We start from the raw sequence: 72,089 nt of genomic DNA, 5'->3' as shown, positions 1-72,089 counted from the left end.
AAATGCTTCTTAATTTATTAGATATTGAGCATCTCTTAATTGTTTGGATCTCGTAGATGCCATTGTGATGTAGCGACGGAAGATTATTGTTAGTCTCCAGATTGGCATTAGGCTGGCCTCTTCATGGTAGCAAGCAACACATTATTCATTTTTATTTACATTACCTATCCTATAGGTCTAATCTACTCTTAATTAACCGACTTCAAAAAAGAACGAGGTTCTGAATTCGACTTTTTTTGTGACGCAATTACTTCAACATTCGTGAACCGATTTTGATGATTCTTTTTTTGTTACAAAAAAAAAAAGAGTATCTCAGTATTGATTGAATTTGAATTTCAAGAAAATATTCCATCTCTAAGAGGTACCAGTAAGCGATTTTAATACAACTTGGCTAATAGATGTAATTTCACGAACTTTACTTACTTAACTTTTATTCAGCCTCCATGGATGACCAGCAGACTGACTGGCTACAAAGACAGACTTTAGTAGCAGTAAAACTCCTTGTGAAAGAGTTCGTTCAGGGAAGTACTGCCACCTTAACCATTTCTGCCGCCAAGCAGTAATGTGAACATTACCGGTTTTGAAAGGTAAGGGTGCCGGTGACATTATTGGTACATGGGACTGTCTCAGGGAGAAGGGCACAGTGGTAGTGCCCCTCAGTTCTTTGGGATTTAAAACTCTGAGCGGCCCTGTTACTGTTATGAACAGGTGTGTCGCTTACCGCTAGGTGCACGACTTGTTCGTCCCGTCACTAGATATCATAACAAAATAACTTCGCATAATTAATACATATTAATTTATGCAATGGGACCAACCTCGTGCGGCTTGTGCACAAGGAAGAATCTAACAGGAAAAAAACTTTACTTCACGTTCAGTTCAAAGAAACAAAGTAATAGATTCTTACTAAAAATGACCTGTCAAATAATTTGGCGCCCAAAGATTGAGGTGTTTTTATGTCACCATTAAAGCATTTCCGGCACACGTACAGATTTTTTTCCTTTTTTTTATAGGAACTTGTCTCAATTATAGGCCGTATACCGCTTCCTCCCGTTGCCGGTGGTCGCAAAAAAAATGGCAAAGGCCCTAAATGTGCCCGGGTTATTGCCACTTGAGCGTTAATTTGTTACTTTAATGAATAGTTTGTTCCGTTTATTCAAAAAAACAAATGTATTCAGCTCTTCGAAAAACAAAAATGCTTAATAATTCAGTAGATACGTTTAATTTCTTTTTTTGATTAATATTCGTAAATGGAACTGAAGTTAGTGGTACAAGTACAATAAGATCTAAAACTTAGATACTTAGACGTCGATTACAATAGACAAAGAACTGCTAAATAATATGCCAAATGTACAATTACGCGTTACGTGAAGGTTGCAAAAGAAATCTTTCTCCCCATACCAATTTGGCGTCACCGAAAGCCAAACAAATAAATAAAAAAGACCCTTGACCGTCGGCGCGACAAATTACAACTCACAAGGCGCCTTCAATCTCGCCTTGGACAAAAAAAAGTTCCTTGGGTGTGTCATCACATAACACGCAACAGCAATAGTGTGGACGTTTGCACAAAGGTGGCCTTTCAAGATTTTTTTGTGCAAGAAGTAACTCTATTGAATTTTTTTTAAATATGGAATGGTCGAATGCTATGCAACAATTGCATTTGATTTTTAAAATTTAAGTGACGATATAACTGAGAATAAATGTTAGACAACATTACATAAGTTGTTCTGATCCCAAAGTAACTAAAGCATGTGTTATGGAAATCTGAAACTTCGACAATACCATAAACACCCAGACCAGAGACAATATAGAAAAGTTGTAGATTGGATCTCGGCCCCGACTACCGTGGGGTCCTAGTGCCCTTCATCTGTACAAAATTTTATCCAAAAAATTAATAGAATGTCTGGGATACCCAAGGCCCGGCAGCTTCATTACCCAACGCATTAGCATAGCAATACAAAGGGGAAAAAAAGCTGCCAGCATCTTGGACACCTTGCCGCGGGGACCCAATTTTAGTCATATAATTTAAGAATCCTAGTTTTACTTTCTAGTATTTAAGCTTTTATTGTCTTTTTACCTTACCTGTATATTATCAAAATAAAAGTATTAAAGTTAGTTTTCTACATTGAACCCGTCGGGGATCGAAGTCGGGAATGAAAACCTCGACCACGGAGATCGTCAAAATCTTGTGCGATTATCTTATCATCCTATTCAAGTCCAGGCATTGTCGGTGTAGCCTTCCACTCCTCATGGTTCGTAGCCAGCTCCTTGATCTCTAGTTGCTCACTTTGATGTTCTTCTTTATTTGTTCACAGTACGTCATTCTTGGCCGAAAGAGAGGATAGCGAGGAACTCTCTCTTTTTCCTTCTATTTTCCCCTTAATTATAATTCTCACGAATTCGTAATCATTACGTAAAAAATGTCCACACATTTTCCCCCTTCTGTTTTGTATTCTCAACTGCCTCAGTGGCCGAACGATTACCACACTGCGCTGCCACGCAGAAGTCTTACAATCGGTTCCCGGGTCGGAAGAAATATTCGTACGGCCTATATTTATTTCTCTCATGAATTTGGGCGTTACATGTGGTTATCTATGCGTGTGTCCATGGCGCCCGCGACACAGGGTCTCCCTAGTGTGGGGCTACGAGTATGTGCGTTATTATTCTGTTCTCTATCGTATTTAAAAGATTTCTTTCTTCCCTAACCCCTTTCATTACTTGTTCATTTGATATGTTCTCTATTCATTTTATAGTTTCCGTATATATAAATAGTAATAATGAAGGTTCCGACGAACAAATGAAATTACATCGAGCTAAAGGCTAATTGTAACAAACACTGCATTGTTATGTGTTACTGAAATATAAACCCAAAACATACTGACAAAATTAATCATATTTATTCAAATCTTAATTCAACGAAAAAAAATATACTTCCGAATAACATACTAAAGTTCCGAAATAAAAAGCAATTTACCGACGTACCTATGTCCGATATAGTCCCTAATATAGTAGGTATTTCCGTATTATGAAATAGTTTAACAATCACAGAAATGTATGAAATGTATAAGGTCGCTTTTCAAATTGCAATAGGTGATTTACGATAAAAATGGCTAACAATAGTTTTGGACAAAATATAAATTAAGTTGGTAGAGGTAGTATTACGTCAAGATTTTTCGGAACTTATAGTATTTGGGTCATTATCAAATTAGTATTGTCTAATTTCGGTGGCATTTTGTAAATATTTGAAATACTCAAGTATGTTGTGGTGAAATATTAAATAATGTTTCAGGATACTACACTGGAATATTAAATAACACTCCATGACAATATTCTAGAACACTTAAATAATAAAAATTGCCTTCGAATTTAGGTAGAACATACAGATCAGAAAATAACCTGTCTAATTCGGTTTCCATATTTTTTGTTGTACAAACATTTTTGGTTGCATAGTAAATAATTTTTAATTCACTTTTCGAAGCTTTTATATTAATTGTAAAGGCTACTTTAAGACGACGTTGTCTACACGGTCCGTTGTTTCAGACTGAGTGAGACTACAAATCGATTGTGTATGGTTATGTCGGTAACTATAATGCTAAGGGAGTTGCGATGGATCGATACGACTATCGTGATGATCGATCGAATCATGTGTATTTCGGAAAACATAGATATCGTTAGTATATTCGATTCCTTTGTCGTACCTTTGCGCTATTGGTAAAGAATTGGGATATGTTTGCACCCTTACCCTTCAAAACCCGTAGCAATCCCTAATATTCAGTCAAATTATAAATTTTGATATTAGTTTATGAAGATTTACCGTATTTGTTTAATGATTTCGGCACAAAGAAGACTCAGAAAAATATTCCGCTACAAAGAGAGTAGAAAAAAAACATTCCTTAACAAAAAAAATACCTGATAAACCACCGGGCGCCGAGACATTGGTGGCCTCTTTAGATAGAGCTTTTGTTATCCGATTGTCTGTGATAACATTATGAAAATTTCAAAACAAAGCTTACTTTTTACTTTTTGACGGCCTTGGTGGCCCAACGGTTTATGCTGTGGTATAAGGGGGCTCCGGGTTCGATTCCCTGTATGACAGTTTGGGAAGTGTACTTTCTTAACTGTTTGTTTTGAAGAAGTGATCCAGAGCTAATTCCGTTACATAATACAGTCGGTGCCCACACATAAGTATCCACTAAGTATTTGCACTAATTGCTTTACAAATAGTGAATATTTAGATGATACCTACTGTACAGGGAATTCCCTGTTTTGAGACCAGGCAATTTTTTTTTTCCTAAATCGCAAAACAAATTGATAATTGTTAATGCGTAGTTTGCAATGTTTTCAAGAGACCGACCGGTACGTTGACACAAAGGAGTGTTAATATCCACAATCGACCCAGTTTCTTCAAATTTTTTAACCACTCTTCGAATGGTTGACACATTAGGTGCACTTTCTCGACTGAAAATTTGGCGAAGTTTGCGAGCGGTCTCAGCGTAACTTTCCCCATTTTTGTAATGAGTTTTCACAATTATAACGCGTTGTTCTTTCGTGAAGCGCTCCATTTTTAATAATCGGAATAAATATAGGTGACGGCTGTCAAATTTCAGAGTTGCCACTTGCGCGAAAAAAAAATGATTCTAAATTTAAAAAGTGCACTCTTACTGAGACACCTTTATATGTGGTATAGCTGACAGCAGACTTTTTATACACAAATTCAGAGGAGTTTTCGCACCTTGAAATGTGAAGAAAAATTTTAATAAGTATTGCGTTTAACTAAATGAAATGTGTGCACATGTTCTTTAGGGGCTTTGATGAATCGATGTGGCAAACCTTAGAACTCACGATTTATAGTCTAATGTGTTGAAGTTTTTTTGCAATCGTACTAGCCACAAACAGTTCAATGTATTTATTTTTGTAACATTTTATATGTGACGTGAATAAGATCGTCCATTGTCCAATACTTTTCGTTTTTTCACCTAAAATACATGATTTAATATAACAATTCATTTATGTTTTCGAGCAATTAATGTCTGATCAAACAGCATTCGATCTCAAGTAGGGAACCCCAATGTAGTTGTCAGGCACATTCTTATTCTATTTATTATTAATACATTTTCTGGTGATCAAATAAGTCTATTATTTCTTTGAGGTTAGCACTATGCGCTCCTCCTGAGGAAATTCGATCAATTTAGGAAATTATCTTTTCTAATTAGAAAAGTTTGCGCGTATCATTGTTAATGACGTTTATAGTCGAAATTGGTCAACTACATGGGGATGATTAACTAATAGTGCATCCATCCTAATTGGCACAAAATATCGTACCAACCTACCATGGTACCCTTATATAACTAACGTAATCGTCATTTTTTTACAAAATTGAATTAGATTGGATCAGCGAAACGAACTCTACAAGTCAAGTTATTAACCGACTTGAAAAAAGGGGAGGAGGTTCTGTGTTAGATAGCATTTTTTTTATGTATGTTACGCGATAACTCGGCATTTGTGAACCGATCTTCATGATTCTTTTTTTTGCAGGAAAGAGCTTACCTCAGTATTGGGTCTATATAAATTTGAAAATAATATTCCACCTCTAAGAGTGGCAAACTATGGGCTGAATCCAGTTACTCGCACGTTCCGGTAACCGATTTCAATAAAATTTGGCAAATAGACGTAATTCCATGAACTTTTAAAGTCGGTTGTTTTTATCAAAAAGTCAAAATTTAGTTTCAGTTTTATTGTTAAAAGAAAGACTTTTGTTGGCAGTATCTCGAAAGTTACCAAAATGCAAATTTGTTACTTATGACAAGGAGGGCAGTATGTATTATACTGTATTAACAATAATAATATTTGTATGGCCAACACACCGAAGACTACATTTATTTTTCTCGTGAGTTGGGGTGTGTGTATTTATGGCACCTGCGATAAAGGGTTTCCCTAGTGCGGAACTACGAGTGTAGGTATGCGTTGTTCTTGTTATTATTTATACACGTAATGTCAACGTCTTACAGCTCATATACCAAAATTCCATTGATTTGGGTCTGGCTGTTCTGCGTAGTGCCCCGAAATTCATATCGTTGATCTTACTTATAGTAGATGGAATTCTAATTTGAGACCGGGTGTTGGTGTGATTTTTCTGGCACATTTAGTATTAAGACTCGCGAAACGTTGGGAAGAAATCATAATGTGCAAGACCTTGCCGGACATTGTTTTCTGAATAGTAGAATCGTGCGAATCATTGGCACACAAAACTGCATGATGAAATGTTTATTATAGATTTACATTAATAAGTTCTATCGTCATGTTGGGGTATTTATAACAACTTTAATGAAACTTACCCTCAATCCGACTTCGCTGTAGTATAAACTAAAACTAGGATTAAATTACATTAATAAAATTGGGTCCCCGCGGCAAGGTGCCCAAGATGCTGGCAGCGTTCCCCCTTTGTATGGCTATGCTAATGCGCTGGGCAAGGTAGCTTAGCCTTTGGGCTTCCCAGACAGTCTATTGACTTTTTGGATAAAATTTTGTACAGATGTAGGGCACCGAGACCCCACGGCCCAAGGGTTTCGACTCCAAAGGATGTAAATAGGCATTCGGAACCGAGGTCCTGGTACTTAATACTTTTTATTCTTTCTCTTGCTCGTATGCTGGAGACGGGATGGGACAAGTGTGTCGGCACACGTGGCTTCCCACACCAGTGCCCGGCCTATACTCCAAGGGATGAGAGTCATTCCGTTCGGGCGTTTGCCATCAGTTCGCGACATGCCTCTTGGCTCAAGTACGTATATAGTATAATACCTATATATATATATTGATATTGAAGTTTGCAAAGATAAAGTGTATTGATGAAGTACTCACCATTGAGTCTATCCTTAACAACCTGATGCGCAAAGGCAGCAGCTGCAGCTTGCCGCATGGGGTCTAGCGCCACTCCCCACGCGCCCAAAGCTCCCAACGCTCTATGAGCAGGTACTCTCACCACCCCTGGACTGCCCCCAAACCCATATCCACCACCCAACCCTAAACCAGGTCTCAACAACAGTCCAGAATTAGGATACAGTCCTGGGGTATGAGAAAAATTCAAAGGCAACCCAGAAATGTCTTTCGCATCATCCTTAGCACTCTCAGATTCAGTGTCCTGGTCACTCCTGTCATCACTTTCCCCAGAATTACGGCGTTTCTCTAAATCCTCGAATTGTTTGCCTAAGAGACGAGATATGCTAAACGGCAAATTTACCCTTTGCTGAGTATCTGTCATGTGTTCATTCGGTGAATCACGGTATCTCTCATGATAGCTGTGCTCTGAATCTCTGTCTTCCGAAATAATACTTCTATCGCACTGACCCGACAATCTACTGTCGGAGTCCACGTTGATCTCTTCCTGATCGTCATCTGAATGCACTGAAGACATTTTTTACTATTTAGCTTGTCCTTAAATTGGAACACTGGCACAAATTTTTCACCTAATCTCTGATGTACCGTCCGGAAACATTTTTCAAAGTATTCACGTTAATTTTGATTGGTCGAAATTATTTGAAATCTGAATCTCAGAATATAATTCCAATCGGATTTAAGTTCTAATTTAGAAAATTTTCGCGCGCTTCCCTCGACCGACCGCGACCGAATCACCACAAACAATACGAGCCAATCAGCGCGGTCCCCACCACTTTTCGAATTACGAACGTGATAGTTTGACCGCACAAACGCCTCAACTATTGCCCGTTGAGTGGAACAGTTTCCAACAAAAGCTTAATACGATTTATAAACACAAAAACTCGTTTGGACCCACTAACTTAAACAGAAGAGCACGTTCCGTCCCTTTTACTCTCTGTTTGACTTCAATTTCATCCCCCCTTTATTTCAACCATCACAGAAAAACGTTCTTTAAATACATTTAGACTAGAGTAACATCTTGTAGAGCGTTGTAGAGCACTTGGCACGTTTTTACGAGAGCTCTAACAAGGTAAACATGAGCACGACTGTTCTACAGAACGAGACGGCAATACATTCCAGCCCATTATTGGTGGCAAAGTTGAAATGCGACAGGTATATTTTTGTGAGGAGGCGTGTCCTTTTGTCGTGTAACGCGTCGTTTAAATCCAGTTATGGCCTGACAAATGGTGTACATATTAAGGGGGGCAATGTTAGGAAACTATTTTTGAATCTTTTAAGACACTTAAATTATTTACGTTCGGCGGTCGGCCGACCTCTTCCGTAGCAGACAATGCACTTTATAATATGATAGATTTGGAGTTCACGTTATGGTGGTAGATGAGTAGGAATAATACATTGTTGAAGATAACTTATAGCTACCTTACGTATTGGGTCAGAGAAGGAGATGACTTAGATGGTATCATGCGGTAGCAGGCTTTAGATTTGCGATGGTTATAAAAATTGGTTTTTGCTAAATCAAATTTGGACTGCAACTCCATGTATCTAAGATAGCATGAGTACTTTTTGATAATTAGTGATTAATTTTTGTTATGGAAAAATATAGGTAGGTACGCGTATTTGGCCTCTCATTTTACCTGATGTTAAACGGCGACAGTGCAGTCCAGAGCACATTAATCTTGACACTTTGGTCTTTGGATTGGAACAAACCTTGAAATGGCACAAGCTCAAAGGTCGGTCAAGCTTGACACTTAAGAGTTAGCATAATTTGTTATGCGGAATAATTCTACACTTTGGTGTCAAACCCATCACTTTGGAAAAAATATAAAGTAAAATTGAGGATACCTATCATTGACTTACAATTATATGGACGTCGGGTCCGCGCTAAAAAGTGTCCGAACTTATAGGGCTTTAAAATCGTATACAGAGCGTCATTCACGCTTTAGTCTTCGTTTGTTCGACTGACAGCGAAGCAAGCAAAATTAGACAGCACTGCGATGACATTACAATTTAAATTCAACGTTTTAGCTTTTTCATATTCCTTTACATGTCACTACGTTTAAATAGGTTGACTTGGGACACTTTTTTCGTGGTTTTGTATTAGACCAGTCGTCCATTTATTTATAAGTCAATGATACCTATACACTGTTTATTATATGGTGCGAAAACACGATTCCTAAAAATTTTTTACGATAAAAACATTACATGATTTTTTTTACCAATGATTTTTTTTATATCAACTGAACTAAATACATAGGGCGCACTATAAGTTTCCGGAACTAGCCACTTACATAAACGAAATTTAAAGTAATTACAACATTTGAAAATGGAACTCTTTGGCTGTAGTACACACTTTGTTTCATCTGACTGTCCCTTGTTTTTACATAGTGGCGTCATTTTAGAAATTCGTTGTCTACATTGCCATGGATTTAACTCGTGAAAATTTTCGTAGTATGATTTTCTACGACTTTAACTGTAACTTAACAGTTCAGCGGAGCTTCGCTCGGCTTCAAACTGCTTTTGGCGATGAAGCACCATGCAAGACGACTATTTATAGCTGGTTTGTCTCAGTGACGAATTTCGTGATGGTCGCTCGTCCAACTGCTGTGAATAACAAAAACATCGATGCTGTGCGCCGTATGATCAAAACAGACAGGCATGTGACATACCATGAGATTCGGACATCTTTAAGCATAGGCACGAGTCAAATACAATCAATAGTACACAAACGTTTGTGTGTGAAAAAGCTGTGCTCTCGGTGGATCCCACACAATTTGACTGAGGCTCAAAAAACGGATCGCGTCACATGGTGCAACGCCATGCTTACTAGATTCAACGAAGGGGCGTCAAATTTGGTGTGGGATATAGTAACAGGTGACTAAACATGGATTTATAGTTACGATCCCAAAACTCAGCAAAAATCGATGGGTCTTTCAATATGAGCCGAAACCAACCAAAGTGGCACGCGTACAAAGTGCCTCTAAGCGGATGATTGCTTCTTTTCTTAATAAAACTGGACACGTGGCTACTGTTGCTTTGGAGAATCGTTGTACCGTGAATAGTGATTGGTACAGGAACATTTGTTTGCCGGAAGTTATTGACAAACTCCGTAAAGATAACCGTAAACGCCGTATCATCTTGCACCAGGATAATGCCAGTTCTCATTGCACACGGCCAGACAGACAAATGAATTTTTGAAGGTGAACAACGTCGACTTTATGAACAATCCCGCGTACAGTCCCGACCTGGCATTTTGTGACTTTTATTTATTTCCAAAAAATAAGAACCAGTTACGCCGTCAACGATTTTCATCACCTGAAGAGGCTGTCGAAGAGTATGAAAAATATATTTCAGAGATTGTCACGGAGGAGTGGCATAAATGTTTTCAAAATTGGTTCATTCGTATGAAAAATTGCATTAAGGCTAACGGACAATATTTTGAGAAGCAATAAATTCACATCTGACCATTTATAGTATTTCTTTCTTATTCATTCCGGAAACTTATAGTGCGCCCCACGTTTACGTGGGGCGCACTATAAGCACGTACATAGTATACCATATAAATTTTTCGAATGTTTTTAATTTTGTTTGTAAAAAAAACAATTCTGAAATGAAGCCAGTGTCCCTGCAAAATGAACCGTGTTAGCACGGGAAAAATTTAAATTTGAACTGAGATAGTATCGACTCATTAGTTCGAAGGTAAGATTAGGTTCTCGAGAAATGAAACTATATTTTCGAATTTACGATATATTTGTTCACGTTTCGAGCCCTATAGGTACATGTCTCGTGGTCCCGACAAACCCTGTTTAAACTTAAGATTTAAATTCAACTCTATACTGCTTATAAATAAGAACGGTCCAAATTCCATAGTGACAAGTTTACATCAAGCTCTTGACTGTACCTACAACGTAAAAATCACATAAAACATTAATACACCACATATTTACGTGCTTACTTGTATATACGTGCTAATATCGTACCTTTGGTATAATCTTAGAGCATATATGCTCCAAGGGTATAATAATGCCACATGTTACGTCAAAAGTGGTTTTATCATACAAAAGACGTAAAAATAATACTAACTAATAACTACATAAAAAAAATTGTAACTGTGGCTGAACGGTTAACATGCTGATTTCCCGGATTCCTGTTCCGAATTCCGAAGGCCGGTATTTGTTTCTTTCATGAGTTTGAGTGTAATGTGTGGTTGTCTAATATCACCAGCACCCTTATCCTTCAAAACCGGAACGCAGTAATGCTTGTCAGCAGAAATAGGTAAGGTGGTAATACTTCCCTGAATGAACTCATTTACAAGGAGCTCTAAGGAGCCTAATTAGTCTAAAGTTATTCCTAATTAGTCATTTATAATTAATACGTTACTTATTAAAGTGATATTCCCAATCCGCCCTGAATCTTTAATTTAAAATAGTCTGGGCCCTACTTGTCAATACCCAAGAGCACCTCGTCTATAATCAACATGTATTTTATATGAGGTGCAATGCAGTGCATTGTATGACTTAGGTACTGATGCTTTCTAGTCTATCAGATAGAAATATGACGCCAAAAATTTACAACAACTTAACGAAAGCACTAAGATTTAATAAAAACCTTATGCTATTTAAAAATTAAACAACTTATTGACTAATGAAATGTACTTTACAGTGTCCGAATTTTTCAATGATAAATCCCTAAATTCATTGTCTAATTTTTGACATTGGACATTATTGATGTGACATCTAATTACCATTAAAATTGACCCATTAAACTATCATCGCGTTTAAATTCTGACCGACTTATTATATCCGTGTGTACATGCCCATGTAATATTATAAGTGAATGTGTAACATACCTTCAACTTCTGTATAACCTGTGTTTTATACACAAATAAATTTCGTATTATTATATCTATTTTAAACTCTCGCTTCTCCCAAGGCCTAAGAGATTAATTTTGATTTTTTAAATGGGAGTGGCGGTACTCCCCGTCATTAGCACAGTCGGCCGGGGTCAGGGACTCAGGTTCAAGAACCGGCGAAAAATACGTGCCGTATCGAGCAGGATCGCCTTCTGCATTTGTGCTGGAAGCGACACGTTACTGAAATCCAACCGCTTCAAGTTGTTAGCAACGCTGGCTGGAATTAATTTAATGGAATTAATTAGTGGAGGTCACAGGCCATTATTATTATTAGTATTATTAAATACATAATATACGGCACTATTTCTTCCGTAAGCTATATTGACGTGATGTATTAATTCCACTCATGTAAGAAACAATCGATAAACATTTCTCTGTTCCAATAGTAAACGAGATATAATTACTATCTCCGATGTTTTATTAGCAAAAGGATAGTATAAATTAAAACCGCGTGTGTTGTCTATTTTATTATTCTAGACCAAGGTCGCTGGAAATGTTTCAGATATTTTTTATCGCACTGTTAATACAATAGTGTATTAACTCAAAAAGTATATTTTTTCAGAATCGATGGAAAACGAATTACTCAATTGCCTTGAAAGATTTATAAGAATTTTGTATAGGTTAATAGTAGATTGTACAACAAGTGTATAAAACTCTTCATTTTACGTGAGACGTATATATCTTAGTCGAAGGTAAAATTGATTGCATGAACGAGTTATACCCTCTGCTTTTCACTTCGATTACGAGGAAATTAAACAGCAGTATTACAAATAAACGGTTATTTAATTAAAATTCAATGCAAAATAAAACAATTAGACACATTTAATGTGATGTTTTTTTTAATTTTATACAGTAGAGCATAAAATCCTAATTTATGCAGCCTACCCCCAGCATAAATACGAACTTAAAGAGCATGAGAAGTGAAAAGTTTATTATAGATGTCTAAACAATTTTCTACTTGCCAAATATATTTAAAAATAAAATTGAAACAATAACTTCATATTTTTGAGAAATGACTGTTTTGTCCAAAACTAGCTCACAAAAAGTTTATATAGTTTTAAATTAAGTAGAAATCTTTTAACTGCTTCTTACAAGAGTTTTATTGACTTTTAGAGGATCAAATTTTACGTTCAGAAATGGTATAATCTTGAATTTCACATATTTTGAGTTACAACACTATTGCGATAGCTGTGCGATATGTAATTACTTGTACCAGTAAGCAATGAGAGGCGATAAGAAGCCGTATATTCTGTGACAGAGCATCGCTTTCGCCGTGATCCTCAACGGTTAAAGAAGTCGACGCAGACAATGCAAGCGATGAGCCTTCCGTATAAGTATAATCAAGTCGATGTCATCAGCGAAAGGGAGGAAGTTTAGGAACCGCTATTGATGATTATTTTTTTGTTGGAAAAAGGGTACCTCAATATTGGTCCCATTTAAATTTGAAGAAAATATTGCACCTATAAGGGTGGCAAACTAGGGGATGAAACTGGTTTTCCGCACTTTCCGGTAACCGATTTCAATAAAACTTAGCGAATAGATGTAATTCCACGAACTTTTGAGGTCGGTTTTTTTTAATAAAAATGTTACAATTATAACTGTCAAATTTCGTGTTTTCGTTTGTAAGTTGTGTGTTCTTCATTAGTTACCCTCTGAGTTAGAACTCAAAGGGTTACTATAGCACACGTTTATACAATACATATTAATGTAATTAAATATATTTAAGGTGGCATACAACAATGTAACAATTGAACACGAGAAACCAAAACTTAATTTTCAAGTTTTAGTATGAAAAATGGTTGATCCAGCGCTCTTCTTTCAGTTCAATAAAATTTTAAATAATATTTTAAACTGACTTCTGATTTTATTGTTGGTCATAGCCAATACCGCCAAAACAGCTATTGCCGGGAAAAAATTTGTAATAAATAAGCGCAGAATCTTTTGTATCGGATCTTTTCCCTTTGTACTCTGACTGGAGAAAGAAACCATCACAAGAGAATTACGTTTTATCTAATAATGGGTACTATTTTATTTCCCAGACGACCATACCAGTCTGGTCGCGAATTGAAGATTAAGAATAAATAAGTAATTAAAGAATATTGGTCACCTTTTGTATAACAAGACCACATCTAAAATGACAACTTTTGTGGAGAAAGTTGGAAAGATGCTACGAATGAAATTAATCGATTTTTTAACCTTAAATAGAGAGTTATAAAATTTCACATATGGGTGCATAATTTATTTCATGTCGTTTGAATTATTTTTATGATTTTCATGTTCTTTTTATGATTTAAGACTCAGTTTGTTATAGGTAAGTATAATTTTATTGCGTAGGAAGAAAAAATCGGAACAGTAGAAGTTGATCAAATTTAATAAAATGCTATTCATTTTGTGTGAATTGTCTATTAGCATTAAAACAAATAAATCAATTTTATTCATTTTGTATAAAAAATATTTTACGAAATTTGACCAACTTCGGCTGTTCCGATTTTTTTCGTCTCATGCGATGAAACGATCAGGGGACCTACTATGAGCTCTTAGAGCAATCCTATTTAAGCCTGTAAGTTGGATTGCCTGTCAAAGTCGTACTATGACCTCACAAAAACAATTCACTGTCCATGCAGTTTACATTCTGAATCCGAAATCCGTTCACCTTTTCTTTCATAGCAAACTCGTATCACGACGTGAAATTTATAAAAATAAGCAATTCAAAAAAAGTTACTTCGTGACTAACTTTTTTTAGGTTTCATTACATTTTTAAGAAATTTCGTTTAAGTTTTATTATATTTTCAGTTTCATAATTATTTGTTATCTTTATAGTGCTATATAGCCAATTGTCAATAAATAAATACTTATTAACTATTGAGCGTTTTTTGAAAATTTTAGTACGAGTTTTCGATAAATTATTGGCATGAATGTTATTGCAATTTTTAAATGGATTTTTAATCATTTTAATAATTTTATTGACCGAAAATCGTAAAATAACTTTTAAATAGTGCCAAATTTGACTTTAGATGCAATGAAAATGTACGAATACAAGATACGTTCTAATTTTGTTATCAAATTACAAACTCACCTTATTAATTTCAATGATTAATGACTAGACATGACATGTGATTTTGTCGTACGACTTATTGTAAGGTATGATTGAAAAGTTGCCGATATTACAAAACAAGGTATTAAAATTAATAAAAAAATATAATTATTCTCATTTTAAAACCAAAAACAAAGATTTGCAGCAAGCACATACACAAATTAATATAGTAAGGTCTTTTCGATTTTTTCATATTTAGCGATAAAGATCGAGTAAAATATTTTATAATTTTGAATAGTATGTAGGAATTGTAAAGCGCCCCTGGCGGTTATAGGAGGAAGTAACATTTTGCTTCTGTTTCCGCAACTATGGAACTACCGTGCATCTTTTCACATCTATTTCTGTTTTTGCTTCCGCAACTTTTATACTGGAACTTTAATCGAAAATTTACTGTGGATGAGACGCGTGAAGGTTTTTGTGTGTTGTATTAAGAAGTGCAATTATGAAATAAAAACAAGATCTGTATGGAACTTAGGTACACTTCCGCTTCTACATCCGCAATCGTTTCCATTTCCGCTAAGATTTACTTTTCTCGTCTGTTTCTGTCATGACACTTCCAATCTAATAATTGAATTACTTACTTTAAAATTTATAATTACAATATATTGCGGCTTTTTTGATACTAAGCGAATGAACGAACAAGTGGATCACCTGGTGGTCAGCGACACGCCTGTCCATAGCAGTTGCAGTACTACTCAGAGCTAAGATCAGAGGGACATTGCCTCTGCACACGTCACCCAGAGACATAATAAATTGACAAGTCTCATGTGCTTGTAATTTCACCAGCACTCTTACCTTTCAAAACGGGAACGCAGGCAGTAATGCTCACGTTACTGCTTGGCGGCAGAAATATGTAAGGTTCCCTGGACGAACTCTTTCACAAGGACGTTTAGCTAACATGTTAGTATAAGTATAATGTAGAATTTTGTTATCTGTTTTGTAAATACTTGTTAAACTACAACGCACACTGCAGATATGATTATAATGAATTACTGGTTAGCATTAAATAATAGAAATGATTATAAGTAGTTGACACAATTATATAGAGAAGTACCTAACACCCTCTTTATTAAAATTTATCAATAATTGTGCTTATTAACAATGTTCACTCTAAAATAAATTCTAAATTTGTATAGGCCTTACAGCGCCATCTTTTATCTAGTTTCAGTATTACAATGAACTTTTGAAACCGAAAAGGATTAATTCGCGGTGTACCAACAGAATAGCGACATCTAGACACGAGTAGCGAAAACGTCTTTGCCTGCGGAAAATGGTTGAGCGTGTCTGGTCCGACGAATTCTCATTAGAATATTTCATTTTATACCATACAAACAGGGTGAAAGCTCCGTCTGAGAAGGGGGACTATAACCAGCTAACATACAGAAAAAGGAATATCCATATGCATTACATGCAAAATAAGTTTTTATAAGTAGAGCTCCAAAATGGTCCTACACTTACTACATTTTTTTGGTACTAAATTTGTTAGGATTCGTTAAGATGCACATGAACTCTAAAATCGCACAATTTTAGCTTTATATCAGAAACTAACCAGCAGATCAAGCTGGAATTTCTCTTACTTTATTAAGGTACACATTTTTGGAATAATAAGTCTTTATAGTTAAATAGAAACTGATAATCTAAGGTACACCCGCCATATTGACTGTCAATACGGCGGGTGTACCTTTGATAGTGCTATAACTTCGTTCTGATGGAGGTACAAATTTTTTAAACAGAGGTACTAAAATAGTACAATTTAGGTACATTTTTTGATACCAAATTTGTCAGGATCCGTTAAGGTACACTCGCCATACTGACTCTCACTGTAAGGTGAAATTTTATTTCCAAGGTAAGGGCAACAGTACTGTGATACTAAAACTTAGTTTTGTTGCAATATGGCCAAAAATCGATGGACCGAGTATTTCTGAATTTGACACAAACGAATTGTGTCAGGACAGGAATACTATAATTCGTTCTAGGATCGGCAGACTAAAATCAAGAAAATAAATGTCAAACATCTACGTGAAATTCAATTTTTCAAAAACTTCAAATCTTGGACCGGAAGGTCTAAATTGATACGCAGAAATGGATATTTTTCTTGTCCAATTTTTTGCGTATGTAGTTTTAAAAAATACATCCGCGCCCTGCCCGTATAGAACTGAGAACTGGGAAGAGATCGCACAAGACAGGGCGCGCTGGCGTCAACTTTTATAGGAGGGCAAGATCCACTCCGGGTCGCTAAGCCAGCGGAATAAGTAAATTTATAAAAATAAATAAAATAAAAATTATTTATTTTCAAATAATTAAGTCCATTACTAAAAGTAATAAGTACCAGGATCTCGGCTCCGACTACCTATTTACAGCCTTTGGAGTCGAAATCCTTGGCCCGTGGGATCCGAATGACCTTCATCTGTACAAAATTTTATCTAAAAAATTAATAAACTGTCTGGGGAAGCTTAGTGCCGGCAGCTTCCTTGCCCAACGCATTAGCATAGCAATACAAAGGGGGAACGCTGCCAGTATCTTTGGCACCTTGCCGCGGGGACCCAATTTTATTCATATTATTTAAAAATCCTACTTTATTTTCTAGTATTTAAGCTTTTACTGTCTTTTTTACCTTACCTGTATATTATCAAAATTAGAATAAAATATTTTATTCAGTTCATAGCTGGTTAGTTTCACAACTTAATACCTGTTAGTAAGTAGTACCAAAGATAAAATAAAAAGATAAAATGCAAAACAATAATAATAATACTTTTTTCAGAAAAACTTTCCATAATTTGTTAGTAAGACTTAGCAACTATGTTGGTAGGTACTTATTTAAATTACATTACATTTCAAATTACATCACATAATATGCAATTACTTAATTTAAATTACACCTTTGACTCTTTGTATTAGACGCCATAGCAAGGGACTATCGAACCGGTTCACGGGTGTTATCAGTATGTTGCTCCGGCTACAACGCACACGGTGAAGAAAGAAGCGGCCTTCTTTCGCATTATAGCGGGCAAGCCGCAGCAGTGGCGTGGTAGCCGCAACAGCATCCTGAACGCATTGTTATACTGTATACGCAGGACGTTGTAAGCTCGTTTGGTACACTGACACCACAGACTGCTGGAGTAAAATGACGTGCCACAATCCTTAAATAGTGTTATTTTTACACTTTCTGTGCATCGAGCAAATCTGCGAGTCAGCATATACTCCTCACTGTCAACGCCTTACGCTCTCTTTCCACGTCCAGATCATCCTTTAGATCACCTGTGATCATGTGACCAAGGTATCTAAACCTATCAACTACTCGCAACGCAGTACCAACCTTACTACTAACTTAACTGCCTCCGTGGCCGAACGGTTACCATGCCGGACTGCCACGCAGAGGTCCCAGGTTCGATTCCCGGGCCGAGAGAAATAGTTGTATGGCCTACAATTATATCTCTCGTGAGTTTGGGTGGAATTTGTGGTTGTCTATGTGTGTGTCCATGGCACCCGCGACACAGCGTTTCCCTAGTGCGGGGCTATGTTGAGTGTGTGCGTTATTTATTTATTTTAACCAACACAACCGGAGGCACATTTATCGGGTTATATTTTTTCGATTTGAAAATTAACAACTCACTCTTTTTAGAGTTGTACGCTGCTGCATACCATTCACATGTGTCCGCCAACTTTACAATCGAACCAATAGAAGGACCCAGCAGCACCATGTCACCAGCATAGCTTATGGCATCCAACATGCATGCTACTAAGTTCCTCAACCAGTCGATTAAAGAGAAGTTAAAAAGTCCTGGCGATGTCAGCCCACCCTGTTTCACACCGCACTCGAGCTTATAGTCATCTGCCAGAACGTCGACCCATCTCACCCGGTTCACTTGATTTTGATACCAAAACCGAAACAATGAAATGCACTCCGACGGCATTTAAGTATCTCTCAGCTTATTCCAGAGTATTTCATACTTGACCATGTCAAAGACTTTTGACAAATCCGATCTTTCGATGTACACTTTTTCGAATGTGTAGCTCGATATATCGCTTGAAAATTACCGTGTCTGTGCGGTTGGGAATCATCTTTAGGATACCGTTAGCGCTCCCCTGTATATGACGTATTATCGATGCAGTCTTTTTGCGTAGTATGGCATAAAAACCGTCTTCGTTCGTGAAGTGCTGCAACATCGTGGGAGCCTCAACAGTTCCCTAAAAGCATTATTGTGTTGTAAAATTAACCCACGGGCCGCTAGTATAAAAGCTTTGGCAATATGCACGGAATTAAGTTAACTTTACTCCAATACTGCATCGAACCAACCTGTGCCTAACATATAAATGTATAAATAACGTTTATACATTATTATTTTTAACGTTTTACTTATGGAATATACCATAAGGTACCCTATATATTATATTTCTATATACTATATATTTCTTGTTCATTTTATCAACATACCCTATCCTTGATATGAAAGTGAAGCGCGACTCTACATGTATAAATAGTTTTGAAAGAAAAATAAACCCTTCTACAGTCGAATTCAGTTTTTGACAACATTTCATACACATGCCAGGGCCACCTTTAGACAATCCGTCCTTTTCACACTAGTTCAATACACATTGACGTTTAAAAACAATGTCCTAAAACGCACCACAAACTCGGAGACGCAATAAAAACTCGGAATATTAAAACCTAACTCGGAAAGTGGCAGTAAAAAGTTAAAATTCACGTAATTCCCAACGATATCAACTTTACGAAAGAAACTAATCATCATAATCCTTTCAACCGTGAAATTATGTATTTGACTATTTACATTCTTATATTTATTTCATTGTCTTAGAACAGAAATTGATTCGATTTAAATTAAAAAAAGAGATGATTTTGAATATTATTTTAATTAGTAACGCTTTTGGCATTATACAATCGGGTGAGTCTTTAACACAGAGAAAACTATCTGACTTTTTTACAGATGTACTTATTTAACTTTCAATACGACTATAATATTCAAATTTGCTTCAAAATATTGCTCCCTTCAAGGAAACATAACTGGAGTGTACATATACGTACATTATTTAATCTGAATTAGTTTTCAAGAAGCTAAGGAAAGATTAAAAAATCCCTAGCGTTTACAAGCCAAATAATATAGTACTTTAAGGGAGAAAATTTATGCGAAAGTTAAAAGTAACCTGCAAGCATGAGTTGAAAAAAATCATTCGCATAATATTATTACTATAAAAACAAAAGGCAATTAGTACGGACAAAAATACCTAAGAGGTATTTATAATAATACAGTATGTAGATATAATAATGGAGAGGGAGATCTTCAATAAGTCAAAACACGTAGTTATTTTAAAAATTATTGTTGACTTAAGAATAATCTTAAAGAAACAGTATGAAAACACCTCTTGCAGAACCCGTTGGTGTGTCAGATACCATAGCTGGCACTACAGCAGACATAACCATGACTCATAATAGTGTAAGAAATTTCTCCAACAATGTGCTCACTACTGGGAAACCAAAACAATTAAGTCTAAATTTGACTGGGCGGCTTACTAGGAGAATCATATCTGGTAGCATTGTTGGTGATACTAGACCTTATATGGTAAGTTTTAAAATTACTTTCGTTACTAGGTTGTTACCTTTCAATTGGTGCTATTAATTGAGTTTAGATTTCTAATTTCGGAACCTGTATCTATACGGAAACGAAGCAGTTGTCATTTGCCTACTTATTTTTACTTAAGTTTTAAGTTATGTAATTCCAATATTATAACATCAGATTTTCATGCCATCTTATCCTATAAAAGCGGCTCCAATTGAAAACCTGCGTTACAGCAGTCGAGCTCTGATAAATTTTGAGTTGGATCCGTTTCAGCTAGTAATTTTAATCACTTATTTCTTCTGTATGTGTCAATATGCTGAATTAATGTTTCCTTCTTTTCTTTCTTCTTTTCATAATCGCGTTGTGTGGTAGACGGGTAGATGCTAATAGAAATAATTTGATACTTAGGAAGACGTCGGCGTATTTCTTCTGAATTTAACCCTTAGTCCTTGACCTTTGCAAATGGATCTCGGATTTCTTAAGGGAACGTTCGATTCGACAAGTCTCTTCGGAACATCGGGCCACAAATCCCTCCCCTAGAGTCCATCAAGGTTACGTACTGTCCGCCATTGGTCTTTCCGTTGCATATCAACGATATGTAATTCCAGGTAATTGTAGACAGATATCTGACCAATGCAAGGGTCAATAGAGAAGAAATCCAGTCTTGTCGAGTTTCCATGGTTAGTCGTTTGAATTTGACACTTAAGGCAGTCTCCAATTAGGATGATACCAATCTTGTCAAATTTAACGCTACCAAAACGCAGGCGTGTCTATTCACCACAAAACGTAGTCACTTTGACCTGACTCCGACTTTTTGTGATATATCCATACCGATAACCGATTACCGCCACCTACTTGGAATGGACTTGTCGTCCAATTTAAACTTCGGCAGTTACATAGAATCCATGGCCAAAAATGCAGTCATGAGCTTGGCATCCTCTCCATATTGAGGCTTCACACCGGGACAGTTGCTACAACTGTACCAAGCACAAGTTCGGTCATGTATGGATTACTGCTGCCACCTATGGTATGGCTCTGCTACATACCAACTGGCCACTTTAGATCCAATCGACTAGCGTGTCAAGAGGCTCCGTGTCACCACACGGATTTAGTAGAGGCGAAGCTGCATAGCCTTGAACACCGTTGTAAAGTTATCTGCTTATCTGTATTCTTCAGAATGTATCACGAATAGTATGCGATGGAATTGCATGATTTTATTCCGCCTTACCCATTCCTCATTCATCATCGTGGTACTAGACTCAAGCTGAGGTTCCACGCCTATGTTGTGGATATTCCAAAGATTCGAACGAAGCGTTGCGCTACTACATTTTATATGACGAGCGGTAAAGGAGCACTCCAATTCCCTGCCTGCAGACTTGTTACACTCTGTCTTTGGCTAGGTGGAATGCGAAGTTCACTGGTACTGCTAAGCTTTCAGCCACCTGGTCGCACCAATTTTAAAAAAGGACACTCACCCCTGAAAAATTTTTCTAAATGGCTCTTTCGCCCTTTCTACAAAACTGTGTAGTGACCTACATGCAAGCGCACAATGACGACAATTAAGTCGCGGCATCCTTAGGCATGCCAAAGCACATACTCTGTCACCCCTCGCCCCGCCTACCCGTAGTCAACTCGGTGTCCTGGAGGTTGCCTAGGCAATCCGGAGGCTGCCGGCTCGGCATCCCTAAACATACCGCAGCTTTATTTTGCAGCTACGATCATTATCACTGAAATTGCAACTCTTGTCTTGTAATGTCATAATTTTAAGTTATATTACTATTCGTCACCTAAAAATCCCTTGCTGTCTAGTTCCGCCAGTAGGCGCCGCGCCTTAGGATAAGCCTACTACGTACCTTGTCCGCATCTAGTACTGCTTCCTTATCTGAAACAGCGCTTTAGATCGTTCATAGATAGTTACCTATCGCTAAAACTAACCGTTGTACCCATGTCAGCGTCTTACTTGGAATGCATAGGACTTCCGTTACATGTCGTCAAGGGGGAGGAGCCCCTTTCGTTAGTTGTACACCCATCAAGCTAGCAAACAAACGCTTATCTTGAATATCAAATTTAGTTTACCTCTGTCACCCGTACTTTACTACACTGGCGCCCAACGTGGGGCTTTAACTTTCATACAAAAAACAAAAATATTTAATTAGACCGCTCTACGGTGTTAACTCTTAGCCTACGGAGAGACATGGCTGTCTGTGTGTGTTCTGCCGTCTTTATAATGGGGAGTGCTCTGAGGAACTTTTCTCATTAGTTTTTAAACACGTCAATTAGTTTACTTGACAGTTATAACTGCCTCCGTGGCCGAACGGTTACCTTGCCGGACTGCCACGCAGAGATGCCAGGTTCGATTCCCGGGCCGGGAGAAATGTTTGTATGGCTTACATTTATTTCTCTCGTGAGTTTGGGTGTAATTTGTGGTTGTCTATGTGTGTGTCCATGGCACCCGCGACACAGGGTTTCCCTAGTGCGGGGCTATGTTGAGTGTGTGCGTTATTTATTTATGGATTTAGAACTTTTCTAGGAAGATTGTGCTGTAGTATGTTTCATAAAAAAGCTATTAAATTATTACTAAAAAAAGCCTAAACTAGAATTTCTCTAAATCGCCAGTAACACCAAAAATCCACTAATTAACTAACTAACCAGGGGGATTACCACAACCTCTTAAAACAATATTACTTTAACCTTACATTGACTTTTCATACCATCATAATGCGCTTAAAGTAAGCTTATTTGTAATGTTAAAACTATGATGTTTTATTAGCAGCTTTGTGACTATTCATTCACTCAGTTCGTATTATGACGCGACTTTGACATTAAAGTAATATTGCTCGTATGTCAAATTTAGCAATCTTAAAATAGTTACACGGATGAATGGAAACAATATTATTTTCAACTTTATTGTCTTAATATTGATTTATAATGATTAAAAGTTAAGTTGAGTTTATTTATTTACATATATTTCTTCAATATTTTGTTTATTTAATAGCTCATAGGAAAGAATTTCTCGTAAAATGAAAATACGCGATGTTTATTTTGTAAAATTATGACAGCGCCATCTATATGCTCCTTGGCGAAACTAACAGTTGACACTAGACTATGATTCCGAATTGACAACGTTATCAAGACTCAGCTTGTTTTATTTATTTTTCTTCATGAAAATGCGTAATAATAATTGAAAACAACGTAATTTTAATAAATTTCATTATTACATACTTTTCTTAAGTACTTTAACATTATACTAGATAACACGATTCGAAACATAAAAAAAAGAAAGAGATGGCATTATACAGTTCATATAGCGTTATTTCTTTCCTACTTTTAGTAAGGAATAGACAATATTGGGAAATCATTCGTTCTTTCAGTCACTTTTATTTGGTCACGGTACGAAAATGAGTAATATTACAATAAGCTTACTTTATGCTTACATTGAAATAAGATTGTTTTTGGAAAGGCTATGGTACACCCCCAGTATTCGACAATCACCAATAATGTACAAATAATGTCTAAAGGTCTATTTCTGGACCTTACCAATAAGAATTTTTTTTATAACATCAAGAGACGGGACGAACAAGTCGTGCGCCTGATGGTAAGCTACACGTCTGTCCATAACAGTTGCAGTGCCACTCAGAGCTATAAGTCGCAAAGATCTGATGGGCATTGTCACTGCGCCCGTCACCCTGAGTTATTTGTCCCATGTGCCTGTAATTTCACCAGCTCTCTTCAAAACCGGGACACAGTAATGCTAACATTACTGCTTGCCATCAGAAGTGTGGCTGTCCTTCCCTGGACGAACTCTTTTACAAGGAGCTCTACTGCTGCACATGTTAATATGACAGAAAATTTTTTTCTTAATCTTTTTCGCGACACCCTAGGTCGCGGGTGCCATGCATGGTACACATAGGCAACCCCAAATTACACCCAAACTCAAGAGATAAATAAAGGTTCGGGAATCGAACCTGGGACCACTGGATGGCAATCCGGCGTGGCAACCGTTTGTCCACAGGGGCAGTTATTAGAAATGAATTTTTTTAAAAACTGGTCCTTGTCGGTCACTGCCGCCACTACCTTGTCTAAATAAAGAAAATAATATACTAAATACGTTTATTATAAAAGGATTCTGCGAGTGTTTGTTTCTGAGTTGCCACCTTACCTATTTCTACCGCCAAGTAGTAATGTGAGCATTACTGCGCTCCTGTTTAGAAGGGTGTTGGTGAAATTACAGCGCATATGGGACTTGTTAACTTATGTCTCAGGGTGACGGGCGCAGTGGCAGTGCCCCTAAGATCTTAGCGATTTAAAACTCTGAGTAACATAGCAACTGTTATGGATACACGTGTCGTTTACACCAGGCGCACGCATTGTTCGTCTCTTCACTTGGCATTATAAAAAAAAGTTCATCCTTTGAATATTTAAATTTATTCTTTGATGAAAGTATATGCCAGCCTTCTGATCATCGGACGCTCTAACGAAGCAGAACTAAAACTCCAAAGTTCCTGTATACAGGTGTACCTAAGAGCGGCACCGTTGAAGAATTCTCGCAGTGACATTGACGAAGAGCATTGGCTATGTGGCGGAGTAATCATACACGAAAGATACGTTCTCACATCGGCGGCGTGCATTGAAAATGCTTTGCACTTTTATGTCGTATCTGGAACGCATAAGTGAGTTTAATTTTGCAAATTTGTTTAAGTATAGTTCCTAATACCGGATAGTATACGCGTCCTTAAATTTTCATATGCTTTGTAGCGAATCGTAACAGTCGCTACAAATCTCTTTTCTAAGTTTTATAATGGTCTCTTTAAGTTTTAGTTTTATATTTAAATTCTAAATTTACATGTGTTTATTTTTGGCGCCTTTTTCTTGACTTTAGCTAGTGTTTTTGCTGTTTTGCTGTGGTGTTTTTCTAATAACTTATTAAACTGTAAGTACTTCTCTTGGCCTTGCTCACTCGTTGTTAGCACCTATCCCTTCACCCATCGATACAGTCCGCTACATATTTTATTGAGTTTTTTCGAATATCATGAGAAACCTGAATGTGGATCGCATTTATGTGTTCCTAACCTATATTGAGCCTTAGTTGCCTTTCTATCCTGCGTACGGCGAAGAAAACCATCGCGATGACATCTGCTTATCGAACAAAATTCCCAACCCTTAGGGCCTTCAAATTCAATGCTTTATACGTGGAGCGCACTATAAGTTTCCGGAATGAGTATGAAAAATATACTATAAATGGTCAGAAATGAATTTATTGTTTCTCAAAATATTCTTCATTAGCGTTAATGCACTTTCATACGAATGAACCAATTTTGAAAACATTTATGCCACTCCTCCGTGACAATCTCTAAAACATATTTTTCATACTCTTCAACAGCCTCTTCAAGTGATGAAAATCGTTGACTGCGTAACTGGTTCTTAATTTTTGGAAATAAATAAAAGTCACAAGGTGCCAAGTCGGAACTGTACGCGGGATGGCTCATAAGGTCAACTTTGTTCACCTTCAAAAATTCATTTGTCTGTCTGGCCATGTGAGAACTGGCATTATCGTGGCGCAAGACGATACGGCGTTTACGGTTATTTTTACAGAGTTTGTCAATAACTTCCGGCAAACAAATGGTCGTGTACCAATCACTATTCACGGTACAACGATTCTCCAAAGCAACAGTAGCCACGCGTCCAGTTTTATGAAAAAAAAGAAGCAATCATCCGCTTAGAGGCACTTTGCTCGCGCGCCACTTTAGTTGGTTTCGGCTCATCTCGAAAGATCCATATACGCTCGATTGCTGCTTTGTTTTGGGATCGTAACTATAAATCCATGTTTCGTCACCTGTTACTATGTCCCACACCAAATTTGACGCCCTTTCGTTGAATCTGGTAAGCGCGATATTGCACCAAGTGACGCGATCCGTTTTTTGAGCATCAGTCAAATTGTGTGGGATCCACCGAGCACAGCTTTTTCATACCCAAATGTTTGTGTAGTATTGATTGTATTTTACTCATGCCTATGCCTAAAGATGCCCGAATCTCATGGTATGGCACATGCCTCTCTGTTTTGATCATACGGCGCACAGCATCGATGTTTTTGTTGTTCACAACAGTGGACGGGCGACCATCGTAAACGAAACTAGTCACTGAGATTCACACGACCGCGTTTGAATTCTGCAAACCAGCTATAAATAGTTGCCTTGGATGGTGCTTCGTCGCCAAAAGCAGTTTGTAGACGATCGAAGCTCCGCTGAGCTGTTAAATTACACTTAAAGTCGTAGTTAATCATACTACGAAAATTTTCACGAGTTAAATCCATGGCGGTGTAGACAACCAATTTCTAAAATGACGCCACGATGTAAAAACAAGTGACAGTCAGATGAAACAAACTGTATTCTACAGCCAAAGAGTTCCATTTTCAAATGTTGTAATGACTTTTTAAATATTGTTTATGTAAGTGGCCAGTTCCGGAAAGTTATAGTGCGCCCTAGTGTAGAAGCACCGCAGTGACGTCACCATGTGGCATACAATTTAACATACAGCTCCAAAAATCTGGACTGTACTTTGCTGGTCTACTGCAAGTCCCGTCATTAAAAAGTTACGTCATTTTCGTCGAACCATTGAGCTATGTTGTGCCAGAACCTAATTTGTTTTGCATGTTCTAACTGGTACGACCCCCTTCTATAGGTTTAGGTTGGATTAGTCTATGGAAAAGCAGCAAGAGCCGAGCGAGAGAAGCGAGCTACTATAACTCGATCCAATTAAAGTGCACCTCGTGTACTATATATATTTTGTAAAGGCGCGACGTACTATGTTAATTTGACGAGTGGTAATGTGCGACTCTTTCTAAAAGATCTAATATCGGTAATAAGAAATAATATAAAAAATGTATCATGGCTATCGTTTTTTTTTTTACAAAAGCAAAATACTCAATTAGATACATTGGTCAAACAGTATGTAAAGAAAAGAAGAATCGGGAAACGAATAACTTTATAATATGTCAAAATAGTGAAACATTAAATGTTGTAAGGAAAACAACCGTAACGGGTTTTCGGACAAATGAAACAAAATGTATTCAATAAACGTCTAAAAGTTTTCGGAGAAACAAAATTCTGTAAATCATGTTTCTAGCTTATGATAGGTAACCATTAAGTATACGTTAAGACGCGAGCTTAACGTATTACTTATCTAACGAAGATAAGAAAGTGCAGATTTAAACATTCCTTTTCAAGTGCCTCCTATTGTAAATTAGCGACCACTAAAACTACTTGCAAGCGCACGAAACAACGATGATGCATATTAAACTTTCTTTGTAGGTGGTTAAGCCTCTTTTTACAAAAATTTTGCCGTTTCAGATGGTGGCGAGGTAGCGTTCGCAACAATGAGTGTATCAATAACGGAGCCAAAAAGGCTATTTGGAAATGTGTGCCCAATAGTAAGAACAAGACAAAATAATCTAATCAGCTTAACACGCATTTACTGCTGGACATAAGGCTCCCCCCGAGCACACCAACTCTCCCGGTCAAAGGGGTCTTCCTAAACATTACTGTCAAAGAAGTAATAGGTAAATTAAAAGACGCATGATGCAAATGAATCTTCAAATTTGAAATTGTTTTTTGATTTGACCGAGTATTACTTATTTGATAGTAGGTAATTGTTTCGGACGGATGTCGGAGCGAAACCGGAAGCAGACCCCTGTGCCGCACGCGTCCAGCCACTGCCGGCCATCTTTCTTAGGAAGATGCCACACGGGCGTTAAGTTGGCGCTGTGTCGTCGCAACTGCGATGTACTACACATAAATCAGAATCACTTGCCACACAGCGTACGTCGATGGAACAGCTCGTGTGGCACTCAGTCCGTTTAAATAATAGTGTTGCGACAACCCAATGCGCCGGCAACTCCCGTGTGGCATCACCATCCATCCGTCCATCTTGCCGCCGGGCGTTCTTCTCTTCGTTTGCCTTAACAACAAGGGGTGAACAAACTCCTCTTACAAAATGATCTATCAGTCATCTAACTTTGATAATCATAAAGAAACGCGTCATTCATGCCACGTCAGGCGAAATGGGCTTGAGTCGACCAGAAATAGTTTTATTATGTGGAATAATCTGTCTCATTGTGGATAAGTGTGGTTCGATGAGCACAATGTACTGATATCATATATGTATATAGGATTATTTATAAAATAATAATATGGCATCACTAACATCACAAACAACAACTTTTGTTCCATGACTTTTAATCATTTTTGGCAAATTTATTACGTTATATAAAAAGTCATATAACAAAATGGCGCACTGATGGCAAACGCACGGACGTAATGACTCTCATCCCTTGGGGTATAGTCCGCGCACTGGTGTAGGATGCCACGTATGCCGACACACTTGCCCCATCCCGTCTCCAGCACATCAGCAAGAGGGCTGGCTCCGCAGCTGACCTGGTAGAAAAATTAAATATTACTTTTTTAATTTTTCCGCCAGTACCAGGACCTCGGCTCCGACTACCTATTTACATTTTTTGGAGTCAAAATCCTTGGCCCGTTGGGTCTCAGTGCTCTTCATCTGTACCAAATTTTGTCCATAAAATTAATAGACTGTCTGAGAAACCCAAGAGCTGGCAACTCCTTGCCCAACGCATTAGCATAGCAATACAAAAGGGAACGCTGCTAGCATCTTAGGTACCGCGCGCTTAGGTGCCGCGGAGACCCAATTTAATTTTCGATGAGTTATATAAATTAGGGAACATGGTGACGACTATAAAATAGGGAGCGAGCATATTGAACCATTTTGGGATAAAATGAAAGGTTGAAGGAAATTGAAACGAGCGTAGACAAGGGATATGTATAATAGATCAAATTGTGGGACCTTACAATTAGGTCCAACAGAAGGCGCACATCAGAAAGAAAGAGAGAGAGAGAGAGTATGCAAGAGATACTTGAATAGTACGACGCCGTTTATAGAACAAGACTAGTAGCAGTAGAGCTCCTTGTGAGAGAGTTCGTCCAGGGTAGTACTGCCTTAGCTATTTCCGCCAAGTTGTAATGTGAGCTACGTCCCGGTTTGAAGGTTAAGGGTGCTGGTGAAATTACAGGCACATGGAACTTATCAACTTATGTCTCAGGGTGACTTACCCCTCAGATCTTTGCGATTTAAAGCTCTGTCGCTCACCATCAGACAAACGACTTGTTAATTCCATCACTAGCTATCATAAAAAAAGAAACACCTATCATGACGCTAATGAGTGTTCCCCAGGCTATGTTTTTGACGGATCTGAGTTCGATAATATCCGCTGGATGGTCAACGATATTGCAGTTGTCAAAGTAGAGGACGACTTCAACTTTGAGAAGCGAATAAAAGGATGCGACTTCGTGCCACAAAAGGTCAGACTTCAATCTTATCATGGACCATTCAACTAGGCTCTATATTAAAAAAAAATTGTATTCATAGGCTCTAATGTAGTATAGAAGATTACGTTAATCAATATACATATTTTTCAAACGAACATTTCGAAAAAAATTGGCATATATACAGGGTCAAACTAACACAAAAACAGGCTATTCCAATTTGAATGAATGAATGAATGAATGAATGAATGAATGAATGAATATACTTTATTGCACAGATAAACACACGAACATAAACACATGTACAGATAAACATACGCACAACAGGCGGCCTTATTGCTAAGTAGCAATTTCTTCCAGGCAACCTTAGGATAGGAAAAGTACTTAGAAGGGGGTGCAACCAAGATACAAGATACCACAGCGATAGATTGAGAAACAATATTAATAAATACTAATAATAAATATAGTATATAATATAAATAAATATTAATAATAAACACAATAATATATCATTTTAAAGTAAATAAATAAAAAAAATAAAAAAAATAAATACACAATGATATCAATGTAAATACATAAATAAATAATTATAAAAATATTTACTTATTATATTATTTTTATAATTTTTATAAATTTAATTTGATAGGAACCTTTGTTCCTGATCAGTGACCAGACCGTTCTTACTATTTTTATTTCCTATATAAATCCAAGTTTTAAATTAACTCAACTGCCTCGGTGGCCGAACGGTTGCCGTGCTGGTCTGCCGCACAGATCCAGCTTTGGATTTCCGGGCCGGTGGAAATATTTTGTACGGCCTACATTTATTTCTCTCGTGAGTTTAGGTGTAATTTGTGGTTGTCCATGTGTACGTATGTGGCACCCGCGATACAGGTTTTCCCTAGTGCGGGGCTAGGAGTGGTACGAAATTTTAAAACCCAATCGAAATGCTTAGTTTTACAACCACACCAATTGCCTGACCTCATCTAAGAAATTACCTGTACTATGAATACCAGAATAACGGAATTCACTCTGGGGTACTTCCCAAAACAGACTAGAACCAGTTTACAAAAGTCCATTTCCCAAATTGGTCCCACCGGGAATTGAACCTCGACCTTTTCATTATTAGCCGTTGGGCCACATAGGTCCGCAGTAACAGCCAGTTAGTCGAGTTTTCAGAAACACGTGAACAAATTTAATGCTACCACAACGAACTCCATACCAGCGCATGTTGAATCAACTACACTTTTTTTTTTTTTTTTAATATATAATAGACTCACGCTTGGCCACAATCTCACCTGATGTTAAGCGACGATGTGACCGACGATGGGACGCGTTTGCCTAAAAAATGCCTATTCACTCTAGCCTTGAATAGCCCCAAATTGTACTTTTCGGGAAATACAGATGCCGGTAGAGCATTCCATTCCTTTGCCGTACGCATCAGAAAGGAGGAGGCAAAGCGCTTAGTGCGAATAGGTGGAATATCAACGACATAAGAATGGAGTGCTCCGGACCTTCTAGTCGACCGAAGGAGGAATGGTGAGGGCGGAACCAAATTGAAAAGTTCCTGCGCACACTCCCCGAAATGTATCCGATAGAAAACCGACAAGCAGGCTACTTTTCTGCGATGATCGAGATTTTGGAGCTTCGACTCCACAAGAGGATTATTGTTAATAAGTCTCTTTGCTTTACGCTCCACCGAGTCCAAGGCAGCTAACTGGTATTGGGCAGAGCCGTCCCAAAGATGGCAGCAGTACTCCATACAGGATCGAACTTGTGCTTTATACAGATTTAAAAGCTGTTCAGGTGTGAAGTACCGCCTGACCTTGAAAAGTATGCCTAGTTTTCTGGCAGCAGTTTTTGCCAAGCACTCGATGTATCGCCCAAAGTTGAGGTTGGATGATAAGTCCAGACCAAGTAGCTCAAGGTGGTCCCTTATCGGCACGGATACACCTCGGAAAGTCGGAGTAAGGTGTAGGGGACTCCGTTTTGATGAGAAAAGACACGCCTGTGTTTTAGCCGCATTAAACCTGACCCTGTTAGCATCTCCCCAGTCGGAAGCAGCTTTCAGACTCAGGTTCAACCGGGTGACCATCGACTCATGGACATAAATATTTTTTTTAAATCTTTATTTATTTTGGGGCTTTGATCGTTATGGAACATGTCAACCCTATTAGAAAAACGGTACATCAAGAAAACACTTAATAAAATCCAGACAGATAAATCAAAATACTACCTAACCAAACATGTATACAAAATCTCCGCGGCACTACATGTTGGCTCCACCAAAACAGGTTGAAACCACCCAACATTAAATGTACGGAAACCAGCCTCTGCAAATAACCGCGCCCTGATAGGTTCCGTCCGAACACAGTTCATGAGCAAATAATGCAGAAGAATGCTATAAAAAGGTTGAGTTATGATAACAATGTTCATACAAACCAATGATCACACTATACCAGAACATGGAACCTGAACATGAACATGGAATGCCTCAATCTCTAATCTTAGACAGTCACGATTTTTTATTATAGCCAACTCGTCTTTCTCCTACTTTTTAGAAGTGGCTCGTCACCTCGTCACCTCGTCTGTATTGAGCACGTGACCTAGATAAAGACTTTTTCATTTTTAATCGACTTCAAAAAAGGAGGGGTTCTCAATTCGATTGTTTTTGGTTTTTTTTTGTATCGCGATAACTCGGGCCAAAAATTTGTGAACTGATTTTGATGATTCTTTCTTTGTTGGAAAGAGGATACCTCATTAGTGATCCCATTTAAGTTTGATGAAAATATTCCACCTCTGAGGGTGGCAAACTAGGGGATGAATCTGGTTTTGCGCACTTTCCGGTAACCGATTTCAATAAAACTTGGCGAATAGATGTAATTCCACGAACTTTTGAGGTCGGTTTTTTTTAATAAAAATGTTACAATTATAACTGTCAAATTTCGTGTTTTCGTTTGTAAGTTGTGTGTTCTTCATTAGTTACCCTCTGAGTTAGAACTCAAAGGGTTACTGTAGCACACGTTTATACAATACATATTAATGTAATTAAATATATTTAAGGTGGCATACAACAATGTAACAATTGAACACGAGAAACCGAACACCATAGGATCGATTGCTGGTTGGGGCAGCACCGGGTTCTTCAGTGATGTAAGTTTGTTGTCAAAAACCTTTTTTCTCACGCGCAAGGGTAACGGCAAAAGAATGTAACTTTGTGAGTTGTGAGTCGCGTAATTTACGCTGCATTCGATGTCTTACAATAAAAATGAATTATACGGTAGGTATCCCTCTCGCTCAGGAATCCGACACAGAACTAGTCAATATTTTAACCGAACCTTTCGTTCAGATATCGTTCTCGATCGAAGGCGCTTTCCGAGCTATTCAGAACATTCGAGTTAAACGTTAGATTCGGATTCGGGTACGATATCGATAACCAACAGCGTTTACGGAGTTAGTCGGTGAAATAGATAATAAGAAAAATGAAAAGCCTTTTATATACAATTTTAAGACTTTAAAGGACTAAAATATAGGAATGCATTAGTCTTTCATTAAAATAAATTAATAAAATTGAAAAAAATCCAGACTTTATTTTAAAAAGTATGAGATTTCCATATTACATTTTTGCTTTGTAAACAATAAATAGGACGTTCAGTAACTTTCATTCGATAACTGCTTAGAGGATGGAAAAAAAAATAAAAGAAAGGAGCTGCACTAACTACAGAATCAACGTGCATATAACCAAAATTTGAAAATTACAAATGGCGGACTTCTTTAGTGTTGTACCATAACCTATCGATAAGTCATTATCAACATGCAAATGTATGGCTTGAATGTTGAAACTGTTTTTCTTGTTTCTTTAGTTTACTGTAACCAAAGTATGCCTAAACAAACACAAGTCTAATGATTTAATGTAATGAAGTAAATGTCAACACGCATTTTTAAACTTTTTTAAAATTTATTTTCAAGATTACAACTGGTAACTTAAATAGTAAAAGACACCAAACTGCTGCGCAGTTTGCTGGCGACATGCGCATTCTTACTTAATTATACCTACTTATGAATATAAGCCGAATGGCAGTCCTATGATTTCCAACCATTCTTTCTACCTTTTTTCATTTGTAGGAAAACTTGAAATAATAAAAATAATAATAATAAAACAATAAAAACCTCGTAGTGAATTGTTTTAATAACAGAATATCGATAATATGTATGCTTACAAGATCAATACTATCTCAAAATAATCGTTAACAACAATCATGAAAATATACAAACAAACTGGCAACCTAAAGTAACAAAAGCAAAATTTGGCAAGATAAATAAACTACTTAATAAGTCTAATTACACGATATATTTGGGCTATTGTGTGACTTATAGACAAAAAATAACACATGCCTGTGCAATGTAACATTCGATTGATTTGCAGTTTTCTAAAGCCACATCCCTTAATGCTGCAGCGTCGCATTTTTATTAATACCTAATTATTCTCACTGTCAATATTTTTGTCCAAATTGTGGAGGTGCTGCTGGTGCTGGGGGCGTTCTGGTGGATTGTAATGGTGTGTAGCCTGGATAGCAGTAATAGCCTCCGCAGCCTCGCAGCCTCCATCTTATTTAGTAAATTTAGCAACTCAAACGTTGAAAGTCCAGTTTATAGATATTTAATCGGTTTTAACAAATATACTTTAAAATGTAAACTGTATAAATATAGCTAGTAAACGATTCAAAAAGATAAATAATGGTATGTTCGCTACCGCGGTCGCGCAGAGAGTGACGATGGAAAGAAACAAAATCAGAATGCGAGGTAAAATGGAACAATTTTAAATTTAAATATGAGTAGAAGAAGAAAAAACGATACGATACGAATGGAGAGAGGCGATACAAATAGGTGGGATGACGGTATAAGGAGGTCACACCGTCACAAAATTAATTATAATACATACGAATAATTCAATAGCACATTTGGAAAAACATTTGTTTTGACATTTGATGTACTTCCCTTTGACAAAGGTATCATGTACCTCATGTACTGCGAAATGGACACGGTTGGCATTTAAGACGACGTTACGTATTTTCGATTCCCGTGTTTGACACAGACCAATGTAATGCTCTTTTGGCTTAAGACGGCACGTAATAGTTAAACAAAGACAATAACATGTTTATGTTTTCGACGCCGAAATGCATCATACACAGATAACGTCTGATTTATATACATATGTCTACGTAACATGTCCTTTAGTTTCCATAGTCTAAGGACAACTGTGATCTGAATCATGTTTGTAGTAGCTTTTCGACGTCTATCATTTCGATTCGGTTTCGTATACAATAGCTTGACGTTCCATTCGGGTGTTGTGGATAAAAATGAAAAGAAATCGTAAGATATCAAATCGAGTCGGTCGACAACTGAGTTATCGTAGGGTTCTGAATCGAACCCCTGAGCCGAAACCTATCCACGCCCGCCTAACGAGTATCGCCGGGCAACGACAGTACCTAGATCATACAACATTTATTTAAATGATTATCACTAATTACAGGTTTCTTGCGACGATATGATATCTTTTTAACCGACTTCAAAAAAAGAAGGAGGTTCTCAATTCGACTGTATGTTTTTCTTTTGTATGTATGTTTTTTATTTGTGAACCGATTTTGATGATTCTTTTTTTTTGTGGAAAAGTGGGTACCTCAGTAGTGGTCCCATTTAAATTTGAAGACAATATTCCACCTCTAAGGGTGGCAAACTAAAATATTATTGTCTGGTGCATCTGTTGACCAAATCTAAAATAGTGTTCTGATTGTAATGTATTTTATTATTATTTATTTTTAAAGTTTAATTTTGATTTTACTATATTTTATTTTTGAGTTTAATTCTATTAAATCTTTGTCATGTATGATCCATGTTGCACGAAATAAGTGATTGAATATATTATTGCTTGAATATAGGAATAGTTAGAGCTTTTTTCCCTAAACTTTAGAAAAACAGAGACAGAAAGTGGAGACTCATCATCCACAGCCCGACTTCACCTACTGCTGGGTATAGGCCTCCTGTAGTTTGTACCATCCACCATGATCCGGTGCTAATCTCACCGATTTACTGCCCGCAACTTTGACAATGTCGTCCACCCAACTCGCTACAGGACGTACCACGTTTCTATATCCATTTCTTGGTCACCACTCGGTTATCACCTTACTCCACCTGTGTTCATCACATTTCGCAACATGTTCCGCCCAGCTCCATTTTAAACTCGTTATCCAATCTCCTATATCCTGAACTTTAGGGCTCATCCCACACTGTCACAGAGTCGAAGGGTCGCGTCACGTCCTGTTTTTCAACTACAACGCATGGCGTTGCGCGACGACGCACAGTGGGCCCAAATTGATAATTCTTGGACATAGGAATAACTTGTGGAGTATCGAGCAAAATTTTTTTACATGATAGATAATATCATCCCTAACAACTTTTATTCTTGTATGATTTCTTAAAAAGTGAATAGTTTCAGAGAAAAAAATAATTTATTTTTTTGTATGGAGAAATATACATTTTATTTTTTATCTCTTAATGTGTGTGGTTTACTAACAGTATAGGTCCAGTCGTTCGTACTTGCGGTTTTACTCTCTAAATTACACTAAAATTAATTTTTCTTTAGTTGAAGCTCATGTATTTTGTTAAAAAAGTACATAAAAGAGTTAGCAATTTTGCCGCACCTTTACTTATAAAGCCGCAAGTACATGCAGTCGGATTATTTTTTTCTACATAGAAAATAATTGGAACTATACTGTGAGTAACCCACGCACATTACATTTTCGTATATTTTGAGATAAAAAATAAAATGTACCTATGTTTCTCCGTACAAAAAAAAATATTTTTTTCTCTGAAACCATTAATTTTCAAAAAATTAGAATTATCAATTTGGGCCCACTGTGCGACTCTCGCATTAGTGCACCCGGATCACATTGTAGTCGGCGTTTGGCGCCAAGGAATGCACGGCGACGAGCGAAACCGCTCGACTTTAACCTAGCCTCGACGTGCGATTCCATATTTGTACCTACAATTTTTTTTGTAACTACTAATTTGTACCTTAATATTGGGAAAATAGAAATGAATATGCTATAGGCGGAAAACATGACGTCACGACGCTTCGACTCTGCGCGAGTGTGAGTTGAGCCTATTTCGTACGAATTTCGGAATTCAGAACTCGATCTATAAATTTGATTATGTAGTATGACTCTCTCGCTCTGAGCTTCAAATCGCAAAATCTGAGGGGCACTGCCACTGTGCCCGTCACCCTGAGACATAAGTTGACAAGTCCCATGTGCCTGTAATTTCACCAGCACCCTTACCCTCCTAAACCGGAGCGTAGTAATGCTAACATTACTGCTTGGCGGCAGAAATAGATAAAAAGAAATTTAGTAGTGTAAAAATATTTTTACATATTTTGTCTACTGCTACTAACGTCCATAGGGAGCGGTAGTAAAAGGGCGAGCCGTCTCTTTTCCGTCTTTTTTTTTTCATTTTTCATTTCTTTAACGTATTCGATTATAGACGGATAGACATCGGCGTGTTCACACGGTATATTTTCATGCATTTAAAAGACGGATAGCCGCAGTATTTACACAGCAATCGATTTGAGAACACGTCTGTGGTGGATCCACGCCTCGTTGCACTTTTATATTGGCATAGAAGACGCCAACGACTTTGCCACTGGAAGAACAGAAGGTATTGCGTTTATGCAATTCCATAGTTTTGTCCCACAAAACGGGCTTTTGTTCCGCTAATGATATCAATAAACATATCGTTACCTCAAAAGATTCGCCGGTCATTTTGTATTAATAAAATTATGCATCCTTATATATAAAATACTTCATTCTATAAAAGATACTTCAATAGACGCCGCTTGTTCGGTGATCATTCGATAAAACACGTACGACTTCGCGCCGAAGCACCGAATACGTTAAAGTTCATTCGATTTGCTTGAGAAGTCCGTTGCGTATTCAATAAACGTACAACGGACAACCACCTTGTGAACTTCTTTATCTAATGTATGCGTCACAACCTGGGCCACAATCGACGAGTACCTTACGTCGATTGGCAAATCCACTCAATACGATGGCAAGCATTACAGTGTATGCCATCGAATTAGAAGAAGAAAATTAAGAGCACAAACTAATTAAAGAATTTGACTGTCCAAATACAACAGTAAAAAGAAACAATAGAGACTTACATAAATTAGAACTTCCCGCAACTACTCACAGTCTGTATAGATCCGACTCCCACTCAACGGCAATTCTAATCTATAATAGCATACTAAATGAGATAAAAAAACAAAGAAAAATTATCGACATTTATTGCTTATCTAAAAAAAGTCCCAAGTAAACCTTTTCAATAACGCATTTTATAAATTAGACGAAATATTTAAGTAAATATTTCGTCTACCATTTCTAGTCATTAAATAGATTAGGTCATAAATAATAAATACTGCAATGTTATTTAATTTTATGTTATAAGAAAATAGTTATTATTAATTATTTGTATAGATATTTATATTTGTAATTACTAATTTGTAGTGCTCTACCGAATTGCGGCGCCCTTGCAGGGTGTCACATGTGTGACTACTGTATTATATTTTATAACATCTTAAGTGAAACCGTGTGGCAAGCAATAAAGATATGAATATGAATATCATAATTCACGCGAAAGCAATTGCTATTAATAGTAACAACATAATGGTGTCTAGAACCTAGTCTATCTTGATTTCAGTTAGCTAAAATGGAGAAGGCCACGCCTACTCCAGCTACAAATAACGAAGATTCAAAGGTACGTATTGTTTTACATTATCTTACAATATTTTTAACCGGCTTCAAAAAAAAAGAGGAGGTTCTCAATTCGACTTTTTTTTAATATATTTTACGCGATAACTCCGACATTTCTGAACCGATTTTGATGGTTCTTTTTTTGTTGGAAAGAGAATACCTCGGTAGTTGGTCCCACTTTTATAATTGTAAATTTCAAGGAAATATTCAACTTCTAAGAGTATCAAACTAGGGGATTAATCCTGTTTCGCGCACTTTCTGGTAACCGATTTCAATAAAACGTAGCAAATATACGTAACTCCACGAATTTTTGAGGTCGATTTTTTTAGTACTCTTTACTAGGATTATATGAATGAATTACGTTCTACAGTTGTTCAACAAATAGTGCGACATATTTAAAAAGATTCACAAATTTTCTAAGAATATTATTTTACAAAATTCGCTTTAAAACTATTTCGACTTCCACGTACGAAATATACTACTTAAGTGAATTTAAGAAATCCACATTACTTCATTCGAAATTATTAAACTGGGTTAGACATTTCCAGTGTAAATTGACCGAACCAAAACCTGATTTGGCAAGATTTGGCAGGGAGCCTACCACAACCTCTTAAGACAATTTTACTGTAACCTTACATGGACTTTTCGTACCATGACGCGCTTAAAGTAAGCTCGTTATAATGTTAAAACTATGATGTTTTATTGGCAGCTTTGTGACTATAGTCAGTTCGTACTATGACGCGCCCTTAACATTAAAGTAATATTGTTCTTATGTCAAATTTAGTAATCTGAAAACAGTTACACGGATGCAATGGAAACAATATTATTTTCGTATATTGTCTAAATATTGATTTGTAATGATTAAAAGTTAAGTTGAACTTATTTATGTACATATATTTCTTTAATATTTTGTTTGTTATTTATTTAATAGTACATAGAAAATAATTTCTCGTTAAATAAAAATATGCAATGTTTATTTCGTAAAATTATGACAGCGACATCTATATGCTCCTTGGCGACACTAACAGTCAATTTTAGACTATAATTCCGAATTCACACCGCGACAATCAAGACTCAGCTTGTTTTATTTATTTTTCTTCGTGAAAATGCGGAAAAATAATTGAAAACAACGTAATTTTAATAGATTTCATTATTACATACCTTTTCTTGGCAGTTAAAATTATCTGAATATAAATAATATTTAGTACTTTAACATAGGAGATACCATAGGATGATTCGAAATATCAAAACAGAAAGAGATGACATTATACAGTTCATATGGCGTTATTTCTTTCCTATTTTTAGTAAGGAATAGACAATATTGGGAAATCATTCGTTCTTTCAGTCACTTTAGCAATAATACATTACTTGGTTGATAGGTTTGTCATGATACGAATATGAGTAATATTATAATAAACTTACTTTGAAATAAGATTGTTTTCTGAAAGGTTATAGTAGGCCCCCGGTAGAGCTAGCACGAACAAGTACGACTTGCGCGAGAGACAAAGCGCGAGATGGCTATGCGACAACAGTAGGGCTAGCACGATAGGGCGCAACTAGGGCGAGAGCGAAATAGAAGAGCGATAATTGCTATAATCTATGGGAGTATAGCAGTATCTCGCGTTTTAAGTCGCTCTCGCGTTAGTCGCGCCCTGATGTCGTGCTAGCCTTACTGTTTAAATTGGTGGTCAAATTACTGGTTAAATTTAAACCACTTGATTTATATCGTGTTTTATATGTTGCAGTATTTACTGAAGGTAGTTAGTTATATATAACTATAAAAAACATGTGAGTTTAAAAATACCTAAAGGTCCCAAACCGGTACCTAAAAAGGAGTCTCCTATTGGAATGTTGTTATTGTTATATAATTTTTTTAATTACATCCCATGGGTGCTTATATCTTTCGAAATTGTATCAAATATTGTTATACCGAGTGAAAATAGATCATTTAATATTGCATTTGGGGTCCGTTCGTTATGCCCCTGGTATACAAAGATCGAACACTTAGAAGAAAATGCTTCGACCCAGCTGGACTCGAACTAACGTCTTCCAGCACACCGTGCTAGACTCTATGCCAACTAAGCCACGGAACCAACTAGTGGAGTTTAAAATTTTTTAATGTGCTTGTTGCAGATCTTTGTTTTTAGTTTTTAACCATTTTTTTGTTGCCGTAACGCCATCTGTGAGAAATCTATTTCTTCACTCAGCTCAATATTTTTGTTACATACGAGTTCATTTATATTAAGTACTGTTGACAACCAAAATGTTTAAGAACTTATTAATTTATGTTGTCTTAATTATATATACTTAGACATTTTTTTAAATTGTAATTTATAATGGTTGGTGAAACTCATTTTTATGAAAACAATTATTTTGATATTGAGATATCCTTTAAAATTCTTTTTCATGTTATATTATATTTGAAGTATTTAAAGCGACAGTATGATAAATATATTATTAAAATAATTGTGACTTTGTATCAAGTGTAAAGATCATGTTATTTCAAATTTGTTTCATAGAGGCTAGCAATATTACATACCTAACAAAATTTACTAATTTAGTAAAAGCATTTTTGTGTCTAATAGTACATTTAATTAAAAATTGCTATGACCTAAATTTACCCTAACTCACCTCAATCGGGTGCAAACAAAACGGGGGCAAAAGAAACCGGGGGCATAACGAACGTAATGATGGTACAAGTAAAAACAGAATAAAACCTTGAATTTATGTCAATTTTGTTAAATCCTATACTAATCAATCACAAATGGTTAGTGGGTCATCAAATGTAAGAGAAAAAAAATGTTCCGCACAGCACATACAGTTGAAAATGAACTCTACTTTGTTTTAAATACTGTTAGAAAAATATCGATTGTTACAGGGTCCTAATCCGCGCAGAGAAGGCCTAGAAGCAGGAATTGAGCCGATTGCAAAATCCAACGCCCGAGCCGGTTATGAAGGTTTCCTATATGCAAAAATACCTCTAAATTCTCCTGATTTACTGGAAACAGAAGTAATTATAATCTCGAAGAAAGTTTGCAAAAGACGATGGCCGCAAAGGTACCACTATATCATTGACAGGCATGCGATTTGTGGCAAAGACAGTACTGACGCTGAATCTGTGAACAAGGCTTGCTCTGTAAGTAACATTATCTATTCAGAAGGTTCAATTTAAATTACTGCGGATGTTTGTAACGAAATTGTACATGACATAATGAACTGTATGTCGTTTGTGCAACGTACAAGCTGGATACGGTACGATAGCTGCAGGAATTCCCGTAACTGCGCGAGATTTCTCCAGTAGCCGCAGTGCGTGTTTTTTGGCTCGTATCTAGTTCGTATGTTACACAAATAAAGTTCATAATCTGTAGTTACAAAAATTCGCTTCCATTTCGTTGCACACCAATGTCAATTAAGCCTTATCAACAAATCACACGAATCATAATTCCATTGGACCTAGAAAATTATAATTAGAGATTAATACCGTCAAAATTACCATCGGACCGGTAATACCTTGCACTATGTTTTTCCAAATCATCTTAACGATGGAAATCTTATTTATTTATAAGTTCCTCTTTCTTTCACTGCCCCATGCAAGTCACAAAACAATTCGAAGGCTGTCTCGAATAGTGTATAGAATATATATATAGAATACTAAAAGTTATTTGGTTCATTTTCTGGTTAGTTTTCTCTGCCTAATTTTAGTGGCAATTTTGTTATTTAAATGTTTAAGTATTTATTGTAAATATTAAATATATTTCAGGATACTACACTCGAATATTATATAATACTTCATAATAATATTCTAGAACATTCAAATAATAAAAATTGCCACCGAAATTAGGTAGAGAAAACTTACCTGAAAATTTCCCAATTCGTATTTGCCTTCCAAAGCCAAGACTGGAACAACGGTGTCACATGATAATTTTAACCAGTAATAGCTAAGTGCCTTATTAACAATAAAATTTACAGAATACAGCTTTGCAGCAAGTAATAATATAAACTATTTTGGTTTGTGTCACTACTCTTGAAAAGCAGCGAGTTGAATTAATATAAGCCACATACATTATTAACAGGAACACGAAGTAAATTGCAAAGAGCTGGTGTACTCACAAGAGGAGGATGAAGAAGATGAAAGGAGATCAGGTAAATACTACCTCAGTCGAAGAAATTTAATAACAGCTGGAAAGAAGTCCGGTGGATTTTGTGAGGTAAGAATGGATTGTGTTGCTTTGAATCTACAGATGGGATTTTCCCCTCTTAATGCCTATATATACTCAGTCTCTTGTTCATATTATTCCATCATAAGGCAGAAACACTGTGTTATAATCACAAAGATCTGAGGGGCACTGCCACTGCTCCCATTTGCCTAAGACATAAAGTTGGCAAATTTCATGTACCTGTAGTTACATGCTCTCTTAATTGCTGGCAGCAATAGGTGTGATACTTCCTTAAAAGAACTCTTTCACAAGGAGATCTACTGCCACTAAAATTATATTCGTGACCCAAAAATGTTTTTCTCCCAGTTAAAATTATGTGTTTGTTAGATATATGTAAATATGATCAACTGCTGAAACATTATCGTACCCTTTTGTTACAACTTGTAGTAAGCTAGGTTAATAATTATACGTATACAAGCTAAAGGTGGCACAATTGACTAATATTTTTAATCTTTATTGTAGAACGACCATGGAGGACCACTAATCGTGGGTTACGGAAAGACGTCGCTTGTAATTGGAGTGATCTCAGCGTGTCTTACATCGGAAATAACCAACAAGTGCCATGGGCCATTCCTTTATACTAGCGTGTTTAACAACCGACATCTGATTGGTTGTGCTATTGATAAAGAAATGGGGTACGTTTTTACTTTTTCTACCGTCCCCAAATATAAATCCATTTTTCTCCCACAATAGGTATTCTCCTAGTCCGATGGACGATGAGAGAGGATGAACGAATTGTGCATGCAGCGGAAATGCGAATGTTGAGGTGGATGTGTGGAGTGACGAGAAAGGATGAGGAATGAGTACATCAGGGGAAGTTTGAAAGTGGCGCCAGCGACGGAAAAGGTGAGCAGTTAGCGTGCATGTTAGCGTGGTATGGATATGTCATGCGGAGGGAAAATGTCTTGTGACGAGAAGCGTGTTAAGTGTGAATGTGGAGGGATATAAGGGGAAAGGAAGGCTAAAGGGAAGATGGATGGATTGTGTGAACGATGACATTTAAAAAAACGGTGTGAGTGTTGAAATGGTGGCTTATCAGCCGTCCCCTATCGGGGAGAATGGAGGGAACATACATGTTGTGCCGACCCCACCATTTTTTTTTTTGACGGGGGAAATCTTTATGGATACCCCTGAGCCCAGGGAGACTCAGGGTTATGTGGGGACTCTCCCTCCAGTCTGGAGGGCCTGCCCCACTAAAACCCCCCCGGGTTTCTCTCTCGCCGGTTGAGTCGGCGCCGTGGAATCAGTGAACATTCACCACGACGCCGCCCGGCCGCCCTAGCTTACGCCAGGGCTCCCGCGCCACAGCCAGCCACGTCCAGGTGGGTGCCAGGGACGGGGCCGCCCGCCAGACCATTGGCGAAGTTGGTCTCGGTGCCTGCCCCGAGGCCGGCAGCAAAGCCGGCCAGTTACAAGGCGACTCCGCGCGCCCCAACAGGGGCCGGAGCACCGCCACCGACGCCACATTTAGAAGGGTGAACGCTGGTGGAGAGCGTCACTCAAAGGCGTCGTGAGAGAAGGAGGCGGCAGAGGGCGAGACAAGCAGCTGTGAAGGCGGCTGCCGCGCCCGCGACGACGAGGGCCCAGCCTAAACCGAGGAAGGCTATTCCTCCTCCTCGGCCACGATCAACGGCTGTGGTTCTCACACTGCAGCCGGCGGCCTTAGAAAAGGGAGTCACGTATGCTCAGACGATCTCCCGTGCACGTCAAGCGTTCGATCTCCAGGAGATTAGGGAGACTGCCACCGGGGCCCGCATTTTGGAGGTCCCGGGCGCCGCCAGCGCCGAAAAGGCAGACCGCCTGGCCTCCAGGCTCCGAGAAGTGTTGGGCGACGACGTCGCGGTCGCACGGCCCACAAAATGCGTGGAGCTGCGCATCTCCGACCTCGACGACTCCGTCGAGGCCGAGGAGGTGCGTGCGGCCGTGGCGGCGAAAAGGTCATGCTCCGTTGACCAGGTTCGGGTGGGCGCGATCGCCACCGGAGCGGACAGCCGCGGGGCAGTCGTCGTACGCTGCCCTATCGTCGTCGCCAAGGCGGTGGTCGCCACAAAGTTCCGGGTGGGGTGGAGCACTGCACACGTCAGGGTGCTTGAGCCATTGCCCATGCGGTGCTATCGCTGCATGGGCATCGGTCACGAAGGGCGTCGCTGCCCAGTGAGCTCGGACCGGAGCAATTTATACTACCGGTGCGGCAAGCCAGGTCACCGGGCGGCTGGATGTCAGGCGGAGCCAGAGTGCGCCGTCTGCGCCGATCTTGGTCGGCCGGCGGCGCACATAATAGGAGGGAAGGCGTGTCGCCCTCCCCCAATGAAGGCTAAGGAGGCCCCAGGGAACCAGGCCTCCACCGCAGCGACGGTACCTACGGCTGCGCCAGTGGAGGAAGTTGAAATGTCTATTGATGGACAGACTTGAACTAAACTTCCTCCAGACGAACCTGAACCACTGCGCCAGAGCACAGGACTTGTTCATGCAGTCCATGGCGCAGTGGTCAGTGGACGTTGCGGTAGCCGCGGACCCGTACTACGTTCCCAGGCATTCCAACTGGGCTGGGGACGTGGACGGCGTCGTGGCCATCGTCACGCCGTCGGCGGCTCCCCCTCTCGTCGTAAAAGAGAGGGGGGCCGGTTACGTTTTTTTGAGCTTTAGTCTTAGGTTAGTTTGAGCCGTTCTTGTTGAGGCTCAGCTCGGCCGTGAGGAGGCTCGCACCCGGCGAATATTTTGGTAATGGGCGACCTGAATGCCAAATCGCAGGCTTGGGGCAGCCGCTTGCCCAACGCCAAGGGGCGAGCGGTGCATGCGTGAGTGACGGCCAACGGGCGGTCGTCGCCAACCGCGGCACCGCCAACACCTGCGTGAGGAGGTGGGGGGGTTCCATCGTGGACATAACGTTCGCGACCCCCACCCTAGCCTCACATGTGCAGGACTGGCGGGTGCTGGAGGGGGAGGATACCCTTTCGGACCACGTATACATAAGGTTCAGGGTCTCCTCCTCGCAGGCGTCAACGACGGCGCCTGCACGGCGAGGGCGAGGGCGAGAGGGGTTTCCCCGTTGGGCCCTCGCCAAATTCGATGACAGGGCAACAGAGGCGGCTGTGGTGGCCGCATGGGGCGCTTCACCCCAAGTGGGTTAAAACGAGATGGCAGTCGGGTTCAGAAGGAATCTGACTGCCATCTGCGATGCCGCAATGCCCCGTAGCGGCGGCAGGCCTCCCAACAAGAGGGAGGTCTACTGGTGGACGCACGAGCTCGCGCTTCTGCGATCCGCCAGCAACGCCGCGCGGACGGCGCACAAGCGGTGTCGCAGAAGGCGTCACACACCCCAGGAGGAGGAGAACCACCACGCCGCCTATAGGGCGGCGCAAGAGGAGCTCCGAGTGGGCATAAACCGTGCCCAAGAACTGGCCCGGCAGGGGTTCCTGGCCAAGTTGGATGGGAACCCCTGGGGGCGCCCGTACAAGATGGTGCGCAACAAGTTGCAGCACCGGGCGCCCCCCGCCGAGACGATGGAGACGGAGCTCCTCGGTCAAGTGGTGGCTGGCCTGTTCCCGGAGGGGGATGAGAGTTTCTCTCCTCCCTCCATGGCTCCACCGATTGCGGAGCCGGAACAGGCCGATACAGTTCCTCCGGTCACACAGGAGGAACTAAAGGCGGCAGCGGACCGGCTCAGGGCCACAAGAAAGGCCCCCGGTCCGGACGGTGTGCCAGGGAAAGTCCTGGCACTTGCGTTGGAACACCTGGGAGAACGCGTATTGAAGCTCTTCGACGCCAGCTTGGGGTCGGGGAGATTCCCCCAGGTGTGGAAGGAGGGCCGTCTTTGCCTCCTCCTGAAGGATGGGCGTCCGGTTGAGGCGGGTAAGCTTTTCGAGCGAGAGCTCGCTGCCCGCATCATCGAGCACCTCGACAGTGTGGGCCCCGATGTGTCGTCGCACCAGTTCGGATTTCGGGCTGGGCGTTCGACCATCGATGCGTTCAACAATCTCCCGTTCTCTGTCATCGAGGAGGCCCTAAAGTTCCACCGCCTGCCTCAATATCTGAGGCAGGTGGTGTCGAGCTACCTCACCGGGAGGAAGATCTCCTTCCTTGACCGGAACGGGGAGATGAGGGAGCGGAGTATGTGCCGTGGGGTTCCACAGGGCTCGGTTCTGGGCCCGTTGTTGTGGAACTTCGGTTACGACTACGTGCTCCGAGGATCTCTCCCCGTTGGACTGGGTGTCATCTGCTACGCAGATGACACACTAGTCTACGCCCGAGGGCGGGATTGGGGGGGAAGCGTCGCGACTGGCCTCGGAGGGAAGCCCTCATATAAAGTATCTTGGGCTCACCCTGGGCAGCCGGTGGAACTTCAAAGAGCACTTCACTTTAACTACCTCCGTGGCCGAACGGTTACCATGCCGGACTGCCACGCAGAGGTCCCAGGTTCGATTCTCACCAGGCGGCAACGCCCTGGTCGCAAGTAATTGGCCGCAGGGCCAGGAAGGGCAAAAAGACAGCTGCCGGCCCCCAGGCGGCCCCCAAACCCAGGGCGCTCACCACCCCGAAATCATCGGCGGTGGTGATCACCCTGAAGCCTGAAGCGGTGGCGGAAAAGGGGGCCACGTACAAAGGGGTCCTCGAGGCGGCAACCGCGGCTGTGGACTTGTGGGCAGCCTCGGCATCCCGCACGTGCGGGTGCGGAACACCCAGACGGGTGCCCGCATAATCGAGGTGCCCGGGGTGACCAGCGCTGGGAAGGCCGACACCCTGGCGTCCAAGCTGGAGGAGGTGATCGGGGGGCTGGCGACAGTAACGCGGCCAACCAAAACCGCCGATCTGAGGGTCACCGGCTTAGACGAGTCGGTGACCCCAGAGAAGATCCGGACGGTGGTGGCCGCGAAGGGCCAATGCTCCCCGTCTCTTGTGAGCGTAGGAGCTGTCAGGTTGGCCCCCAATGGAAGAGGGTCAGCACTCGTTCGCTGCTCAGTAGCGGCAGCCCAATTGGTGGCGGCTACCGGCCGCCTGTTGGTGGGGTGGTCCTCTGCCGGGGTTCACGTGATGGAGCCCCTCCCCATGCGCTGCTACAAGTGCATGGGGATTGGCCACACCAGAGCCCTTTGCCCCTCCAATGTGGACAGAAGCGGGCTCTGTTTCAGGTGTGGCCAAACCGGACACTCGGCCTCCGAGTGCACGGCGACTCGCCGACCAGCGGACCATCTAATGGGGGGGCGATCTTGCGCTCCTCCCCCCACAAAGGGCAAGCCGGCGGGGACCCCAGGCCCCCCCCCTGTTGAGGGACAGAGTATGGACGTGTGATGCCAGCACGTCACCACACAATACTGCAGGGCAACCTCAACCACTGCGCCAGGGCACAAGACCTATTGGTCCAGGCTATGGCGGAGTGGGGGGTTGCGGTGGCGGTTGTGGTGGAGCCATACTTTGTCCCCCCACGGGGAAACTGGGCGGGGGATCGGGAGGAGACGGTGGCCATAGTGGCGTCGACTGACGGAAACTCCCCCCCTCTAGTGGTGAAGGAACGCGGGTCAGGGTTCGTGGCGGCGAGGTGGGGGGGAAGTCATCCTAATTGGGGTGTACTTCTCTCCAAACCGAGGGCGGTGAGGAGGGCAGCTCCGACGCCGGTGTTGGTGTTGGGGGACTTCAACGCCAAGAGCGCGGCGTGGGGTTCTCCGGTCACCAATGCCAGAGGGCCAAAGTTGGAGGATTGGGCGGCAGCCTTAGGGCTGGTGTCGTCCTCAACCGGGGCCATGCCAACACGTGCGTGCGGCGAAATGGGGGGTCAATCGTGGACATCACCTTTGCGACCCCCTCACTAGCCGCGCGAGTATCCGGGTGGCAGGTCCTGGAGGACGAGGAGACCCTCTCCGATCATAAATACATACGGATGAGGGTCTCCCATACGCCGCCCACGACGGCCTCTAACACGGCCCCGGGGGGGGTCTTTCCCAAATGGGCACTCACCCGCCTGGACCTTGAGCTCGCAGAGGAAGCAGCCATGGTCCAGGCGTGGGTCAGAGGGACCCCGGGCAAAAAGTGTGTGTACCGGTGGACCGCGGAGATTGGGGACCTCCGCACCGCCAGTACCACGGCCCGGCGGGCTTACGGCCGATGCCGCAGCAGGCGCCACACCCAAAGTGAGCAGAGGGGGGGCAGACTGAGGAATCCCCCCCGGAAATCACCGAGGGGGAGTTGGAGTGGGCGGTGGGACGGCTGCGAGGGCGGAAGAAGGCTCCCGACCCGGACGGGGTACCGGGACGAGTCCTTCGCATTGCCCTGAAGCATCTCGGGACCCGCCTTAAGCATCTCATGGATGACTGCTTGAGGACGGGGTTGTTCCCGAGATGCTGGAAGGAGGGAAGGCTCGTCCTGGTGCCCAAGCCGGGCCGACCTGCGGACTCCCCCTCGGGGTTCAGGCCCCTCGTCCTGCTGGACGAGGTGGCAAAGATCCTGGAGCGAATCATCGCCTCCAGGATCAACGAACACCTGAGGGGGACAGGCCCCGATGTGTCGCAGCGGCAGTACGGGTTCAGGGCTGGACTCTCCACCCTGGACGCCCTGGAGTCGCTGCGACACATTGTGGAGGAGGGTAGCGGCGAGGGGGAAGGCGTGGTGGCTGTGTCGTTGGACATAGCCAACGCCTTCGGCACTCTCCCCTTCGCCGTTATCAGGGAGGCGCTGAGGTACCATAATATCCCCAGGTACCTCAGCCGTCTGGTGGAGCACTACCTGGAGGACAGGGTGGTGCTCTACCAGACGAGGGAAGGGAGGCGCGCCGAGCGCCCAATGAGGTGCGGAGTTCCCCAGGGGTCCGTATTAGGACCACTACTGTGGAACCTGGGGTACGATTGGGTGCTGAGGGGCGCGCTGCTCCCCCGGACGGCGGTCATCGCGTACGCCGATGACACGCTGGTGGCCGTCCGGGGGACCACCTTCCAGGAGGCGGCCCGAAGGGCCTCAGTAGCGGCGGACATGTTGGTCCGCCGAATACAACTGCTGGGGCTCGAGGTCGCCGTGCCGAAGACGGATGTGGCCGTCTTCGGCGGGAGGGGTAGAGGTTGTAAGGGAGGGGTAAAGATATTTCATCTGTGACTTGATCGGGACCGATACTCCCGCGATGGAGATGTGGGCGCCTGCCGGCACCACCCAACCTCTACCCCTCCCGCCGAAGACGGCCACATCCGTCTTCGGCACGGCGACCTCGAGCCCCAGCAGTTGCATTCGGCGGACCACCATGTCCGCCGCTACTGAGGCTCTTCTGTGCCGACCCCACCTAGTCTGGGATAAGGACAAGAAGAAGAAGAATTGTGAATTCTGTACTCAGTTTTATCTTATTAGTAAAATCTTAACTTCTGCTTCGAAAGATTTATTTTTATCAACCGCCGACGCAAAAAAGGGGAGTTATAAGTTTGAAGTTTTTGTCTGTATATTATGTGTGTCGTTCTGTATTTATGTGGTATCGTGGCTTCCACACAACTGGACTGTTGTCAAAGCGGTTTTTTTTATTAGAAGGCCAACTGAATCCAGATGGTTATCTAAGACCTCATCTTGTTTACGTATATAAAAAAGTCTCCTACGACATATAACTACGAGTAAATGTCTTGTTTGTTTGCAGAGCAACTTGCAAGAAGCTGTTGAGAAGTTCGCAAACGCGTATGACCAACTTTGTTTGGACGAATCATCCTCATGGGTATATTTTGTATACTTGTTACTAAGAACTATAATCATTTGAGAACAAAACCAGAGTAATAGCTATTCCGCATGTCGAGCTATGATGCTGTTTAAAAATACCTCCTTCCATATTGTCTAATAATAACGTTGTAATTATATATAATACAACACAACACAATATATAATATATATTATATATATATATATATATATATATATAATATATATTATATATTGTGTATTAAGGGCCGGTGTAATAAGAAATTATTAACGAAAGTTTGTTAGAAGCTTGAAGCTGAAGGCTTGAAGGCTACTGGAGGTTTGTAATCTTTACCGCCCGTGTTACATACAATGTTTTTCATCACATTTGCGAGGAAATAGATACAACGATAATTTATTTCTCGTATGAATAAATATCGTTTCACAACACAACATTTACGGATTTTACAAATTTATAAGACACGACGCAAGCACATAGAAAAATTCGTGAGGTCCGTTGGTTCGTTCCGTGGCTTAGTTGGTGTAGCGTCTGACACGGTATGCAAGAAGACGTCGGTTCGAATCCGACCGGATCGAAGGAATTTTTTCTGAGTGTTTTTTCTGAGTGTTCGATCTTTGTATTAATAATTATAACAAACTAGTGGAGTAATTTCACAAAAAATAATTGAATATCAATTCAATACAAATTTAATTAATACAGAGGACATTAAGTTTATCAATTAATTTTATGCTATAACAATTGAATAAATTAAATAAAGTATAAATTTCATTGCTCTAAGATTGACCTTGGAGTATCGTAGCGCATTTCTCTCTGCGGTACTGTAGAGCACGCTAGAGGATGCCGCGATATACCGGGAAGGTGCCGTCATATGTCACGGAATCCACCGGTGTATGCCGGGGACTTTTTGACTGCGTTGTCGCTAATAGAAGGGATTCAAAATAGAGCGACCGGAAGCATATCGGTGGATACCGCGGCATTCCAGCGGACTCTGTGGTACGCTTGCGGACGTTCGAGGTGTCATAATAGATACAATATACCCCCCATCAGTGTGCTCTGGTGAGCAAAAGATCCTCTTCGATCTCTTCCCCGCCGCCCTCGGGTTTGCACTAGCCCTTAGATACTGTATTTCCTGTTTAATCTAGAAATTGTCGTCAGGCCAGCAAAATCAGAACGTGCAGAAGACTTCGAAGACGATGACGACGATGCACGTAAGCGAGTCGAAAATATACCGGCATCGAACGAAAACATCGAAGTGACATTCCGTGGCATGGAAGCGAAGCTGAACCAAGACCGTACTGCAGATGCCGTAGCTACTCAGCCCCAAAGCCCGGTCCAGCATATAGACAACATCGGTATCACTACAGACTCAGAAACGATTGTTGATGAATTAAATTTACCTGCTTTACGCGATGACGACTCGTAACAAAAAGTACTTCATTAAACAAAAATTGTTTGTATGTCGTAACAGCATTTCACTTATTGTTATAAAACATACTATTTAGTTTATAAGCGATTAGTAAATTAATGAAAATAATAATATACCAACAAAATATGTGTTAAGATTAATTGTTTAAACAATATACATACATATACTTCACGCCTTTTTCCCATCGGGGTAGGCAGAGACGACAGTTTTCCACTTGTCCACATCTTTCGCCTCATGAACACGCGTCAATGCTTTCATACACGCTCGTCGGTTAAGGGTACTCTTGACCTGACCCTTCTTTAGGATGGCCTCAATTTGGTCATGATAAGTTGTCCTTGGTCGGTCCATACCAACTTGCCCGCTCACACTCGCCTTATAAATCTGTTTCGTCACTCTTCTTTCATTCATTCTCTCTACTGGTTCGAACCACCTAAGCATCCTTTTCTCTATCTTTGTCACTACATCTTCTTCCACGCCGCAACGCTCTCTTATCACACTGTTCCGTAATTTATCCATCCGAGTCACTCCAGCCATACTCCTCAAAGCTCTCATTTCTACTGCATTAATTCTACTTTCATGCTTCTTCTGCCAAACCCATAGACACTTTCTGGCTGCCCATGAAGGTATGCAAGACACCATTCACCTGATTCCCTGCGGTCACTCTTCTTTCAATGTCTCTTTCACACTTTCCATCACACGTAAACATAGAACCCAAATACACAAACTCTTTCACTTGTTCCACTTTCTCTCCTTTAATCAATATCGTGCAATTCTTCATATGTTCCGCTCTTTCAAAAACCGTTACTTTTGTCTTTCCCACATTAATTTCCATTCCTTTCTTTTTAAGAACACCATGCATAATATAGATTTTAAGACTTTCGTGGTTATTCACTAAATTATTATCACTAGTATCAAGTTTCTTACCACGATATGGCTTCTTTTTATTTTCACGATATTTACCATGCATAATATTTACCATCTCCTACAACTCCTCCACTGACGACGCTAACACCACCTGGTCATCGGCGTATAGGAAGCACTTAATGAGTAAACCATTCATTCTCAGCCCACACGTACTCTCTTTCAAAACTTTCAAACAATTATCCATAATTAGGTTGAATAGCCATGGCGACGCTACACATCCCTGTCTAACACCTTTCCTGATAACGAACCAGTCAGTGTAAGCACCATTTATTCTGACACAGGCACTGGAATCCTCATAGAGAGATTTCAGTGCCTGAACTAGACTGCCGTCCACCCCATACATAGGCAATGCCGACCACAATTCTTTCATTTACACTCTGTCGTAGGCCTTCTCAAAGCCTTTATAAGCGCAATAGACTTTTTGTCTTTTAGCCAAGAACTTTTCGGTTATGTTTGGCAAGGAGAAGACCGTCCTTAAATAGCTTCCGTAAATCTTCAATCCTATATACTTCGTCTAGTCCATCAAACCTTTTAATCAGTTCACTCACATATTCATTTTTCACATCTGTCTTCTGCAAATTCTCAACTTTTATTCGTTCTAGTACACTAACAGGTTACTTCACTCGATGCCGCCACCTTGTAAAAACAATATATAATATGTTTTAAAATAATGTTTTAATCCATTCTGTTTATCGGTAGTATGAGACCCGACGACTCTTGCCTAGTGTGGGGACTGTGTTATTCATAAATTTGTTGCTATCAATCAGTCAAATAAATTTTATTTTATTTTTATTTAAACATTGAACAATGTTTTTATTTCCCAATATGCATTCAAAACGGAGATAATGAATTTCGACCAGGTAGTCCTTGAACGAAATATTAATTTGTTTAAAAAAAGTGCAACAGATTTTTTCTAGAGATTATGAGAATTTAAACTCGATCCCTGGGCATCACTCGAACTCCAAAAACTAAATTTACGTCGGATACGACGAGTAGTGGAGTGCCTCGTGAAAGAGTTCGTCCATGGAAGTACTTGCAGTCCACTTTACATATTTCTCCAATAAGTAATGTTAGCTTTACTGCGTTCCGGTTTTGAAGGGTAAGGGTGCTGGTGAAATAACAGGCTCATGGGACTTTTCAACTTATGACTCAGGGTGACGGGCGCAGTGGCAGTGCTGCCACTGCGCTTCTAAATATCGTATAAAAATTAGAAGTGATGCGGCCGCAGCGCTTCTATGAACATATAATTTGAAGACGGCCTAGTCTATTATTGTATTAGAAGATATGCGAAATAAAAATTGCTACAGCTCTATTGCGTATTCTGCGCAAATTTAAACAACGACTTCTTACCTCATTAATTTTCGGGTCCAGTTTTTTGTAAAATGTGCACGTTTTTTGCTATTAGTAAAAAACTACCTATAAGATTAAAAAGAAATGAATTTTTGTGCTTTTATTTTGTAGACGTTTTGACCTTTAATTTTCTCTTCTATTTCATTTTTCTATTTAGGTGGTGTTTTAAGCCTCAGAGGATGTTTTACACGGCCGTACCTATCTCCCAACTTCAATATTGAAGAAAAAAACGTTGAAATAAATCTGATTAGTTTCATTTTGTTTTTGCTCGTTATAATAATTTTTTTTTTGTTCTTTTTTCTCTTACAATGCAAATGTCAATTTAAACTATATTTATTAGATCTTAGACTATGGAAACTAAAGGACTTGTTACGTTAACATATATAAATCAGACGTTATATATATATGATGCATTTCGACGTTGAAAACATAAACATGTTATTGTCTTTGTTGAACTATTCCGTGCCGTCTTAAGCCAAAAGAGATAGCATTACATTGGTCTGTGTCAAACACGGGAATCGAAAATACACTTCTGGACACATCTATTGGCCCACCTTAGAGTTTAGGTTTCGATGGCCCCTACCGAAATATGATTGCTAGATTGAACAAAAACTGTTGATGCAGTTTTAAACCTGATACATTTTACCATCTTTTTCGATCGTATTGTTTTAAATTTGAATTCAGAATACCATACGACATGGAGCAACGCCTAACAAATCGGATATGCGCCTTGTTAAAGGCAATTGATTTTTGAATAAAAAACATGTTTTATCAAATAAAGGTTTAATTTAATAACGCGTGCTGCCTCCATGGGCATCTACCACAGCTCTCATACGATTAGGCATAGAGTTTATCAACCGCTCTATGAAATTTTGAGGGATCATCTCCCATTCCTCTTCTATGGCAGTTTTCACAGTTTTCAACTCCTGCATCGTCTGGGCAACTGGCTGACGAGCCCTAACACGTCTTTTTAGCTCGTCCTACATGTGCTCAATGGGGTTCATATCTGGGCTTCTGGCTGGCCAGTCCATAACTGTGATGTTCACATCCCGAAGATATTCCCTGACGATGCCGGCCGCATGGGCTCTTGCATTATCATGCATAAAAAGGAAATTTGGACCCACATAGTCCGCGTATGGTATCACGTGAGGTTCTAAGCACTCACGAATGTACCTTTCAGCATTTAATGTTGGCAGCCGTGGTCCTGTAACAACCTCAAGTTGAGTTTTGCCGCTCGCGGATATGCCGCCCCAGACAGTCCATGAGCCACCACCATAAGCAACCCTCTCTTCAAAGCAGCATTGTGCGAAACGCTCTCCCTTACGTCGGTAGACATTCTTCCTTCCATCATTGCCATGTAACACAATTTTAGACTCATCAGAAAAGAGTACACGGCTCCAATCTTGCTGTGTCCAATTTAAATGACTGCGTGCGAAATGAAGGCGCGCTGTTCGGTGGGCTCGCGTTAGTTTGGGCCCATTAGCTGGCTTGTGTGGTACCATATCGCGTTCTTTTAACCTCCGAACAGTTCGAGCGCTCACAGATACTCCGTGGAAGTCGCGAAGTTGGTTTTGTATCTCAATGGAGGTAAGGTGACGATTTCTCAAGCTGGTCGTCACGATGAATCGATCCTGCCTTTCAGTTGCGACCCGAGATCGTGGCCTTCCTTGGCGACGAACAAAGCCGCCAGTCTCTAGGTACCTCCGATAAACATTTCGGACCGCAGATCGACTTAAATTAAGTTGAGCACTCACGTTTCTTTGGCTGTGTCTGGCCTGAATAAGTGCCACAGCTTGGGCGGCGACTTCAGGTGAAGTATCCATAGATTATTGATAGAACCTCACCTTAATGTTAAGAATAAGTAATGTTTGTTGCAAAACCAAAGATATCAATCACTTTTTCAAGAATTAAATCCAAGTAAACCAATAAAACCAAGTTTTCTTAGTATTCGATTGTATGATATCAACAAACAGGCTCCAAAATGTCTTTTGTTTCTTTAAATTCTGTGTTCGAAATTCAAAAAAAGACTATTGAATGAAATTGTGAATATGCCAGGTGCAAAACTGCATAAAAACTTTTTGCTCGACCTAATATAAAGTTTTAGCTAGGACCAAACGAAACTGAAACTACAAGGTGGGCCAATAGATGCGTCCAGAAGTGTACGTAACGTCATCTTAAATGCTAACCGTGTCCATTTCGCAGTACATGAGGTACATGATACCGTTGTCAAAGGAAAGTACATCAAATGTCAAAACAAATGTTTTTCCAAATGTACTATTGAATTATTCGCATGTATTATAATTAAATTGGACAAAAATATTGACAGTGAGAATAATTAGGTATTAATAAAAATGCGACGCTGCAGCATTAAGGGATGTGGCTTTAGAAAACTGCAAATCAATCGAATGTTACATTGCACAGGCATGTGTTATTTTTTGTCTATAAATCACGCAATAGCCCAAATATTTCATGTAATTAGACTTATTTAAGTAGTTTCTTTATAAATCTTGCCAAATTTTGCTTTTGTTACTTTAAATTGCCTGTTTGTATATTTTGATGATTGTTGTCAACGATTATTTTGAGATAGTGTTGATCTTGTAAGCATACATATTATCGATATTCTGTTATAAAAACAATTCACTACGAGGTTTTTATTGTTTTATTATTATTATTTTTATTATTTCAAGTTTTCCTACAAATGAAAAAAGGAAGAAAGAATGGTCGGAAATCATAGGACTGCCGCATATAAACGTTGGATCAAAGACCATTTTCATTTGTTCGCTTCATTTTGAAGAGTCAAATTTTAACAGATCTTTGAATGTAACTACATTACATGACAATATTCCGTCATACGGTTTATTGGTAAATAATATTATGTTCAATTTAGATTAACCAAGACTCATTTACTAGTTATTCTCAGTTCCTGAAAACAAAATTATCCACTCGTTTCTAATTTTTCCCAATGACAACTCTAACTATTAAAAATGACTTTTTTTTTTAAAGCCTGCAATACAATGACATGTTAGTTCAACGTTGCCGGGTAAAGGCCAATACCAACGTATAGACAGCCCATTTTATAATAATATTTACTTAATAATAATATACCACTCGAGATTAAATTATTAAATTTGTGTTTGTTTAGGCATACTTTGGTTACAGTAAACTAAAGAAACAAAAAAGAAACAGTTTCAACATTCAAGCCATTTGCATGTCGATAATGACTTATCGATAGATTATGGTACAACACTAAAGAAATCCGCCATTTGTAACTTTCAAATTTTGGCTATAAGCACGTTGATTCTGTAGTTAGGGCAGTTCCTTTCTTTTATTTTTTTTTTCCATCCTTTATGTATATACATACAGATACAGATAGGTAAAGAAATATATTGTGACAAATGCCAGTTAGTATAGGAACCATAGATTTGTAGGAACGAACATTTTGTAAATTGAAAAAATAAGTTCCAGTTAATGATTATGATTACAATAAATAATAATCCTTAATAATGCATGAATAAGATAGATATTACGTATCATACTCTTAGTGCAATTATGATCACATCTGCTAAATGACAATTTTTCAGGAGAGTGGTTTTAACTTAAAGTTTTAAGAGGTTAGAACTTTTTTATAAATTAAATAGGAGAGTCATAAATATTCACACCCACAAAACTTATTTCATGTATAATAAAGATTATTTTATGTCAGGATGTTTCTCAACCATTACTTTTTTGTGAAATTACTCCACTAGTGTTGTATATAAATCTCTTTTATAGTTGTAATCTATTTGTCAGTGCCAAATAGTGTATTAATATTGTATCTCAAATTTTAAAAGTAAAATTAAACCAATATATCTCTTGGTTGTTGTCTTTCATATATCAATTCAAAGTCAACTGCCTCCGTACCGAACGGATACCATGCCGGACTGCCACGCTTAGGTCCCAGGTTCGATTCCCGGGCCGGGAGAAACAGTTATATGGCCTACAATTATTTCTCTCGTGAGTTGGATTGTAATTTGTGGTTGTCCAATCGTGTGTCCATGGCACCCGCGACACAGGGTTTCCCTAGTGCGGGGCTATGTTGAGTGTGTGCGTTATTTATTTTATTTAATTAATCTTACTTTTATTTAAACAACATGTCGAGAAAAGAAATTGAGAAAAATAAGCCACCGAGCCTAGAACCGGCCACGAACTAGATCCAAGCTCTATTAATGCGGAGATTGAATGGACACATTGGAAGTACACTTTTGATAATTTCATAGCAGAAGGTTCCGGTGAGTTGACAGAAGAACAAAAATTTTGATTAACCATTTGTCGCCTAGCTTATTTTCGAATATACGACAATGTAGAGACTTCGAAACGGCCATTTCAATTTTAAATGATGTTTATATTAAACGCACAAAACCAAATATACGCGCGTCTCATTTTTAACCGACTTCAAAAAAGGAGGAGGTTCTCAATTCGACTGTATGTTCTTTTTTTTTTTCTTTTTTTTGTATGTATGTTACGCGATAACTCCGGTATTTGTGAACCGATTTTCATGATTTTTTTTTTGTTGGAAAGGGGGTATTTCCATAGTGGTCCCATTTCATTTTGAAGAAAATCATCCACCTCAAAGGGTGGCTGTTCACGCATGAAGATTCAATTTTATAAATAGCGCCTAACTTTAATTTAGGAGCAATTACTCTTAGCAATTATTTAATTGATTTTGCTATTCTCCAATTCAAGGCGTTTTTCTCTCGATATACTTTGAGTAGTGTCGTAGTGAGAACCTATTTTTATTATCTCCAGTATCAAGTCCTGTATAGAGGCGAACTAGGGGATATTTCAATGAAACTTAGCAAATAGACGTAATTCCACGTATTTTTGAGGTCGGTTTTTTTAGTACTCTGTACTGAGATTATTACAACTCGGAAACAACACAATGACAAAAGCGTCAAAACATCAGTAGATGAGACAAATTAAATTTCTCGCACATAATTGCACCTTTAAAGACGTGATGGTTGAAGAATATCGATCTGAATACGTCAGGGACGCATTTATCGCCGGCATCTCGTCGCCTATGATAAGAAAGCGCTTATAAGAAAACTTCGAGTTTTCTTTAGATCAAGCTTTCAATCAAGTGTACTCTCAATTTTTCTCACTCGAGATGGCAGAAACAAGCTCTCAATCTTTCAATAATAATTCCCTTACACTTAACGCTGGTGATACTATTGCTCCTTTACGCTCTTCACAAAATAGCTATCCTCCTAATACATCTACCGAGCGAGACGACATCGAAGAATCTGCACTAGCTGCTACGTCTAATAAAAGGAGATGCTTCTTTAACGGCAGTAATGTGATCAACGAATTAAATGTCCCGCCTTACATAGTATGTGTCAATTATGTTCCAAGAAGGGACATTTCGCAAATGTTTGTCGAACAAACTATGAATGCTGTCTTAAGATATGTTGATAATACTAATAATTTTTCAGAGGTAGCGACAATATCAGCGGCTTCCCCATCCAGCTTGCATAAGGCAACAACCGGTCACCGTAAACAACTATTGTGCGGAGGCATTTGTTGATACCGGAAGCTCTATCAGTTTTATCAACGGAGAATTAGCCCGATTATCGAAATTGAAAAGAAAATTTTATCAACATATGATCACTCTCGCGTAATTAAATTACACGTCATCTGTTAACAGTTCCTGTAATGCTACAATACAACTGCAAAAATTTGTCTATGAAAATGTTCAATTATTAATTGTACACGACTTATGCGCTGACATTATTTTAGGCTATGATATATTGAAAAGTCACCATTCGTTGAAATTCCAGTTTGGAGGTTCTAGAGAACCGTTGAAGGTATGTGATGTCATGGCTGAAAATTTACCTATTGCTTCATTATTTTCTAACTTAACGCCTAAAGTTAAACCCATTGCTTTAAAATCAAGACGATATAGTCAAACTGAGGAACAATTTGTCAAAGAAGAAATTGAAAATTTATTGAAGGATGGAGGAATTGAACCCAGTATGTCATCTTAGAGGGCACGAGTTTTAGTGGTACAGGTACTGGTCTCACCGTAAACGCCTTGTTATCAACAATTCTTGAACCATCAACAAATTTACTGAACTTGACGCGTATCCACTGCCCAATATTGAAACTCTCGCGACAAAAATCACCTAAAACAAATATTTTAGCCAAATAGACCTCAAGAGTGTTTATCATCTATCATGCCTATCCATCCAGAAAAGGGGAACACCCTTCACGGCATTCCGCATGCTTCGGAAATTTATATCAATTTACACGTATACCATTCGGAGTTACTAACGGAGTATCCGCTTTTCAAAGAACGATGCAATATACAATCAATAGTGAGAAACTTAAGGATACATATTCCTATCTTGATGACGTTACAGTTTGCGGGAAAGAGAAAAGCGACCGTGATGTCAATTTGAACAAATTTACAGCTGCGGCCATGCGGCACAAATTTATTTCTCCGATTGGCCAGCCCGAATTCGAAGCGTCGTCAATTGTTTCACTTCAGATCGACCAGTTTAACTTGAGCTTTGCTGTAATGGACGAAAATTGCAAAATTACATTTTTCATATTTAATTACCAATGAAATTTGATTCCGTTTGTTTTGTAATTAGATGTTTTGCTGGTTTTCCCCTCACCTCCAACTGGAACAGCACGCCATTGTTAGAGATATTATCTTCATTACAATAAATACTGAACATTTTTGAAATATACTGAGACGTACACACTGGTCAGTTGTTGGCGCTGTACTATTTCAGCTTTCTAATTTGTAATTTCAGTGCAAATGAGAGTTGATATTTATAAGTGATGTATCACTGATGTGTTACCAGGAATGTATGGCCCTTATTTCGTATCTATTTCTGGTTATATACTCGATGCTTTCATGTGATAAAAGTACATTTGACGTACGATCATACATATGTAGATTTATTATACCAAGGGTACAAAATTGTGCGCTTTTGCTTACGCTTTACGCTCGTCATCTGAATCGTTCCTTTGGCTCTACTACTTTGTTTACTTTAAAAAAAATATGTAAGCAATGCCTATATGTACAGAAATCGAGTAACAACTGGTTTCTTTTATTAAAAATAAGTGCGCATTTGACTTCAATCTTTTTTTTATAATATCAAGTGACGCGACGAACAAGTCATGCGCCTGATGGTAAGCTACATGCCTGTCCATAACAGTTGCAGTGCCACTCAGAGCTTTAAGTCGCAAAGATTTGAGGGGCACTGCCACTGCGCCCGTCACCCTGAGACATAATTTGAAAAGTCCCATGTGACCAGCACCCTTACCCTTAATAATCGGAACGCAGTAATACTAATATTACTGCTTGGCGACCGAAATAGGTAACGTGGCAGTATTACCCTAGACGAACTCTTTCACAACGTTTTCTACTGATGCTTATAAATAATCCAAACATCCAAATGCTGAATCCCAAACTGAACGGAGAAACTGATGAAATTATGATGTTTTTTAATTCACAAAGATTCGCACGAAGCGTTACGCTTCCACATTTATCTCTACGGAACGGCTATGGAATTCTCTTCGTGCAGACTTACTCCCTAAACGCTACAACTGGGATCTTTTTTAAGGCGAGAATGAATAAATCGGCATTATTTAGGTGCGCATCATCGACCTTTCCATCAAGTGAGATTGAGGTCAAGTCTGCACTTATTTTTTTATTAAAAAAATATCCCTGAGGCGCCACAGTATCGAAGCAGCCCTAGCAGTACCTTAAGAGCGTTGTTGAATTGGATACGCAAGACACGGTAGGTTTTTCAGGTGTAATTGTTCCACAGGTTGCACTTGTATAGGTAGCAATATGTTGAAAAGGGTGTATTTTACCTTATTTGGGCATCGCGCAAACCTGAGGGCCAATATAATTCACACTAGTCACTCGCACAGTACACGCCGCGAACACGCCTACCGTTTGCGCAATTCGACTGATCGGGGACGTACTCACTCAGTGTTATCATATTGACATATACGCTGGTCGCGTTCTATATAATATGTAGGGAGATTTTAAAATTTTAAGACGTAGTTAAATACAATTAAGCGTATTTGTCTATTTCGCTGTAAGTTACAATGTAAATGAATAAATAAATGTTATCGTACCCGTACCACCAGCGCCAGTGCGCTTATTTTTCCAATTCAACATCGACCGTTAAATTTTCCATAGCCTATATACCTTTTTAACATTGTATCCAAACAGGCGGCATACATAGCTTGTGTCACTTACAAAACAATCATCTATTGAACAGTTAACACCAGTACTGCTGAGCTCCTAAATCAGGTCATTTATATACAAGTTAAATAAGCTGGGCGATGTCAGCCCCCTGACTCACACCACACTTCATTTTGTATTCCTCCGAGAACTTTCCTGCCTATTTAACAAATTTGTTTTTACCAGTATTTAAAGAAGTCTGTTAGCTGTTTAGATATACTTGTATTATGCATTTTATTCCAAAATATTCTGTACGAAACCATGTCAAAAGCTTTTAATAAGTCAAGCAAGTAGTTAAAAACAGATGTCCTCATACCAATGTAATATCGAACAGTGTACTTAAAGCAATAAGTATAACTGATGCTGTAAACAGGCCTGAAGCCATACTCAGCGCCAAGTAACTCGACATGCAGCATTATGTGTTTATTTAAGCACGCTGTCCAGCACTTTAGCCATAGTGGTAGTTAAATAAATTGGCATATAATATTTAAAACGTCAAGCACATGTGATAACTTAAAATAAGTTGTGTTTAGTTTAAAGAATACAGTGCAGAATTCATCAAACAAATAATTATGTATTTCTTGAAAGAAACGTAACATGATTTGGCTTAAAAGGCAATTTGCCATAAACCGACACAGATCATTACCTTCGCTTCAAATTTAATGTTATTTGTACAATATATTGTATATTTACTATGTGCATACTAAAGAAACAACTTATTTGAAAAGGAGTTTACTTAAAAAAAACTGTAAAACATTGTTTTCAAAGTCTTGTATTCGGAGAATTTTTACACGAGCAATTGAAAACCCGGAGGCATCATAAAAAACTCGGAATATTAAAGTTTTTGCAACGGAAACGGCATTATGACTTGAACTAATCATTTTTTTTATCAACCGTGAAATTATGCAGAGAGCTATATAATTTCTTCTACATATTTTTATGTTCACCTACCTCTTTCTCTAGGCATTTTTTTCAAGATGGATACATTATGGATTAAATATCTTATTTGGGCTATTTGGCATACTTTAGGTAAGAATATTTATGATGTAACTAAATATCATGTGACGAGGCAAATTGCAAAACATTTTTATGAACATAAACGCTTCAAACTAGGAGTTTCATTATTTTATTTTTATTATATAGCGACACATAAAGGTAAGAACATAACTGACTCTAAGTGAGTATGACTGTGGTCGTCACCCTACCTGGCAAAAGTTCTATAATACTTATCACAAAGTGTTACACAAAGAAATAAATTAATTTAAATTTGATAATGGTAATACCTCCTATACAGAAAGACAACGTAATGCTGTAGTGATAGAAAGCCTTCTATCCGACTAAAATATTCAATAATAGACTTCCGGAAGTTATATCTTTAGCCTTTAAATGCACTTTATCATCATATCTTATACTCAGACGTTTAAATTTAATATAATATATCATCATCCTATTTAAGAGCCAGGCTCTTGTCGGTGTAGCTTCCTCCACTCCACACGGTTCATAGCCAGCTCCTTGACATCTTCATATCTGCTCATTTTGATCTTCTTTATTTCTTTACTGTATTATTTATTTCTTTACCGTTCTTGATCTTCCTCTCTTTCTTATAAAGGACATATATATTCTACTATAAAATACCCGAAGAGATTAAGTTCAATCATATCTCTTTTCATTCCATTCGTTAATAAATGAACTATGTAATTACATACACTATATGGCGTGTGCTTATAATATTGCAGATGATTTCAATCTTCTTTGAAAACTTAATTTCTTAATAACAATTTTGAAATTTAATTTTTTAATTTTGATTCATGTTAAGAACGCAGTCAAATGATATACTTTATATCTATGACATGGAACTCAAAATCCTTTACCTTGGGCTTATTTTATTTGACTTTTACGTTTGATTATTCATCTATTTTCTAGTAACATGGTCGTAGAAATAAAATTTCATATACGGAGAAGGTAATTTGTAAAGAAAAATATATTAAGAAATTTAGGAGAAAAGACAATTTATGGAATAGTTCCTTTTATAGGTGCTGTAGCGATCGAGACAGCCACGACATTGCCACCGAAGTTAGCGAATCTAATGAGGAGAACAAATACCACGCACATAAAAGATTTACTCAAAAACACAAGGAGAATCATCAACGGCGTACAAAGCGAAGGGAAACCTTATATGGTGAGAATTTTTCGTACTTTTTCTTGCAGGCAAACTACTCGCAAGACATGAAATCCGATGTCCATTAATATAGTCGTTGCTATTGCAACTTAATATAACAGTTTCATTGTCACTAAAAAAGATTGGATTGTGATAGCAACGTTCTTATAAACCACTGGCCATATGTATCAGAACGGTTAATCGATATCAAAGACAATTGATGTCATTCTTTTTTCAAATTAAACGTTCCGGTATAAGTGGCCAGTAAGTTCATTGAACATTGTTATCATAATTCCCCTTTTTTAGCATTCCCCTAAATATGACCCTGATGCATTGCATAGCATGTAGATGCACAGTCATCGAAGCATTATTAGTGTTTTTCTTCACAAGAATGGAAGATAAGTGAGTTTTTTTCCTTTAGGTGTACCTGAAGCTGCCGACTAGCAGTCCTAAATTCAAAGATTACAAACGATGGTTGTGCGGCGGGGTGATAGTCCACGATGAGTATATCCTCACTTCCGCTGCCTGCATTGAGGACGTTGGCCATTTCTATATCGTTTCCGGAGTATCAAAGTAATTTACAAACTTTGTCAACTGGTATTATGATCTTTAGACTGTGCAGTAATCAGTTTCTAAAAAAACTCCTTCGTGGTCATTTTCAAAACCAATTGACGATGATCAAAATATTGTCAACTCTAATTCTAACCAATATGCTAGTATACAAAGTAGACAGTTATAAATTTAAACAACGAATTTCATAATTATTGCCGCTACTGTTCAGACTGCAACACTAGATAATGACCTTTAGTTATAAAAGTAACGTCAACGAGATTCTCAAAAAACACATTACGTTACCATTCTCACAATTTTCAGGTTTTCATTTGACGATGATCGCCAGAATAATATGTGTATAAAGAACGGTGCTAAAAAGGCTATATGGAAATGTATTCCGAGAAGTATGTTAATTGCTAATCTTAATTTCAATAATTCTATTAGCTTTTATTTAGATTAAAATCGGATACATATTTTAAAACCTTCTCATCCTCTTTAGGATTAAAGAGTTTTAGTACTACCTGATTGATCATTTTTACGAGTCGCGTTCTTAGGTTTTAGCGATTTCTACACAATGGAATTGAAACTCTTTTCGGACGTAAAATCTTACATATTTATTTTTTAAAACAGAGGTTTATTAGAAAAGCAAATATATAAGATTTTAGATCCAGAAAAACTAGTTTCATTTCCAACTTTCAAGAGCATTGCACAGTTTGGATGACAATACAACATCATCAAACTAATTTGATAAATTTAGGAGGTGGATAAAGTGAAACCTCTTATGGAAAGAAGTTACCATTATTTTGTACTTCACTGGTATAATCACAAATTTTTGGAAATTTTTCGTCATCATTTGTAATATTGTATGTCGTTTAATGCCGTTGAGTTATCGGTTCGGACTGAAATATCCTCGGCATCTCTAAGTAAAGTTGGTCGAATTATATGTCTGGTCAGTTTGTTTTGATAGACAGTTAGTCTGCAGATCATCCATGACCGATGAACGCGACTAATTAATTAAGTTTTCCGATTAATTATAGACTTCGACGATTTGAAGTATTGAGAACACTAATGATTCATAATATTACAAAATTTTTGTTGGACTTCTAGATCTATAATATTTTTTTAGACTACGTTTTCGACGGTCACGAGAATGACAATATCAGATGGATGAACAATGACATAGCTGTTGTTAAGGTGGAAGACGAATTTGACTTCAATCGGCGAATTAGAGGTTGCGACTATATACCCAGACCAATATGCTATAACAACCAGAGTATTAAGTATGAGGAACCCGGTACGGAGGCCATAGTATCTGGATGGGGAAGTACCAACAAGTATAATGATGTTAGTTGACAATAATTTTCAATTTAAGAATGCTGCACAGAGACTAACGACCTATCAATGCCTAATAAGAATTTACGTAAGAGTACGCAAGTTAGGGTGTTTTCACTTCCTAAACTTTGTGGATATTTGTGATCTAAAATTTTGAAACTGACAATAGAAACATAAATTTAAGTTTGAATTTAATTTAAAAAAGTTATTTGAAATTCACTATGATTAGACACTATTATACTATATTATACTATATTCGGTGAAGGCAAATAACGTGATGAAACCTGTACGTCGAAAAAGGTTCGCAACCTTCAGAAAACTTGTGAAGTCCCCAACTCACGTTGGCTCAGCGTGGTGGACTTTGACCTAAACCCTCTGAGAGGCGACTCGCGCGCAGCATTGGGACATTTAAATGGTGGATGACGAATGATCTTGATGTAAACAAATAGTTACCTGGGGCAAAAAATCTATGGTAAAATTGGTGGGGTGCAATGGGCAACAAATAATGTTTCATCCAAAAACCGTTTTATTTTTTTAATTCAGGCAATTTTGAAGAAAATCGCCTCCTAGTATTTTAACCAAAAAAATTAAGTTGAAATTGGATCGACACTAAGTTAATAAGCATAACAATAATTTACGAGACCGGTAATCAGAAACACCACATGTTTATATATTGCAGTGGATAAACTCGCGTAGATCTCGTAGAGATTTTGACAAAACAGCACTTCTCGAAGCCAACGTTATGGTGATGGCTAAGAATCGTTGTAAGAAGCGATGGGGCAGTCGATATCACAATATCATAGACAACTATATGATCTGCACTAGCGACATGACGTCGGATTTAAGTGAAATCTGTTCGGTGAGTTATACTACCCCACTTGTTCAAAATATTGCCTCCTCCGTTTCGATATTTTGTGATTGTAAACAACTTGATACTCCAGTACTTACATCTTACAGGGTCGTATTCCAGAACTCTACTCAATGCTGAAGTCAGGATTTGAGCAGACTTGAGTATGATTTCAAGCACTGGAAATACGACCCTAATGGCAAGGACTTGAGTATGATTTCGAGTGCTTTAAACCATACTCAAATCCTGACTTGAGCATTGAGTTCTAGAATACGACCCTTAGAAAGATAATCCACGCAACGATTCAGGTAAAAAGTTTCAGCCTTTTTTATCGTCGACTAATATTTATAGGAAAAATATGTGGACTGCCAGGACATACCTGATGAAACCTCTGACGAATTTAGACGTCTTTTGGAGCCACCGCCAGAACGGAATTCTTTGGTCGTACATTCAGCGTACCACAATGACACCAGGAAACAACAGCGCAGGTTGACTGGTGGAGGTTTCTGTGAGGTAACTTGTAATGTTTTACGGATACGTATCCTGTTGAAACGTTTAATATGAGCCTTATATTAACACCAGACGGATTCCTGTACCTGAGATCGCATTTTCATCCTAGTTACTGCAACAAACCAGTAGCTCACCGGGATTGTAAGCGTCAATTGAAAACGCTTATATATATTTAAACCTCCGGGAGTCACGTTTGTGTGCATTCACAATTGTTAATGATGCACGAGCATTATTTTTAGGTATAAGTGCGATGATTTATGCTGCTTGGGCTCGTATTTCTTACAATTTGTCTTCAAGTGACACTGTTAATCTTTTTGGTATGACCATCTTTCACTCATTGTTTAACTTTAAGAACGACCACGGTGGACCCCTGGTTACCGGAGATGCAGCCAGTGCGATGGTCATCGGAATCATCTCGGCATGTCTAGTAAAAGAACGGACCAACCAGTGCTACGGACCTTTCCTCTACACCAGTGTCTATAAGAATCGGGTTCTAATTAACTGCGCAATTTATAAAGATGTTGGGTATGGGTGTTATTATTTTGAAGCCAAATCTATTAGCATATAATTGTAGTTTTTATAAAAAACGACCTCAAAAGTTCGTGGAATTACATCCATTTAGCAAGGTATATTGAAATCGGTTACCGGAAAGTGCACGAAACCTGATTCATTCACTAGTTTGCTAGCTTTAGAGGTGGAATATAATCTTCAAATTTGACAAAATTGGACCAATACTAAGGTACCCCTTTGCATCAAAAAAAGAATCATCAAAATCGGTTCACAAATAGCCCCGGCCCGAGTAGTCGTGTAACGTACAAAGAAAAAATACAGTCGAATTGAGAACCTTCTCCTTTTTTGAAGTCAGTTAAAAATAGTCTAATAGAATGTAGGCTTGTTCAAGTAAGATTGTTCATAAAGGTCATGTTTGGCAAGCTGCAATGTTAAGCACAGAGTGTCCCTTTTGCCTATCTCCTGGATTTATTTATCAACTTGCTATCTAAGATTTGCTGAGTATTGGTTGTTAATATTTCTAATCGGCAAATTAAACTCAACTGCAAAGTAAACTAAAAACAATGCACATACATACTATGATAATTACCAATTCGGTTAACAGCTTTCAATTTCAGAAACGACTGCAACAAACTGTTTCGCGCTAGTATAACGCATACAGAAGTTGAAATGAGTTGGGTCGACCACCCTGACGGGTAAGAGTGTTTCCTGACTCTTATTGCATTATTCAACCTGTATTTTTCCAGTTTTTAACCAATTTGCACAATTTCTTTTAATCAAACAATATTTCAAACCGTCCTGTGTGCATTTATTTAAACTGTACCAAGAAAGGCTACTCCAGTGTCCTGATTTTGATTCAAAACGGAGTCGATCCGATCGGGCAGTCTCGAACTCAGATGGGTTTCTGAGCGAGAAGATGAACCTGATTCCTACTATGTCTTTCTAATTTGTGAGTTAAATCAAATATTGTTTCGATTATAAATGTCAAAAGTTTCCGATCGGCCAGTAGTCTGTATAGTAATCGCAGTTATGCGCTTCAACTCGGAAAAGTCGCAGTTTCCGATCTGGAGAGACAATCAAAATCAAGCTGCTGACTTTCTTAATTAAAATTTAAACATACCACAAAAACTATAACCTTACAAAAATCTAAAGTTAATTTATTCCATATCGTGGCAGACCTGCCAAGAACGAAATAAAGAAAATGCGGCGAACAGAAGAAAAAGAGAAATTGAAATTAGGAATCAACACAACTGGAACAACCAAAGTAGACACTACGACCGATATTTATGAACCAGAAGATATCCCACTGCAAAAAGTTGGTGTTATACTAAGATCGCATCCTGAAAGCAGGACGAAGAGCGACGACGTTAGAAATGCAAATGTTACCGTTGGTACGGTAGCGCCCTCAATACCAGTTGCAACTATGCATATTACTTCCGGAACCAGTCAAACTACAGTGGAAAGCCAAAGTAATAGTACTCCTAGTATCTCAGGTTAAGCCTTTTAATGCTTAATAAATGATTTAATAAATATATGAATCTTATTCCTCCTTCTCCTCACTGAATTAGTTGAAAATGAAAAAAGTTGAACATAAAATGTTAATGGTAAGTACCAATAGTAAAAGATAAAGTCATTAGCAAAACATTATCTGTATAGATCATAGGAGAAAAAAAAGAAAAAGGAAACATGCCAAATAGCTATAAATGTTATATAATATAAATCTTATGATGGACGGACCTCTGTAGGATTTTTCCGAATTGAATCATATTATTTCAAATTTCCTGTACGGGATATAGTTGTCGTTAAATTTCAAACGGTGTTAAGTTGAAGGTATGGTATAATGGAAATTGTTAATGGCATTGTACATTCATTGACTTGCATCCGCTTAAGGTTATCAATATTGTGGTGATATTTATAGCTTCGCATGCAAAATTGCGCGCTGACGCGCAGTTCTGTATTGAGTTTTCTGAATAGCTATATTAAAGGAAAATATAATTACGTTAATCAAATGATGCATATCTTTCCCACCATGTTTTTCATGGCAGTCCAAAGCAGACTCTCACCGGATATGAGCAATATTTCCATAAAAAATTACTTAACAAAGTTACATTACAATCGAATTGTTTGCACCAGCGTGAAATTAACAATATTTTTTTAATTTACTCTAGTCTCGAGTAGAATTTCTTTCGTGGCTCCACTTCATGCCGCCATGAAGTCCCTTTTTTATATTTTTGCTGGATTTTTGCATATCTTAGGTGAGTTTACTGTTACTGTTTTACAAGATATCTAATTTACTGAGCTAGTTTACCATTGCGTATTGGCCCTATGAATACGTATTTAGCACTGAAACGGATGTGGGCAATTTACCGTTGATGCCCCAAGATAACTGATCCCTAATCCGACGTTTTAGTTCTGAGTAGATCAGTATGAAGACAGATGTTGAACAGATATAACGCTTACTCTGTGAGCCGTAAAATACATTTTGATATGACATCCTTAATGCATGATGTATAGTGGATGACGTCTTAAGAAACTTTTTAAGCTAATATGATCTTTAAATATTATAAGAAGGCTCCCAGAATCAAAAGATCGGTTAAGGGGTCTGGTATCTTTAGGTATCGATACTACACGTACATTTCGGATGTAATTGAAGAAACTAGAGTCAAAGTTTTTGACAGAATGAAAATGTAAACTGATAATGTTTATTTTATTGGATTTATTAACATCATATAAAGCAATTGTAAGAATATTAATGGATATTTATACAATGTAATTAACGAATATTTAAACATTTTAAGTTGCGTGGCTGTGCGTTACGTGTTATTTACGTAAATCATCTACGGTTACATGATACCCTATTTATTCCTATAGACAATCTTGTTTAAAAATTCTTATTTTAGAAATAAGAGCCATCGATGTAGCAACTCACATACCACCAGAAATAATGAATTTGAAATTATCACCTGATCTAATAAACAAAACACGAAGAATTATAAATGGCGAGCAAGTAACTGATAATAGACCTTACATGGTAAGTATTAAAGTGTAACAGTAAGCTATAATCTTAATACAAAAGAATAAAAAGGTGTTATAGCTTTTAATCTTTCAAATTGTACGTCTGTGTTGCTCTTATTAGCGCTAAGCTAACACTTAATCTTTTCATATCAATATTTTTGATTATAATCGTTTACTTGTATATAAGTCCTCAATATCACGACTGTCAAGTAACAAATTTTATCCTTTACAATAATTTAGTAGCTAGTAGCTCGTTGTGAAAGAGTTCATCAAGGGAAGTACCTACTGCCACCTTACCAAGTTCTGCCGCCAAGCAGTAATGTGAACATTACTGAAGGGTAAGGTAGCTGGTGAAATTACAGGCACAAGAGACTTGTTAACTTATGTCCCAGGGTGTCGGGCGCAGTGCGTTCAGATCTTTGCAATTTTCAACTCTGAGCGGTACTTACTGCAACTGTCATGAATAGGCGTGTCGCTTGCCATCAGGCGCACAACTTGCTTGTCCCATCACTTCACAAAACTGCCGTAGTGAAACTGGTGAGACACGACATAGTGAAACAACGTTAAGAATGAATTTAATTAGCAAATAGAAATACTTTTCAAAATGTAATGAAAACATGATCGTCTCTTTAGCCCGATTTTCCGCAGTTTTCATAAAGATTCAATCAATGACTTATAAATGCAGAAAGGGAATGCTTATTGCCTGGTACTAATGATGTTCTTGTATTCATTTCTGT

At 39.0% G+C, this 72,089-nt stretch overlaps 4 protein-coding genes across 4 annotated transcripts in view; 3 read left to right on the top strand and 1 right to left on the bottom strand.

The window, feature by feature from the left end:
- Window positions 1–7,597, bottom strand: part of LOC113232543 (T-cell leukemia homeobox protein 3-like) — a 71,235-nt gene extending 63,638 nt beyond the window's left edge. Inside the window, exon 1 of the mRNA XM_026467308.1 lies at window positions 6,856–7,597. Coding sequence (XP_026323093.1) covers window positions 6,856–7,408 — 553 coding nt within the window. The 5' untranslated portion in view covers window positions 7,409–7,597. The remainder of the gene's footprint in view (window positions 1–6,855) is intronic.
- A 12,689-nt stretch (window positions 7,598–20,286) lies between these two features.
- Window positions 20,287–52,157, top strand: LOC113232411. The gene is made up of 11 exons (XM_026467119.1): window positions 20,287–20,473; window positions 24,983–25,140; window positions 27,817–27,896; window positions 29,714–29,841; window positions 32,866–32,955; window positions 38,557–38,613; window positions 41,488–41,745; window positions 42,683–42,817; window positions 43,289–43,461; window positions 50,430–50,504; window positions 51,642–52,157. The coding sequence occupies exons 1-11, from the start codon at window positions 20,333–20,335 to the stop codon at window positions 51,907–51,909; spliced, it is 1,563 nt and encodes a 520-aa protein (XP_026322904.1). The 5' UTR covers window positions 20,287–20,332; the 3' UTR covers window positions 51,910–52,157.
- Window positions 52,158–63,337: 11,180 nt separating this feature from the next.
- Window positions 63,338–69,835, top strand: LOC113232428. The gene is made up of 10 exons (XM_026467150.1): window positions 63,338–63,457; window positions 64,462–64,607; window positions 65,008–65,159; window positions 65,460–65,542; window positions 66,265–66,482; window positions 67,150–67,329; window positions 67,669–67,830; window positions 68,180–68,352; window positions 68,955–69,032; window positions 69,514–69,835. The coding sequence occupies exons 1-10, from the start codon at window positions 63,406–63,408 to the stop codon at window positions 69,833–69,835; spliced, it is 1,566 nt and encodes a 521-aa protein (XP_026322935.1). The 5' UTR covers window positions 63,338–63,405.
- A 608-nt stretch (window positions 69,836–70,443) lies between these two features.
- The window catches only part of LOC113232429, an 8,522-nt gene continuing 6,876 nt past the window's right edge, over window positions 70,444–72,089 (top strand). The window contains exons 1-2 of the mRNA XM_026467151.1: window positions 70,444–70,592; window positions 71,238–71,368. Coding sequence (XP_026322936.1) covers window positions 70,547–70,592; window positions 71,238–71,368 — 177 coding nt within the window. The 5' untranslated portion in view covers window positions 70,444–70,546. The remainder of the gene's footprint in view (window positions 70,593–71,237; window positions 71,369–72,089) is intronic.

The sequence above is a fragment of the Hyposmocoma kahamanoa genome, unplaced genomic scaffold, assembly GCF_003589595.1.
Source record: "Hyposmocoma kahamanoa isolate Upper Pololo Valley unplaced genomic scaffold, ASM358959v1 76, whole genome shotgun sequence".
Classification (NCBI taxonomy): Eukaryota; Metazoa; Arthropoda; class Insecta; order Lepidoptera; family Cosmopterigidae; genus Hyposmocoma; species Hyposmocoma kahamanoa.
Note: the sequence above shows the minus strand (reverse complement) of the source record. Positions and strands in the feature narration are given on the sequence as shown.

What these genes read in the sequence shown, in the direction of transcription:
- LOC113232411 (XM_026467119.1), top strand. Translation starts at nt 20,333, where the DNA reads ATGACTCATAATAGTGTAAGAAATTTCTCCAACAATGTGCTCACTACT. An exon ending in GTGATACTAGACCTTATATG is followed by an intron (nt 20,474 to 24,982) that starts GTAAGTTTTAAA and finishes TCCTGTATACAG; the next exon opens with GTGTACCTAAGAGCGGCACC. An exon ending in CAAATAACGAAGATTCAAAG is followed by an intron (nt 38,614 to 41,487) that starts GTACGTATTGTT and finishes CGATTGTTACAG; the next exon opens with GGTCCTAATCCGCGCAGAGA.
- LOC113232428 (XM_026467150.1), top strand. Translation starts at nt 63,406, where the DNA reads ATGGATACATTATGGATTAAATATCTTATTTGGGCTATTTGGCATACT. An exon ending in GGCTATTTGGCATACTTTAG is followed by an intron (nt 63,458 to 64,461) that starts GTAAGAATATTT and finishes TTCCTTTTATAG; the next exon opens with GTGCTGTAGCGATCGAGACA. An exon ending in GCAATTTATAAAGATGTTGG is followed by an intron (nt 68,353 to 68,954) that starts GTATGGGTGTTA and finishes TTTCAATTTCAG; the next exon opens with AAACGACTGCAACAAACTGT.